Source organism: Synchiropus splendidus, chromosome 4 (genome assembly GCF_027744825.2).
Source record: "Synchiropus splendidus isolate RoL2022-P1 chromosome 4, RoL_Sspl_1.0, whole genome shotgun sequence".
In the NCBI taxonomy this organism is placed as follows: Eukaryota; Metazoa; Chordata; class Actinopteri; order Syngnathiformes; family Callionymidae; genus Synchiropus; species Synchiropus splendidus.
Genome location: NC_071337.1, coordinates 20,762,021 through 20,821,775, shown reverse-complemented (window position 1 = coordinate 20,821,775; position 59,755 = coordinate 20,762,021). Strand labels below are relative to the sequence as shown.

Genomic DNA, 59,755 nt, shown 5'->3' with positions numbered 1-59,755 from the left:
ATTGCTTGGCCTAAAATACATGACCTTAAACTCTGACAACAGGTAAGATTTTGTTTGAATCGAAGTTGCGATCCAGATTACACTTGTATTATTTCTGGTTCAAATTTAGAGATTCTGGGAACAAGTCTTTTTCTGAAATTACATACATCGAACACGAAATACTGAACTGGACGTCAGGCACAAGCAGCAAACAAAGCTTCATGTTTGGACCCGTGTCTGTCTAGTGTGGATTTAACTCATTTAGTATAGTTTTTTTTTCCTTTCTTTTTTTCTTTCTTTATGAATGAGGAGACATTCAACCTTGAAAATTGTACGAGCCCAATTCACAATTCTTCATTTATTTGAAAGGAATGATTGTGTCACAGACATGTACATAATTAATAAAAATAAATAAGGGAAATAAACCAATCTCTCTTTTATGTAGCCTTGATGATTTGGTACAAAGCAATGTTGAAATAAAGGTCTTTTTTATGAAGCAATAACACAAGAAAAACAGCATCGCCCTAATATTTTGCGTCTGTTTCCATCTTCACCGTGGTGACTGTTCGCTAACATGATTGATAAACAGTAAGAATATTTTCATTAAACAAGGTTTGACCACATTTCACAAGAGAGATGAACATTAGTTTATCTGGAGAAATACAGATGAAAAGATTGTGAGTTTTTTTTTTGTTGTGGGTCATGAAAAGTCTTGTGGGACCTTTATCAAACCATCTGTGAATAAATGATGAAAAACAGAACAAGATGCTTTTGTATGAAATATACTAAGCTTCGACACAAAAATGTGGCGTCCAGCATCAATATGTATTACACCTGTTTCCAGAATTTATTCTCTTCTTCCGTGCAGGAATGAAAACCAATATCTGGGTTATCAATATTCCTGTTGATCCACTCAGGTAAATAATCACCAGCTGTCACTGATATCACCACAGAGCCAGGAGAGAAAATATTTGTGCATCAATGAAGGCAGACGCCGTGTTCACAGTGATGGATTGTCAAAGTCGGGGTTTTTTTTTTCCACCACTTCTGCCAGTGGATTTTCATATTTTGCTCAAATGAACTGAAACCAGCCGGCAGGAGGAGAAAGTCAGGAGAGAAAAGGTGAGGGAGAGAGAGAATGAATAGATGTCGTGTCGTGAGGATGATTGTGGGTAAAAGGGCTGCTCGCCGATGAAAAACAAAGGCTTGAATTGACACTTGAGGAGCAGAATCAAACAGAAAAGCAGCTTGTAATCTGGCAGGCGGTGAGAGCCAAGCATGACTCAGCAATTTCTCATCAGGTATAATGATGAAGAAGTAAGCGGAGAAAGGTGGGTGGATGTCAAACAAAGGACAATCTTGGACCAGATTGTTGTTCTTAATGCTTAAAAAAAAAGAAAATGAAAAAATAGAACAACATAAAAACAGACAATAAATGAACAGGAAAACACACCACTTGTGACAGAAATATATCTTAAATAAAGTGGTGGGATTAATAAATGGCTTATGCACAAATGTGTTTTTATTGAAACATCAAATGTCGTTTATTATTTTGTAATTTACATCGCATTATATTGAGGGGGAAAAAAAGCAATTCTGAATCTTGTCTAAAGCTCCGTTTGAAAAGAGTAGATCGGGGAGTCGGTCTGGGGAGCGACGTGTCGTGATCAACTCCCCGAATAAATGTGAGGTGTGAAAGCGGCAAACGTCGGTAGAGACAGGTGAGCCGGACCGTTTTGATCTCTCAAACATGTATTCCATCTCTTCTCCCGCCACAAGGGAGCATCTTTCCAAGGTCAGCGCTCAAAGGCGGGGAGCGCCATGGGAAACGAGTTCGAACTAGAGCCAGTTCCAGCCGCACACTTTTGAGGGATCAGCGCGGCATCAGAGGGCTGGACTGACACTAGTGAAGTCCCCCGGCAGCAGCCGTCACTACCTGTTTCTGCCACCGACAGAACCAAAGACTCCCGCTAATTGCATTGTTAGCATCATCGTAGTCTGAAGCCCAATTAATGCACTTTGAGTTGCACCCGGGAAAACCTTGAATCCGGAGGTAGATGAACAGCGCAGCTTTGTTTGTGATCAAAGATGTGTCAACAAAAAAGTTCCCAATACAGTTTCTCTGGTGACTTTTGAGACAGAGTTCAGAGCTGCTGCTGCTGCCATGAAGAAACCATAATGTACAAAACACACTCAAATGTGCCAAACTCATGTGGAAGTCAACACTTAAGTGTATTTGTTGTGTGTGTGCACTGGAAGAATATACTAACATGTGAGTGGGTTTTGGTGATTTTCAAGGGACAAGAGACACTCCAAGACAAAAGATTAATGGAAAGAAGGGAAAATAAAACATAAAAAAAAAAAAATAATGCAATGCAAAAATAAAATTGGGTATCAGAAACATTGACATGAGATCTTGTCCAAGTTTCATTTTGACCTCACCAGTGCCACAAGTTACAGTCAAAGGGACACGTTTGGCTGCACTGCACCGGATGCTACAGCAACAATCCGATGTTAATTCACGGTCCGTCGTATCACCAAAACCCACTCACATGTTAGTATATTCTTCCAGTGCACACACACAACAAATACACTTAAGTGTTGACTTCCACATGAGTTTGGCACATTTGAGTGTGTTTTGTACATTATGGTTTCTTCATGGCAGCAGCAGCAGCTCTGAACTCTGTCTCAAAAGTCACCAGAGAAACTGTATTGGGAACTTTTTCGTCGACACATCTTTGATCACAAACAAAGCTGCACTGCTCATCTATATATATATATATATATATATATTGAAAGAATCATTCACTTTTTTCTCCCCTTCCTTGATGCAACATCAGACTCAAGACCTGCGGGCAAATCCAACCCGCCAAGTCATTTTATGAGGCCCATGAGAGATTTGGCTTGAAACTCTAGTCAATATAGATCAGTTCATGTTAATGTAATGACCCCTGAAGATGCCAGTGTTACAGATAAGCTAAGGAATAGAAAACAATAGGATGGAAATGTATTTGATAGAAACAAGGAAACTGACATGATTCACTCAGACGTACAGACATTTTAGAGTCCTCGAATTACATATGTTTGGACTCTTGGAGGAAACCAGAGTTCCTACTCAAGCTCAAGGAGAACATGTTAATACCACAGAAGGAGTCAGGTTCACTCTCTCGCGGTCCTGTAGTCATGTCAGGAGGCGAACCTCGTGCGGATATAGGGCACAGAAGTTCCATCTGCCTCTGCCTCAGTGACATCTTGTCCACCCTCAGCCAGTCGACTTCCTCCTGTCACTTGGTAACTTATATAGAGCAAGCAACTTTTTTGTTGATACCTTCAATGACACCAGTTAGGAAGCTACACAGAGATCCCAGGGTTTGAGAGTTGAAGGTCTGAGGTCATGATGAATGATCTCTTGCAAATATTGGTTTGTTGCAGTGTTGAGTAATTTGCTGCCGGAATCTCAGTCGCAGCAAAGATAGATGACTGAGATTATGAAATTTGTGGTTAGAGATGTTCTTCACAACGTCTTTTCCCTCTTAGAACCTGCAACAAGCTGGTTTCTCCTCCGCACAAAACATTTGGTATCACTTCAAGACGAATGAATACAGACGACATGTTGATCATAAAGCGACGCAGCGGTGATAAAATATACATTTGAGGAGAACAGCGAGATTTATTGATGCCCGGGGAGGATTTTAAAAAGACACAAATACGTCTCACTTTTAATGGATTCTGATTATATGGCAAGTTTTTCCTTCGTGGCGTTATGATTTATTCACCAAATCGCCTCTTTTTTCGGTCAAATCATACTTCACTGAAGACGTATCCGTCACTGACTGGCGCGCACGCCGTTGCATCCCGGGGTGTTATTAGCAGCATGTACACGGGGACCCCAACACCGGGGAAAACAGCGTGACAAAGCAGCGCCGGCGCTAATAATGGATAGCGGTACCATTAGTGACAGTGTCCCCCGCCTGGACGGTCCGTCTTCATCATAAACTACGTGTGCGGCGTCGTTTTTCACCGGCGCTGCAGCCTAAAGAAACACTGATGAATTAAACAACAGGAAAGCAATCAATCTGAGCGAGATGATTTGTCAGGTGCGCGTGAGTGTGTGTGCGGGTGTGTGTGACTGGATCAGCGCCGAGCTCGCCGCCTGTTCATCTGAACCAGCCCGAGCGGAAAGCGCGCGCAAACATCCGCCGTGTCGCATAACTCACTGTCCACGTCCAAACATGGCGGGAGTTCCACAAACAAACACTCCATCTCTGTTTGTTAATTCATTAACTGGGGAGCGACAAAATGTTCATTTCATGTGGGGAACAATTTGATTTTTATCTTTCATTTTCACGTCTTCTTTTTTCACAGTGTGTCAAACTCACGGCCCGGGGGCCCATGCCGGCCAGCAGATTTCACTGTGCCGTCCTAGAACTTGAAGTGGCTCAAAATTACATAAAATGTTGATCATGAATATCAACAATTGATCAGTGACAAAAGGATTTAATAAAATATTATATGAGACCAATTTACTGTACATATTTAAGTATAATTTAACTATGCTAAGTAACGATGCTTTATGCAAATAATAATTACATTTTGTTCCCTGACTTGTCTGCGTTTGACACACTGGTTTAACAGTAACATATTTAAACACCTAATTTTAATGTGTTTTTAATCGTTGTAGCTCCCATTGGTGGTCGTGTGCGAGTCCCTTCCATCTATCACACCAAGCTCCGGGGATAGAATCCAGCCCTTGTGACATGTACTGTACCAGGAATGAGTGGGGGCATATGATCGAGGGAAATTTCACTTACGGTTACGCATTCTTCTGTTTTGCTCTACAGAATGTCTTGCTATGGTGCAGTCAGTTATTCAGAAAGATGGTCCCTAATGGTTTGCCTCACATGCATTGTAATAGACTCTTGTCCTACTGATACTAGTAAACCTCAGGCCTTTGAGCTGGCGCACATTTTTTTTATAACAGGTGCTCAAGTTAAAGTTTATGATGTGGCATATAGTTAGAGCCACAGACCAAAAAAGAGGAAAGAGAGGAGTGTGAAAGTACCTCCCTCAGAGACCCCCATAATTCAGGAGAGCCTTGTGCAAAACCTCTTTATTTCCATTGTGACTGGGATGCGTAGGAGAAACATTTTAAATCCATTAAGTAAAGATAAAAAGTGAAAATGTCTAAGCTAATTAGAATAAAAATAGAATTGTCTACAATACTGCTACATTGTATACTGTATGTTTTTTATTCTTGAATTATTGATCATTCAGCCGCTTATCCCCATCCTGGGGTGACTGGCGGCAGAAGTCTATCTAAGACTAAGAAGACGCACCAACTGACAACCAGTCACACACACACACTGCACAGCTACACCAGCAACCTCCTATCACACTGATGCACAAGACACGTCACAGCTAGGATGATAACAACAACAACAAACATGGAGGAATCCATGAACAAAAGCAAACAAAAGCATCTGTTTGCTTTTGGTTTTCACTACACAATGACCAGGGTTTCCACTACTCTGAATGTACTTGAAATTCTCATAATATTGAAACTCTTATACAAATATTTTCAAGACAGCTTTAGTTTAAATAAGGTGATATAAAAACTTGAATATAGACACCATCGTGATTTATTGTGCTATTGTCAAACTGATGCAAAATAAATAATATTTTGTTGTTTAAATGTATGTATGGGTCCATCATTGGATGGATTCAGTCAAATTGATAAATGTGGCTTCTTGTGGCAAATATTCTTATACCATTAAACTGCGATTAATTGAGATTAATTAATCACAAATTCTGGAATTAAATAGATTATTTCTTTTAATCGACTCGCACACCTAATATAAAAACAAACAAAAAACAACATCAAAAAGTTACAAGTTGGTGTAACCATATATATATATATATATATATATATATATATATATATATATATATATATATATATATATAAATCAAGTCTCACAAAATTTGAACATCAACTTCTTCTTAAGAAACAGAGAAAAAAAAAACAGGTTCAATATACATGGAATAAGTGAAAGTGGAAGGTCCTGAGCAGAGGTGTGAGTGTTCATCTGCAGCGTCTCAGCGTGTGTGTTCATGTGATAGACATCTGAGCTGAAGGCCCAGGGAATCAATCAAGCACAATCAAGTGCCTGCCACTGGGCCTCCGTCTTATCAAGTGCCGGTTCCGACCGTCCGTCCAGATTGGCGATGATCTACATGCCTTCATGTAAGTGAGACTAATCCATCAGGAGCCGGACCGCGGGGGCCCGCTCCATCATTCGCCGCTCACACGCAGGAGTAAACAAGGAAGACTGGTGGCTGCAACAGTTCGGATCACGACTCCCACATCACAAACGGCATCAGCAACTGTTTCGCTCTCAATAAATCACGCAGGTCACACGCGGGCTCGGGAAACGGATTACAGGCATCGACTTCGCTCGGAAAGTTCAGGGAAAAGTTCCAGCAGGGCCTACAAACAACATGGTCTGTCAAAGGGGAAAGAGGCCAGCGCTTGTTCTGTCCAGTTGTAGACTTGCAAAATCACTAACTATAAAGCCACATATTTGAGAGGATTATGGTTTTATTCACAACAAATGTCCTCTTAAATTTTATCAGTCCCTGTTTTAAATATAAATACAGTCTTAAAAACTCAGGGAAAAGAGCGTTCAGACTTCATTCATATTGTGTCAAAAGTGGACGTGCACCGACAAAGGTGTGCGCAGCTCATGGCAGCAGAACTTCATTAAGAATGTAGGAAAATTGACACTTTCATTAAGAATTGCTTCAGCCGACGCCGATCCGGCAGCATCCCGACTCGCCGTGGCCTCATTCCCAGCCCTTCTATCCGTCTCCCGAAGCCAAAACCTCTCCCTGGAGTGTCTCATCAAATCCTTCGTTTTCTTCCAAAAGCTCGGCTCCGCAATTAATTCCCCTCATTTACACTCCGCTCCAGTCAAGGTCAGAGCCTGTGATATCTTAATTAAAAAAAGAAAAAGGCAAAGAAGAAAGTTTTTTGTCTTCAAATGAAGCTTCAAATTCCTGAGCTGTTTCAATCAGATCTTTTAAACTCACTTAACCCCCGATTAATCCCCGCCGCTCCTCCGCTGGCGCCGCCTCGCGCTAATGAAATTAAGAGCAAAGGAAGAATCCTTCAGTGATTCCGCACACGTCGCCGGGCAGGTCGACCGGCATCAACCGAATCGTGCGGGAAGTGCGAAGAAGAGGCTGCGAGAAGGTGATGGGAACGCAGAAGTTGCTGCCTCCTTCCCAGGATCCTTGTCCGGCGTTTGAGTCTTGAAAACTCATCACTCAAGACAGACCATCTTTATGATAATATTTCTGGTGTAAGTTCATTTGCTCCCTTGTTTCCTTGACTCTCGACTGTGCTCCTTTTTCACCAGGCTTCCAGTAACTCAGCAGCAGCAGCCACCTGCATCATCATCATCTGGTAACACAAGACTGAAGCTGAGCCCCTGGACACCACCTGACCGAACAGCTTCTCTCAGAAGTTCTTAACAGAAGTCTGGAGTGGCAGAGAAGTATGTTGGAGTGGTGCAGGACATGTATGCCAGGTGTAAGACAGTGGTGAGGTGTGCAGCAGGTGTAACACAGGAGTTCAAGGTGGAGGTGGGACTGCACCAAGGCTCAGCTCTGAGCCCCTTCTTGTTTGCCATGGTGATGGGCAGGCTGACAGATACGAAGAAGCCCTTTGGACAATGATGTTTGCTGATGACATTGTGATCTGCGGTGAGAGCAGGGAGCAAGTGGAAGATAAGCTAGAGAGGTGGAGGTTTGCCTTACAAAGGAGAGGAATGAAGGGTAGCTGCACTAAGACGGAATACATGTGTGTGAATGAGAGGGACCCAAGTGGACAGGTGAAGTTACAGAATGCAGAGATAAAGAAGGTGGTGGATTTTAAGATTTTAAGCTCAACTGTCCAGGGTAATGGAGGGTGTGACAAAGAGGTGAAGAAGCGGGTGCAGGCAGGATGGAATCATTGGAGATAAGTGTCGGGTGTGATGTGTGTCGGCAAGGATGAAAGGGAAGGTGTACAAAACAGTTGTGTGGTTTGAAAACAGTGGCACTGAGGAGAAGACAGGAGGCAGAGCTGGAGGTAGCAGAGATGAAGATGCTGAGGTTCTCTCTGGGAGTGAGCAGGATGGATCAGGAAGCAGTAGACCAGAGGGACAGCACATGTCAGGTATTTAGGAGACAAAGTCAGAGAGGCTAGATGGAGATGGTTTGGACATGTACAGAGGAGAGAGAGCCAGTACATTGGTAGGAAGATGTTGAGGTTGGAACTGCCAGGCAGAAGGTGGAGAGGAAGGCCAAAGAGGAGATTTATGGAGGTGGTGAAGGAGGACATGAGGTTTGTAGGTTTGAGAGAAGAAGAAGCAGAGGACAGGGAGAGAACCCTGAAGGGGGAAGCCGAAAGGAAAAGAGGGACCCACTGGCCCACTATGCGTCCGGGGGATCTGCAAATGAAGATATGATCCAGAGGTCTTATGCCTCCCCTATGCCTTGTTCAGTCCTCAAAGAGACCCCAAAAAGTCTCTCTGTGAGCTAACATTTTATCATCCAACTGGTGTTGAAATAGCTCAGACCATCTCACCTTAAACATGTTGCATGGTTGTAGTATCTAACCCCACCACTTAAGTGAAAGCACCCTTTCAGAGGTTCCCCTCAGACAGTTGGGTCCGACCCATCTGTTCAGCAGCTTGCTGCGTGGAGGTCCAGTTTGTTAGTGCACTCCTGCAGTGCATCACCTTAAAGGAGTCAGCCAATAATAAGACTCAACCACTGAAGAAAACCATCCAGGCATTTCTCATTTATAAACATATTTACTTGAGGTCTGTGATGGCTTACAGGAAACAAGGCCTGCATCATGTGTCAAGCACAACAATTTCACTTCCTGGGCATTTTAAATGCTGCTCTGCGATTCTGGTTTGGTGTGTGTAACAAAGACCTGCAGCAGGAGAGAGACTGGAGCAGGCTTAAACAAATGGTCAGTTACATAGTAAAACCTCTTGGTTCAAGGCGCCTGTGGTGAGCTTGAGGTTTGGTTTGGTCCAATGGGAATCTCCTCCGTAGCATCAGGCCATCGGCAGCTGGTGATAGGCGGCATACTTCCCGGTCACGTGGTGGTAAATCTGTGTGAAACAGGACGCAGCGTGAGGCTGGTTCTGTACTCAGGAGTCCTCAGGTGAACGCACCTGTCTCTCGATGTCAGCCAGCAGGCTGCTGGCTCCCAGGCGAAACAGGTGAGGGCTCAGCCACTCGTTGCCAAGTTCTTCCTTCATCAGGATGAGCCACACCAGGGACTCACTTGCTGTTCTGATGCCACCTGCTGGCTTGAACCCCACCTACGAACAGGATGACACTGCTGAACGGTGTTTTGCCGTCACTGATTTACAATGATGTCCAGTTATGGTGATATGTGAAAAATAGGCCCCTGTCGATCTCCTGGGTTCAAATATTAAGCAACTCTGCCGGCTTGGAAATTCGTAACCAATCACAAGACATCTTGGGAGGCTACAACGGCTTCTACAGAAAAGCAGCCAAAGTGGAAAACCTAGCAGAGAGTGGCCCCAAAAAAGTATCCGACAAGAAACAAGTCAAAATGCCCAAAAACACTAGCAGTGCCTTTCTGCCATGGAGAGAACTCGTCTTGGTCTGAAACAGCTTCAACTAATATCTGAGCCACTCTTACCTGTTTTGTCCAAGTCACTCCATTCATCTTTTCGTCATGTGTCAGTCATAAGCCTAGTTCTCTCAAGTTTCTGCCTCAAAAACACAAAATATTTCTAGTTGCTCTTGGTCAATCTATCCATTTTCCACCACTAGTAGAGAGGCCCAACCTTCCGCCTCTTTCAGTCAAGCTCGGCCCAAAAGGAAAGTAAAGTGGCGCTTTTGGTAAACAGCAAGTGGAATGACCCAACTAAATGGTCGATTATCTTCCTTGTATCCCGCAGCACTTTCTTGTCAAGATCGCAAGGTGGTGTCACTTCACCACAAAATCATCAGTTGTTGATGTTAAAAACACAAATCTTTGGGACCTTTTTCGCCGACACGTTGCTACAAATGAGTCGGTGCACACATTTAAAAGTGGCAGCCTGTTACAAACACAAGGTTCTACACGAGGGGTCACCAAACTGCGCCAGAAAGGGTTTTTGTCCCAACCAACCAAGCACACGCAGCTTCACCAACCAGGTAATGTTTAATCTGCTGCTGGTTTCAGCTGACACCAGATTGGTTAAGCAGTATGTGTTTGATTGGTTGGAATGAAAACCCGCACCCACTGGACCCACCTTTCTGGAATGGTTAGGTGACCCCTGTTCTACACCTGGTCACCAACAGTGTCCAAGCACTAAAGTAGGAAAACCAGATCTACGTTGGCAGTAAACAATGCTGACACAGAAGATAGATGTTTTTAAAATGACCTCAAAAGCCTGCTGCTGCATAGAGTTTTCAAACAGAGGCATTCCCCACATGAATGAGGCAAAAACAACTAAATATTACGCAAGGAAGAAGGTGGAAAAGTTTATGGAGGTAGGCTTACTATCCGAGGGAGTCTTGTTGTCCTTTATTTTGATTTTTATTTTACATCAAAGGAACAGAGAAAGTGGACAAGACAGATGCAGTATGCCAGAATTGCAGGTTAAAAGTGAAGTGTACTGGTACTACCTGGTACTACTGGTCATTTGCTTCCACTCTATTGATGTTAGGCACACAACAAGTTCCACCACCAAGTTCATATCCCAAAGAACATGAATTAGTGTTTGAACTTCCGCTTCATGTCAGTTCCGTTGTATGTATAAACAGGTCAATTATGTCGTAGGCTTATTGGGCACCAGATGAAGGGTTCAGCAAGCATCAGCAGATGCCATCTTACCTTGTAGCCGGTGGACAGGAAGTAGTCACGGATGGCCCTCACCATCACTATGGCGACGGGGTAAGTGGCGTTGACACTCTCCTTTCCAGTGGAGGTCTTAATGAAGTCTGACCCTGTTCACGACACAAGAGTCCGATCGGCATCCGTCCATCCGATCCGACGTCGGCCAGCGGGACGGGACATGACACCGACAGCTGAAGTCGGCGAGACGTCCCGTAACCGCGGCCCAGACAGGAACATATGTTGCTGCTGAGGGCAGCTGCACGCTCATCAATAAAACCCACCATTTTCCCCTTCCCTCTCCTCTCAGAGCCAATTATGTTTTATCAGCATTCACGATAAAAATAGAAGATGAAATGACGCCCTTTTAATGGATTACCCACAAACTGGAGGAAAGGAGAGGGAAAAAACAGCCCGTCTGTCTCCCCGGTGTATAATGACTGTTCATTACTGAACAGAACAAGACGAACATTTTCCAGTTCATTAAAGACATGTTCAATGTATTTTTCCAGTCAAGAAGCTTTTTTCCCCCTCTTTCCTCCTCTCTTCCTCAATCTGGCGTAATCCTTCAGATTCGTTATGGGGAGTCTTAATTACCAGATAATGGATAGCGGTTATTAAATAGGGGCGGCGGTAATGAAGCTGGATTCATTTGCCTGGGCAGGGGAGACTGGCGGAGCAAAATAGCCTCCGTCCGAGATTAATAGGTAAAATTATCATTCAATTTCAGGAATCTCATACGCAATTCATGGGAACAAGGGGAGATTAAGGAATGAGCGCGGTGACAAAAGCAATGCATTTTAATAATGATCTCTATCGGAGCGTCTGACAGTGTGGCTCTGTAATCGGCTTATTGTGCGATGGCTAGTTAAACCCCGGGACGGCGTGTGTGCGGTCAGGTGTGGCGACGCTCTCCGCGGGGACCTGCCTAACTTCACGCCACTTCATATATATTTTCACCCAGGTATTTCAAGGGACATGCTGTTTAACACGCCACTGTAAACATGTCTGCAACTTGCCTTTGAAGCATTGAATGAGCCGGTTTGGAAAGTGCCTTTTTAAACTCTGTAAAACACGTGATGGATCGATGGTAGAGTGCTTCAGGATTATGACACACTATGCCTCCCATCAACACTGTGTCTGTGCCAGTTTTGGTCTGTTCTGAAAATAGACTACATGTGTCAATGCTAATTCCAATTCAGCTCTGATATTGAGTTGATCCAAATTTGTTTCAGATGTTCTGTTCTTGGTCTGAGGAAAATTCCAACCATCAAGAGGTTCTGGGAAGTTTTTTCTTTTAGGGACCTTTATCTAAAACAACTTACAATGGATCTTCATATCGGACCAAGGACCTTGTCTACAGGCTTACACTGGCAATTTCACAGGTTCCTACATAGGTAACTACTGTTCTGGCATTTTCACGGAACAGCAAGGGTAGAAAGAGCATTCAAAGATCTGAATCTCTGGAAAACTGTCCCAGCAGGCAAGCTGGCTGTGTGATTTACGACTGAAACAATGTGTGCGGACACAGCCTGAATTTGTGAGTTAGCAGTGTGTGGTCAGGAGGGTCAAGTGTGGCACAAATCTGCAGCAGAGTACACGGCACAGATGTCAGTTCACACGATGACCACAACATCAGAGATGGGAAGAGCATTCGAATGAAGGCTGGGCAATGTACCGGTGTAATGAGTACCATCGCTACTGAGACTGAGGCTGAGAAACTTCCCCACAGTGGGATCTAATATGATGTAACCGAATCACTTTATACCGATATATTTGGTGGTGAATAATCAGTTTGTTTTTTTTTATTAAAACAAAGCCACTGCTGCTGCTCTGTAGCAAGTTGGTGAATCAAACAGCTTTCACCTCCAAGACTTAACAACACAATCATTTCATCATTATATTTCGGAAACACTGTGAGCAGATCGATAGAAAGGACATTCTTAATAGTACCATCTTGTGGCAGTTTAGCTAACCGCAATTGTGGTTTTTAATAAGAAGCATGTTGAGGATATCAGACAATAAGGTCGTCACAGTGCAGAATTATTTTTGGGAGCAAAACTATTATACTATACTTGAATTCATGACAAAGGAGTAACTACTATGGCTCGTTCACTCCGCTCCATACACACATGCACAGAAGCTTGTCCAGTGAATGTGTACGCAGGGAAGCTACAGCGCATTTTGCTTACTTTGTTTTAACTTCACCATCTATTTACAGTGGTACCTCAGTTTTCCAACGTCCTGGAATTCGAACCAAACGGAGTTCGAACAAAAATTTCAAGATTTTTTTGCTGCGGAATTCGAACGAAAATCCAGAACACGAACGCCACTGAAAAAAGCCGGAAAAAAACATAACATGCGCTTGCCGATCAGCTGACCCACGACACACTTTGTTATTGTGTATAACGCAGCCTCTGTATGCAGACGTGTCCCGTTAGCTACATTTACTGACTGTTTCTTCTTCATATTGAGGTGTGAAACCTTTCCTGTCTCCACACTGGACCGTGGTAGAGTGTCACAGGGGAGCTGCTCGCTCTCCACACCTCCGAGGCTCCACTCCAGGGTTTGATGTCCCGTTGTGGGCTGGAGCTGGGACAGGGATGAGGCGAGTCTGGGACAGAGCGTGACTTGGTTTATGACTTTGTCACAGCCAAACTGCACAGAAGCGCACATTCAGAGCTGGACACGCACCGGGCACCTCTTCACTTCTGGAGAGACGTCACTCACTCGGCAACCCCTCCCACATGCAGCGGCCACACACATAGAGGAACAGCGCACCTGCAGCAGACACTCTACATTCACTCCTACAAAAGCCTATTTTAAGACTTGGAACACATTATTTCTTTTTCCATCAATTGAAATGAGAAAAATCGTTTCAGATTTTGAACAAATCACTTCTCGAAAGGCCGTCTGGAACGGATTGTGGTCGAGAACCGAGGTACCACTGTATTTGCAAAATCCCAAACAATCAAATATACTATTTATAAGATTTACTTGACTCCTTCATATTTTACAGTTACATGCTCAGCAATATAGTGCAGCTATCTACTAACCAACAGTTAAGGTGTAAACTATGGTCTGACTGAACTATGTTTTGGTCGGACCACTGGCATTCCATAAAGTAAAACACAGACATCATCGAGGTGTTTTCCAGTCAGTAATGTCCCATTCGAAAGATGAACCAGGTTTGATGACACTGACCTGCCATCATGGAGACCAGGCTGGCTTTGTAGACGTTGGTGAAGGTTCCCAGTTCTCCGATAGCAAGGATGGTCTTCATGTGGGCATCGCCACAGGCCTCCTGAAACTGACGAATCTCATCATACATGGCTGTTGGAGGCAGAGCAGAATTATTATTTAAATATGAATATAAATATTGGAATAACATTTTTCCTGAGGAAAAATGTAGGTAGAAATTTCTCCCATAAAATATAGAATAAGCATCTTCAGCATCAACAGCGATCAACGGTGTTATGAAGCATATTTCACTGGCTATAACTGAGTACAATCCATGATGCTGAACTTCTGGGGCAAAGTTGCACAGAGAGTAAGTGCTGTGTTTGAGTGGCCACTCCTCCTCACCTTCCCACTGTCCCGTCAGCGCCAGAGTTCTGTTGATGACAATGTCGATCTCGGTGGCGCCGTCAGCGACAGCCATGCGGACTTCCTGCAGACGGGTCTCCAGTGGGGTCTGGCCTGCCGGGAAACCAGTAGCAACTGGCAGAGGAGGGGTGAGGTCAGACCATGTCTGCAGCCCAGAAACTTCAGAAGAAGACGACGTACCTGAGGCAACAGGGAGGCTGGAGTTGGCTGCTTTCAATGACTTCACAGCGTCCGCCACTCGAGACGGGTACACACACACAGCAGCAGTAGTCACTCCTGCAAAAAAAAAAAAAAAAAAAAAAAACAGGCAGTGAGAAAGTGGTCTGTGTCGCCCTCTGCTGGATAACTGCGCATGCTTTAGTTATGGTCACTTGAGCCTATGAAAATAGGAAATGGCATTGCATTAAAAGATAAACTTAAGATGAGAGCTGGTCAGAATAAATTCAATTTTGCACCAAATGAGTAACTTTTAAGTTTGTCGCATTCACACATCAAACAATAAATCCACAATAATATTCACAAGAACATTCTCTTGACAATATGCCTCTTTTTAATTGAAGAATATACATAGCATCACATAAAAGTAGACACATCCAGGTTGACGAAAAACACACAATTTGCACTGTAATTAATTACTGAGCAAATCATTTTATTTATTCTACACCAACATACATTCCAACCGCCACACAACTAGAAACATCAGAAAATGTGTGAGAAGTCCAGGATCTCACTTGAACCTCTGACTAAGGTTTTGGTTTTGTCCAAAACCACATACACTGCCGGTCTACTTTCATAAACATAGAAATAAAAACTGGAAAGCAACTGAGAGTCTCGTGTATTCAGTGCAGGTCAAACGCAGAGCAAGCAAAAGACCGAGTATTTCATGGAGTGTCAGTGTGACTTTCTGATGAATCAAATGACCACTGACTCTTGCGTTGCATACTAACAAACCGGATGAGCGACACAGTTCAATTCTAAGCCAGATGCAGTTATCCATCTGGAGGGCAGTGTTTGCTTCTATTATACTACTATATACTCTATATACTAATATTTTCTAATATTGTTATGTCATCTCAGTGATGCATGTAAAGGGAAATATCACTTTTTCGTTTAATTCACAGATTTTACCATCTAGAAACTGAGTCATTTAATAACTAAAACAAAATTTAACTTACTAGAAACTTGAACTTTTAATTACAATAATAATGAGAAGAGAAGAAAAATGTCTATTCTCCATATTCTGAATGTTACATCATAAAAAGGACTGTGGATTGGCGAGAACCTAACCAATATATTTAAGTAATTGTCAGCAAAAGACGTGATATAAAGGGGAAAAAAACACATACTACATAAAACCCAATATTATATGTATAGAGCTACAAACTTAAAACAGTTAGAAACCTCTGTTATATTCTCTAGTTCATGAGAGGTATTGATAAAATACCTCTAAAAGCACGGCTCAGACAATGTCATTATTAAACATGAACCAGCAATATTTTTTGCGAACACAACATGCAGGGAATGTAAAAAAAAAAGACTACAGACCTTTTACCTCAGAAACAAACCTTTTCTAGATTCCTGAATTGTAGAAAACATGCATGCTGTTTATTTTTATTTGGCGTCTGTGTCAATAAAATCCATATGCATTTAGAATCCAAAAATAAAGGAAATAGTGTACTGTAAATAGTGTTTTCAATGAATAACCTGAGTTATTCGGTGTTACTTGGGTTATGTTCTGACTCAGCTTTATCAATTGCGAGCGCTGATCACAAGAAGCTGAAGAGGCAAGCTGAACGAAGATATAGTTTTCACCCATAGTCACAATGCATGGCCATGCTTTACTGACAGTGTTTGTGCAGCGTTACAGCAGGGCTGTGGGTCCAACCACAATGACAGTTAGCCCTCATCCTTTCTCTTCTATCCCATAGCTTTTGTGTTTTCAGACATCATAAACTTCTGAGTGTGACACAGCTGCACATCTCATATCACATCAGAAACACTACCTTTGTCATGCATGTCCATCTCCTGGAGCAGGTCGTACCGGACAGGCTGGGTGGCCTTCAGGCAAAGCCGATGTACGTTGGATGGCGTGTCGTCTCCAGCAAGAGTGGTCAGGTCGATGCATGTGATGGCCTTGAGCAGCCAGGCAGCCTAGGAGAAACCAGGAAGCATGAAAGCACCCAGATCTGCTGGGAAAAGTACGGAGACGGGTGCGGCACCTGCCACTGCTTCTTGGGGATCTTCTGAGCTTGGATCTGCTGAGCTCGTTTCAGGACAGCCTGAGTGTTGACCTTCACTTTGGACACCCACTCCAAGTCTGGCACAGGACAAGACGTAGCTTTCAGTAAAACGGTGATCAAAGGTCTCTTCATGAATGTTGTGGAAGAAATGGAGGACATGTATTTCACTCCAATGACTGGTTCAAAGCTTATATTGTCAGTATTTGGTCTGTGGAGGGACAGCAAGTCAGCTGACCAAGTTAAAACGAGTCATGAGATTTCCATCAGTGAAACCTGCTGCTTTCAGACACACCACACCACGATCTAAGCAACTAACGTAGCGTTTTAATGCACACGTCTGCGACAGGAGGCAAACTGAAGTTGGACACGTGATACGAGCCCAGGTTCATGGTCAGCAGGTCAGTTACCTGCATGTGACTTATTAAACTGACGGTTCGCTCAGTCAACACAGGCCCGTTTGACATGTTCATTTTCACCTCAAACAGATGTATTTGCACTATACCGCAGTGCCAGATCACACCGAAAACAATCCGATTTTGACATGACCACACGTGTTTGGTTCAAATGACACATTAGCCTTTCATGCTAAAGCTAACAGCGAACAGTTTGCGGCCAAGACTCACCGAGTTTGGTCCCCGGGTTTCGTGCAGACATGCTGAATTGAACATACGCTTGTCAAACTATAGACGATAAAAAAAAAAAACACTAGAAGATCTGGCACCACTTCCGAACCCTGCGTCAAATCGTCAAGAAGAAAATGCCTTTCAAAATAAAACTCGTTTCCTGGTTGTAAGTAAAATAAATTTGCCCCGAATTATTTCTGAAAGAGCTTCCTCATGGTCGTTTATTTAGGACACGAAATTGCAATACAATTTGTATTTGGAAATATGAGACGACAATGCTGAATGTGCTTTTTCCTTTTTCCTTCCATCTTTATTTATTTAATAAACAACCAGTGGCATCACAACCAACTCTGCTCGCATTTAAATGACATCATTGCCTCCGACTCTGCGGAAACGCGGAAAGAGAAACGGAGTGTGACCCCGTCCGCTCTTTATCATGCGCGAGTGATAGTTCCATACCAGACTGCTGCTATGGGATGTCTGGTGTCTCTTTCAAGTCCCAGCCAAACCCACTCGGTTGCCATGGAGCTGCCGCATAATATTTTGGTGGTTCATGGTATAAGCAGGAACATACATTTAGAAGGAGACGTGGGTGGAGAAAGTGTTTCAGAGTCCAGACTCACTGCAGAAGGCATTTCTTCCATTAGAGGTCAGTGCAGGACCGTTAGATATTGAACTTTTGGTCGTCAACGTCAGGTGGTGCGTCGTAATAATAACAATAATAATAACAGTAATAATCACAATAATAAAACTCTGCAATAACTATAATCCATCACTGACACTTAGAAAGTAGAAGGCAATTACATGCAATACACTTGGCCTGAATAACTTTGTATTTGCAGTAATATAGTGGTAGTTGCTATTGCACACGCAATAGTAGTAGTACAGAGCAAGCAGTTGTTGCAATATATTATCATATGTTGTTGCAGAAGTACACATTGTGTTGGTGTAATTTATAGTAGCTACAGTAGTAGTGGAAAGAGTTTTTAAATTTTTTTATTTTATTTTTTTTTTTTTTTGTAAAGGCAGTAAAGGAAATACTCCTAATGTTGGTGTTTGTTTTCAGTAGAAGCAACAGGAATAGCATTGGTATTCATGTTATATTTAGCTGCAGTACCAGTGGTGGTGGTCGTAGTACTTCAAGTTGCAGTAAGTGGCAGTAGTAGTAGTAGGCGGAGTGGTAAGCAGCAATGTATTTGTCATAGAAGTAGATTTTTTTTTTGTATGTATCTGTGGTAATGGTGGTTGTAATTGTAGACTTGATGTGTTTGTGTTGTTTTACAGTAAGTACAGTTTGAGCGAGTGTCTTTCCTCCAGGTTTTAACTCTGGTAGTCCATAAACGTTGGAGAATGGTTGCCATGGTGATTATGGCCATTACGCCAAACAATGTTAAATACTCTTGAATCATCAGAGGATGTTTTTATTCCTGTTGACTCATCAATCTGCCACGATGCTGAAGCCCAGACTCACTCTTTGAGCTTCGCAGATTTATGAATTGCTCTCTTCAACAAGAGGAGGAAAGAGGGGGCTGCGTTCTCTCCGCAGAGTGAGAGAAACCACTGGAGCTGAGATGAATCACCACCAGAAGAGGAGAAGGTGGATGAAGGGGATTGTTCCTCGATGACTGGGCTCTGGGTGAGATGACGGAGCTGTGAGTCACTTTGGGCAGGAACCCGCTGGATGTGAGTCAGCGCTGTGCTGTCACTGGAGCTGTGCTCGCCATGTGTGCAGAGTAGCAGTGACTGAACTGTTTACTAATATTGAGGTATTTTTTTGGAAGAGGACTCATGAACATTAAATATTTTACGTCCTAAATCAGAAATAAAAAAAATAGAGACAATTGTTTTTCCTTATGTAATGGGGTTTTTTTTTCAATATTTTGATACATTAAAAAAAATCCTGAAAATAACGTATTATATATTTATATTAAATGTCCTTAAAATATTTATATTGGCTTTCATTAATTTTATTGACAGTGCATAGTGCTGATGGAGTACATTGTTTATGAAATGAGGAACAGAACATTTTGTTCCATTGTGTAAAGGATGTTTTTTTTTTCTTTTTTCCTCTTCTTTTTTAAAAAAAAAACATGATGAAATTAATCAAATCGCTTACAAGCACTTCAACAAATTGAAGGGGCAAAATGACAGACAAGCAGCCACCATCATCTGCTGTGGAAACCAGAGCCGAGAAGATCATCTCAGGTTCGAGGTGTGGTGGAGAAAAGCAGGCTGACAAATCTTTAATTTCACCTGACTCACCTGTAAACAACCAGACCCGGCAGAGTCACACCAGATCCAGTTACAGACAGGAACAGCTTGAGTGAATCCTTCAGACGGACTTTTAACATCCACCGAGGGAACGTTTGTCATCGTTCAGATTGTGTGTGTTAGAGCTCAGATTGCTGCAGGGTTCACTGAGGGGTCAGCACTTTGTTTTTTAATCCACAGAGGGTGTCGAGAACCATGGTCTCAGACATGGTTGCCATGTTCTGTCACTCTAATCTGAGAACCACCTTAACTAAGATCAAAATGTTTTGGGTGGTCATTATGATCATATTTCCTTCGCGTCTTACACTCAAGGATGATGCCACTCCACGGTGCACCCAAGTCCGTGATTGTTGTATACGAAGTTTAAAAAAAACGTAACTTTATAACTTTGAAAGTTCGAAGTTTGTTCAAGTTCAATTCTATTGGATTGGGCAGGAAGACATTCTGATATCTTATTATTTCGGGACGAGTCACACCTAAAGCATGTAAATGTACGGAGAACTTGCATCAGACAATGAACAGGTTTGTAGAAAAATGTTTAAAAAAATCCAAATGGACAAAAATAATGATGACATTCCGACTTCCTTCTGCCACCATTCCTCCAGGAAGCAGGAGTGTTGCTGTGTGACTGATGACAGGAAGTGAAGGGGAAAGCAGCAACATCCTCCCTCAGTCCGGCTCATCAGCGACCAGGAAACATTTACAATACCAATATATGTTGTCTGGAGACCCGCCAGAACAATAGTGACCCAGCAGCTGCTGTCCCCACTGTCCAGCAGGAAGGAACATGGAGTACAAGCTGCTCCATGTGTAAGTTAATAGGCCATTATTGCCCTCTTATGTGGCACAATAGAATTCATTGTGACGTCTGCAGATCAACTCCGACTCCACTGATCCGTGTCTGTTTTTTTACAGTGCATTATCAGGTTGCATTGGGCATTTGTTTTATATTATTGTTATTTATTGATTTATTTTTTAAAGTATATTTCATGTTTCTGTTTCTACAATGTTTTCTTTCTTTGTGTTGAGTATGCTGTTGCTTCATCTACGTCTTTAATGTCCGTACAATGCCGTAACAACCCACATTTCCCCATTTTGGGACGAATAAATGCACTCGAATCTAATATGAGCTGTTCGTTGCTCGGCTCGAATGATTCTGAAACCATGGTTCGCAGTCGACGATTTTTTTATTTTCTCATATTTCATCTTTAACACCTGTAACACATTCCATTTCAAGGAAAGCCTTGTGTGTATGGACCACACCCCAAGGATTGATTCTCCACACATGCTCCAGTGAACTCATCTTCTGCAACATCAGTCGATGTAAGGACACACACACACGCACGCGTTCTTGTGTCGAAATTCAGGGATTTGCCGCAGGAAGTGGAAAAACGGCTGGTGTCTGCGTCTTCTCCAGAGATGTCCGGAAGTAGCACTTCCTGACACCAAAAGTGGGATATTTAGGTTATTTACCTCGTAAGTCTGTGGAAGTGGCTGTCTGGAGTTTGTAGGATGACGTGGTGGTGTGTGTGACATCGGACTCTTTGTTTACAACAGTCGTGCTCTGTGTTCTCCCGGACTGTGAGAAACAGAAACTTGCTGCTGCTGCTGCTGCGGCAGGAGGTTTTCCTCAAGAGGCCAGACATCCACAACAGGACTCGATTTGCAGTCACTTAAATCATCAACCGAGACTTCCATGGCCCGAGTCTGACTCGGGGGTTTCCAGTTTCGGAACACTTTCTGAGTTGGTTCTTCCAGGTTGAAAGAGAAAATAAGCTGCCGCCATGCAGGCCTCTCAGAGCATCGCGTTCAGAATGGATGTGCCTTATGAGTACATGAAGGGTTTTATATCATTTTTTATGCGTCAGGCATAAGAAGGCACCACAAAGGACCCTTTTTCCCTGATGCCACAGTAGGACCTTCACATTTCTTCTATAAAAGCCATCAGACAAAACGTCATCACATATAAACTTTGATGGATCAGTCACAGTTTGGAAAATTGTCTTCCAAGTCCAGGGTGTAGCCAATGAGCCCTGAGCCTCATCTTAATAAGTGGAAGGAAGGCGTGAAGGGGTAGTGAGCACAAGACAAGCCTGAGTGAGAAGTTGATGTAATGATTGATAAATATCAAGCGTAGACTCCCACACTGGGAACAAAAGCCCCAACCAACCCTGGGGTGTCTGTCCTTCTGCCATCTAGACGAACCGCAGCAGCCAAAGAAAACTAGTCATTTGGAGAAGTCGAGGTGTGCATATATATATATATGTATATATATATATATATATATCAGTATATATATATATATGATCAGGCCTTTTGCTGCCGATCATCGATACCGATCACATGGATTGACAATGAATTTGTCATCAAAATGATGAGACCTTCTGTGTCCATGATGAGAAAAAATGAACTATTATATCATTTTAATTCAGACATGTTTTTTACATAGCTCTTCAAATTGCTGAATGCAGCAATTATTCTATCAAAAGGACAACTGAAAAACGTTTCATTTGATGTGAGACGTGGCAGGTGAATCTCTACAGACTCTGCTATGTCCGTGAAATATTGACATACTGTAGCGGGACTCCGAGACAGGGAGCACTGCATTTATGAAAGTTTCCACTCCGGACGTTTTCAAAAGTTTCAGATTCAGGTGGCTGACGAACACTGTACCCGACTCCAAAACAGTGTTGGACTCGGCCGTTTCCCTTTCCGCGGAAATGACGCCTGAGAAAGGCTGGTCATCTAGCTCTGTGAAATTAATCATTATTTCTGATCATTACGAATGTCACGCTCGGACCGGCGGGTGTTGCTAAGCATGAGCTGCGCTAACAGCCTGCTGCTGAGGAACCAGTGGTCTCACTGTCATGAGCCCAGAAAACTCTCTGTGCTCCGTTCTTTCTACCACATGCATGGCATTTATTTCCACAAAATGATGTTTGTCATCGGATCGTCCGTTCTTCTCCGCAGTCTGCAGAACAAAGCGTCGTGATTGGCTGACATGTACAGAGCTTTGTTTTTCTTTAATATTGCGCAAGAAATCACAATTGTCTCCACAGTAGGCGCTTAAACGTGTCTTATTATTCATATGCCAGGGAAAATACGCATCTATGTTTTCACCCCAACCAACTCAGTCCTACCACGTCCGCGTTAGCTGAAAGACGTGTCATGATTGGCTGACAAACTAGATCACCTCTGACCAGTGCTTTGCTACATTGTGCAAGCACTCTGCGAGAACCAACACGTCGGTGTTGCAGTTGCTGCACATGGGTCATTTACAGTGGTACCTCGGTTCTCGACCACAATCCGTTCCAGACGACCGTTCGAGAAGCGATTTGTTCGAAATCCGAATCGATTTTACCCATTACAATGAATGGCAAAAGAAATAATGCGTTCCAAGCCTTAAAATAGGCTTTTGTAGGAGTGAATGTAGAGTGTCTGCTGCAGGTGCGCTGTTCCTCTATGTGTGTGGCCGCTGCATGTGGGAGGGGTTGCTGAGTGAGTGACGTCTCTCCAGAAGGGAAGAGGTGCCCGGTGCGTGTCCAGCTCTGAATGTGCGCTTCTGTGCAGTTTGGCTGTGACAAAGTCATAAACCAAGTCACGCTCTGTCCCAGACTCGCCTCATCCCTGTCCCAGCTCCAGCCCACAACAAATTTTGCCACAGAAAAAGGCCCTAAGCACCACTGCTAAATTACCCAGCAATTCTGGTGCTACGTTACTATGTGTTGTTGACTTGAATACAGAGACGACAGGTCTCACAGTGAGAAATACAGACCCTTACATAGCCCCTGCTACTTCCCTTTCTTGTAGATCCCAGTGAATGGAACATGCAGTGCAGCTTCCTGGAATATTTTCCTGTCCTGCTACAGTCATCTCCTGGATTGCATAATTGTAACTAATGTATACCCTTATTGGTGCACCCCCCTCCTCCACCAGGGGTCAATCACGAGAAATTAGCGCACAGCTTTGTGAGGAGCGCCGGCAGCAGTGCGCCTGCCGACAAATGCATTAGCTTTGATGTCAGCAATTTGGTCCCCTTTTTTCACACAAATCCCATTACGGTTTAAGATCTTCAAGTCCGAGGTGGTCACGGAGAAAAGAACGGCAGGAGACAAATGCTTTGCGGGGAGGTCAGAGGAGGGGGAGCTGACTTGAATCTGATCGAATGTGTTCACATCAGTCATGCAAGCGTGGAACCTCAGACGTCTTTGTCATTCCCACACATTGCTAGATCGCACTCTCTGAGGAGAAAGAAACCTAATAGTAATAAACCACTCACACACATTGGTATGGATGCCATACTTTTTTTTATTGTGCTGAATAAAACGCAGTGAATATCTATAAAGACTTTTGAGCAAGCAGGCAAAAATCGTAGTGTAATCCAAGACAATACTAAATGTAAAGAGAGAGTAAAAGACGTTAGATAGTGAAGACGACATTTGAAATGATGTAGAAGAAGCAATGCAGCCACAGCTATGACAGCAATGCATAAGAAAAGACCTTTTCAGTGCTTCCACGTCCAGTCGCAGCTAATACTGAGAAGCAAAGAAAAAAAAAAGTTTTATAAAATGTATCTCGCACAAAAATAAACTGTAAATATATAATTATATATATATAAATTTAATATAAAAATTAAGATGTTCTCCCTATGCTCTCTGACACCTGAATATTTAAACAGTATTTAAGTTTGAAAACGAGGTAAAAGCAGGCCTTTCGAGAGGTAGTAGTGTGTATGTGATTGTTCTTGAACATGACAACATGAAGAGAAACTTCATTAAGACTCCCAGAGATGAAAGCTCGGAAACACTTCGAGTCTTCAATGAAGAACTCGACTGCTTTCGAGCCGTCGGTTCAAAGCTGCTGTTCAACCTGCTTCGTCAACTTGTTGTGAAAAGTAGCAAAATCTGCACAGTGGTCGGATACTACTCAACTCTTTAGTGAGAATTCAAATTTAAGGCACTTTTGTGTTACTTTATCCTTCTTACAGAAAAGGCAAAGAGTCCACGTTTCACTTTAGCTTATGTGCACATTGTGATAGCTTAGCTTTAGCAAATATAAAAATACACCTCGTGCAACACAAAATATAATAACAATCATTTAAAAAATGGTATTACTTGTCTACATTCAATTTCATCGAGAGATATAGAAATATGGATTTGCTATATGCCAAAATAAAATGTTGAAGTGGATATGAAAATATGGATTTGATATATGCCAAAATAAAATGTTGTGGTGGTTTATCTTTCTCAGAAAATATTAAAACCATATTTTTATTTGCATAAAGTCACAATACCATTTTCACCACACAACAAAATGTATGAGCATATCCTGCTCACCCTTTATAGGTGAGCAGTGTAAACTAAAAGACGAAGTAATGGTCACCACCTTTCAAAAAATAAAAATAAAAACAATAAAATGATTTTTTTTTTCCTCAAAAATTGTGTCAGATGAGGACATTACAGTCAACATTGGGACATAAATTGATCGGCCTGTCTACACTACACGTCACTCACATTTCAGCAAGGTCAGCATTTTTGATTTTGTTATCGATTTAAAGGCACTAAAATGCTCCCTAACACTGTGCAGATGACTGCCAGCTAACAAAGCCAGGTTGATCCAACAAGCCCCTCTGAGGTTCTACCTCTGGCCCAGTTCGGTTCAGGTAACTTAAAAAGTTGCTATGGTGACAGGTGGCGGTGGCGGCGGTGGTGGTGGTGGTACGATCTATCGCTAAGTAAAAAGCAGAACTGGTTTTAAGCACAAAACAAGGAAAGTGAATCACATTTGTGTGAAGAACACAAAGACAGCTAGTCAAGTACAGCCTAACAATAACTACTAATTCAAAACAAGAAAACATGAATACAATATACAAATATCCAAACAAAAACCTGAAGAGTCACTTTGAAGATGAGACTGTGGTGAGACACGAAGCCTGAATGACACATGAACACTTTAAGTTCGGAGCATCTGCAGTCCTGACATGGACTCACGATAAACAACCTTTGTACAAGACTGGAGGTAGGTGTTTGAACATTGGTGAGTCCACGGTTAGCACGACGTTATGAGGTACTGTACACATGTAGGTAGCGCATAACTCCAGATGGACATCCACTAGAACTACTCAAAACAAACGCTTTTGTCCTTACAGATCGTGTGTATGATTCAAGAAAGTTGAGATAGATTCAAGTTGTTGTTGACAAAAGTCCCAGGTTGCATTTTAAAGATGTGTCTGAGAATGAGAAATAACAGTACTTGAAATGTTAGCTGCTTTTTGTTTTTGAGATCACACCCCAACCAGAACCCCCAAAGAAGCACCCATGAGATCAACAATAGAATCAGTGAACAAGAATACATTTCTTCTTCAAACAGTTGTGATAGTATATGTACATATACCACCAGTGCCTTTAACTAAAAAATGTAAACAGTATTTTTATTTTATTTTATACAAATGGCTCCTGTACTATTCTGCATCAACTATTCTCATGCTTTGAAGACTATTCATTCAATAAGGCTTTTCATTTTTCCGGCATTATTTTCTTGAGACAACATTTCCCATAGTTGAATTTCTTTATCGTCAGATTGTTTATTATTTATTTAGTCTCTTTATATTTCATTTATTTTAGCATTTTAACAGGCATATAATGAAGTTGGAAAAATAAGTGACAATTAAAAATAAGGAAATACCTATTTAATTGTAAGAAATTAAACATTAAATCTAAATTACTTCTACTTATTTTGCCATTAATACGGTATAACTATTTTCTTCTGTTAATTCCCCTGATGGGGTCACTGGTGGGGCTAACCCAGCCACAAAAGCTAAGTGGAGGGGGACACACACTCTCTCACCACTACAGATTAACAAACTGCAAACAAACACAACATATTTTGACACATCCTTATCACTGATTTCCGCCATGTAAGACAAAGCAGTGAGTTGAATATCGACTTTTTTCCATTCTTTCATGTGTGCATTTCAAACACAGGTGGATTTCCCCCACATTTAACTGCAGTAAATATTTGAGCACCTGAATGTCAACAGATTTGCTCTACTCATTGTGCTTCTTTGGAGATTCTGACTGAGTCAAACACAATGTTGCTTCCAACAACCTCACGTTAAAATACAGTATAAGGTTACAACACATCATCAAATAGCTGAACGCAAACTGCCTTCATGTGCTTCGCTTGGTGTGTGGGGCAGTGGCAGCGTGCATTTCATGAGCTGGAGGAATCAGAGGTAGTTTGAAATGGTGAGAAGATATTGCAAGTCATTAGACCAGAGAGTGACGGCGGAGAGCCGCGCTCCCCTACTGGAGTTACAGTGCGAGATGAGTCGTACAAATGCCACGCTGCCACTGATATCCGTCTGTCAAGTTTGTGTTTGTGTCGCTGAGGTAAAGAGTTTGTTCTTCTGTTTGTTTCGTTCTTGAGGTTTTAGTTTTTGCGAGGCAGATTGAGTTGGTGGTTTCTCTTTGCAGTGTGACATCGCGAATGTTGTTTTAAAGCTGAGTCGTACAAACACATGATACTTTTGTACACAAGCTTGTTAATGCGGGGCGTGAATGGTTTACAGTAGTCAGTTTGGTTGTGTGTGTTGTCTGGTGGAGAGGTGTTTCTCCACCAAGAACAGGGAAAAAGAAGCTGGCGACTTTGCAAACTCACTTGGATTGAAAGCTTTTGTCGAAATTCAAGGCGTTTTTGCATAAAATTGGATTCAGAATCCCCTCATTTGGGGAGATCTTTAAATGGATTATCGAAAAAGATCATCAGGGAGCACTTATTAACTCAACACCTATCTGTCATAGAATTTGACTCAATATAGCCCCCAAATTTTGGATAATCCATCACTGTAGTGAGGAATAGCCTGAGCCATAGTACTGTAGTCGATGCTAGTGTTCCCAAATCCGACTATACTGTAGGTATATATTAGTATTTGTCTTGCTGCTTTCAGATACAACCTCAGAGTTTATTAAATACTCCATATTTAAACGCAGGTGTCGTCAAAATACGCCCTTACTTAGCACCATCAGGTGACAAAATTTGGATTTTGAAATGAAGTATATCATTACAATTTGAAACGGTTAATAACAAATATGAGGTAATAAATTAGACTGTGGTCCACATGTTTATATCTGCACAATGCGATTTAGAATTCGAGGATGTCAACTAAGCAATTTAAACCTGCATTCTTCAGATGAGCTGAATTTTAATGTTCTGTAATGTGCTATGAAGATTTGAAGTATTCCTGAACAGCAATGTTCCTCATTGAACTGAGTGAGATCACAGGTCGAGGTCGATGTGTGTGGTGAGAAAGACGGTCCTGAGGAATCTCCCTGTGCTTGGTGGTCTTGCACCAGTGTGGATCTGGACTGAGCTTGTTTAGGTGTTTTTTAGAGCCAACACTAAGACTTTTCCATGATTGTTAAGTGAAGGTGACATTATCGTCTCAGCATTCGATTCGTGTGGCTGCACCCCATGACAAACTGAAAAAAAAAAAAATCTTGGGATGAAATGAAATCCAAGTGGAAGTGTTTTTTCTTTTTTTTTTTAAAGTGGTCAAGACAGTCTTTTCCCTTTGAAAGACCTGACAGCTGAATGAGGTAGAGGTTTCACGGTGTAGAAGCTTAATCCTCCTCTGGGGACTCGCCGGCCTCTTCTTCCTCTTCTTCTTCCTGAGGTCAGGAAAAAAAACAGTCGGTTAAACTAGTAAGACACAGAAATTCCCTTTTCACAGCAGAGTAGCCCGAAGAGCTGATGGATGTTTGTGTGTTTAACCAGCTTGGTTCAATGAAGCGGCTCCCTGACCAGGTACCAAGTCTTGAATGATTAACCAGAGCTGGGAATGGCGGCGCGTCTGTGTTGCTGCTGTATGTTGCTGTACGTTTGCTGCTCTCCTATATATATATATATATATAGCAGCAGACTCTCTGGAACTTAATCTACAGTAGCATCTTGGCTCTTGTAAGAGGGAACACGAGTAAGCACAAATTCATTTAAATGAATTCATGCAAACCTACGGTATATGTTTAACTCATGGACTGATAAACTGATTGTGCCAAACAGCAAAGCCACCGTGCCACACTTGAAATAGAATTGATTTCTATTTTTTGAGCTGATCATTCATACAGGAAGTCAGTCGACAAAAGTACTTCCAGATAATGCACCATCCGAAGACATTGAATCGTGTTTAAACTTAAACAATACGCATAACCGCATGTGCTGGACAGACAGGCGACATGTTTGACGATGACAGATTGTTGGCGACAGGTAAAATTGAGAAGAGGAAGTCAACTAATAGGGGGCAAAGATGTGATAGATGAGGACATGAGGAGGTGTGGTGAGGGCGGACGATCAAGCTATGTGAAGGTGGAGGAGGCACAGCACCCGTGATGGGGAATGACAGGAGAGCAACAGTTCCAACATTTAAAAAAAACCAAAAAAAACAAACGGTGAATTGAAAAGAATTATATCTGAATCATTTATTATATCTTGTTTAGTTGCAGTTAAGCAGAGTGAATTGTGTTCAATCATTTATTAATTCAAACTATTCTGTTCATAAAATCTTAAAGTTACATTTAGAAATGATAAAAAAAAGTGAGAATTTGCGACTAAACAATATTAACAGTTTGAATCTGTTGACAGCCTTCATAATTTATTTTAGCATGGTAGCTAGCGTATCCCACCATCACGCTCTGGACCATCCAGGGACAGACTGAAGGGATAAAACATTACAAGTGGGGGATATTTGCCTTAGCAAATCACCTCACCAATCTAGACATGAACTCAATTGTCAGTTAATATTATTGTTTCAAGTTCATTCAATTTCATTCACAATTTTATGCATACATTATGGAGAGAAAAAAAAAAAATATATATATATATCAAAATATCAATTTAAAAATAAGTGTATTCTGTTAAGTCAGTGTCGACACATTTCTCTTAATATTTTTTTATCTTTATAATTTACAAGCGCAGGTGCTTGTTTTCCGAATCATGGAATGATCGGGGAGGAAAACCAGAGGAGGTGGAGAAAAAGAAGGGAAAAAAAACACTGCTTTCTTCTCAGATGAAATGGATTTCATTTTCCACATGGCTTCATTTTATCCTAACTGACACAATTTATAACCTTCTTCCTTTCCCAGGCCGCGGCGGTGCACCCATTCAGTGGCCGTAGCCCACTGCACTCTGAAGCTCCTGCTCCATTCATTAGTGCTCGCAGACTTGAGCCTTGAAGGGTCTGCTTAAATGCTACCATGTGTGACAAGGGCAAATGAGAGCAGGGGAGGGGAAGAAAGGTGCGGGTGGTGCAACAACAAAAGAGGCTTTAATCATTCTGCCCCCCCCACCTCCCAACCACCAGTCCACATGCACACCCACTCACCACCAATAGAAATGGACAGAGGTGTCCACGACAAAATACTGCAGTTCAGTAAAACCAAGACCAAAATGCATTTAGTATTTTCAGACACAACTGCATTCACTTTGCATCATACACTCATAGTGGGGCTGGACGGGCTACCAGAGGTCCCATATGACCACTTCAGTGACCATCATGACATCCCTCTATCCATCAACTTTAGTTCCCTTTGCTTTCAATCGGTAACTACCCAGTTTTCTGAGCTCATCCAAGGTCTTGTTGAGGGGGCAGCAGGTGAAGTAAAGAGGTCCAGGCTTCCCTCTCAAGAAAGAAACTCCTCCATCAGGGGGATTCAGAGATGTTACCCAGACAACCAACAGACATAATTCCTCCAGTGTGCCTTCCTCTCGGCTGAGCCCAGAACACATCCCCAAAGACACCTCCAGACAAGCCGTCTCAGGTGCCTTCACTTGATCACTCCTAAATGTCACAAATGAATCATGAAACTTCTACTTTATAGGTTTTCAGTCTTGTTAGGTTGAACTTCCGCTTGGGTCCTGTACCCGCCGCGCCCCATGTGCTGGAATGAAGGGCTGACTTTTGGTACCGACAGTGTCGAGGCTGAGATAAAGCAGCCTATCAAAGTGGGAGACCTAAATGGCATTTTTATAGTTTGGCGGGCCTCGGCGGGCCTCACAGCACCTCCCCACTACTTCAGTCCTGTTCCCACACAGCTACAAATCAAAGTCGAGTTATGCATTCACACCAAAAAGTGGCCTGTACCAGCAAACACAGGGAGGCAGGCGGATTCCTGGAGGGTGAGGGCATGCTGACGGGGAAGGAGGTGGGGGTCCTGTGTCGTTTTTCACTCGCTTATTGCCATTCTGCTTTCATTCTCTCTCCTAATGCACTGACTAGCGCCATAAACTGCAACTGAAACAGATGTCGAGACACCGCCCAGCATTTGGGGCCTTGTTAGAGACCTTATCTAAGTATACTCATCTCTGTTTTGGGGACAAAAGTTGGCATTTACCCGACTCATTTTCAACAAAGGGGCAGATGTTTCACTTCTCGCATTTTACTGAGTCACTGAAAACTGATCCCCCAGACTGATGTGCGATACCTAAAGAACGGTGATGTGACGGCTAAGTTTGGACTTTAAAAATGCATATGAACATCTGAGTCCAACTACTGGAGAGAAATGTGAATTTCTAAGTCGAACTATACGACCTGGATAATGATCCGGTTAATAGCTGGACTAAGCTAGCATGTAGCCCAGTAGCTCGTCTTTGACCAGACTGGGTGATGTGCGACTGCGCGACCTTCAGCTACACAGAGGAAGTAAACAAACTCTTAGACTTATCGTGGTCTAATGATGTCTAACATCCTTCTTTACAATCAAGGAGTCATGTGTGTAACCTGACTCAGCATGTGTGTTCCTCGGTCTTAGACGACATCTGTGGTGAACACATAAGAAACCAGCTCGGTTTTGTAACTTGCAACGACGATGACAGGCAGATGTACAGATTTGTCTTCAACTTCCTTCATCGAGGTCATTTTGATTGTTAGTCCTCAGAAGCAGGTAAGAAGATGTGATTTGTTGGTTTTTAAGAGACGACATCACCACCACATTAGCAACCGTTAGCATGTTGCTAAGTTAGTAGAGGCTTGTGACAGTTATCAGAAGCGCGACTCTGAACTTCAGGTACTCCACATCTATCATCTGTGAATACATGGACAATACAATATCAGGAATATTTAATTTTATTCAGAAACGAAAAGAAAAGTTTATTCCCAAAACCTGCTAGAGGAAGCGTGTTTGACGCTGTTGAACCGTCGCTCAGACGCACGGATTCTGGAGCTCTGCAGTTAAACTAGTCAGCGCGATCACTGTCTACAATATAACACTCTTGCTACAGTGCCAGTCAACTTCGACTGCTCTTCCTCTACAGCCATAGGAACCGGAAAGAGCTCCTGGTGCCACCCCTTGTCACGGAGGTGCATTACTCAATACAGTAATTCGACTGATCTCCACTGCATGTAAACCAGGAGAACATGATGCCATTGGGCGTGACGGCTTTATCGAGCTGTTGCATTAGTCAGGCTACTCTCTGCATGTAACCGCAGTCACTGACACAAGCTGTTTTGCTTATATGTTGGGTTTTAACACACCCAGAACTCTAGCATTGCTATCATAGGCTAATTTCCGTCACGTTAAACTAGCACGTCATTCACAAACACCACATTGTGTCAGTCTCAATGGTGGGCAGCCATCACGAGTGTCGGGTGCAAGATTGATCGTAAGGCTTCCAGGTAGGTCGAACCTTTTGTTCAGTCTCCTGAAAAGTGATTGGAACTGAAATGCATTCTTTGTTGAAAACTCAACTCAAATCTGCACTGGATCATTTGCTGCACAGCTCATTTCTATTGGGTTTCTCCAATAAATGGACCTCTGCAGTGCATTGATGGTGAGTCACTGTGAAACTGAACAATAACAATGTCTTACCTGAGCAGGCTTTTTCTGGACAACTTGCTGTGGCTGCAATAGAAAAGGAGAAATTAGTCTTTGTAAAATGTATTTGATGCACAAGGCAGGTTGAGACCCTAACAAGACATGCAGAAAGACAAAGAAGAAAGGAGCAAATCTAGCACCATTACAAAAGATGTTCAGTCGATATGGAGTGCTGTCTCTCATTTCCCTCTTAGAGCCAAGTCCATGTATTTAGGAAGGATGTAGGGTGAGAACAGGCGGCATTTTAGCGACAAGGGGGCTGTGGCTGATGACAATGTAGCGCATACAGCTGCCTCTTCTACGTGGTCGTGTTACATTAAGATGGCAAGAAAGCATCATGTGGATCACGCTCAATCTAAATACACCTAACGGAAACATTGAGATCTGCTTATCGGCTCAAAGAGGCACAAGTTGATATCGGGTATCAAACCCTATTAAAATCCCTTGAAATGGAAAGAGCAAAATACTCATCCTTGGCTCTGAAATTACACCATTGTGGGGCATTGGAAGGTGCGAACGATATTAATAAACCTCGGGATTGTGCTGGATTGGAAGCAACTGCACAGGAAGTGACCCTGGACTAGTGCGGGACAGCTGAGCACTCCAACAGCCTGAAGAATGCAAAGAGGAAAAAGTTGAAGTCTTGGGTGCATCTAAGCCCGACCAGCTGCCGGTCCTAAGAAGGATGCACCAGGTCCCTAACCCCCAGCACACACACAAGATCAGTGCAAACAGCTGGTGGACTTATGTGCCAACTCTGAATAGAATGCCAACGGGCTCAAGTGCAGTAATGAAGTCCATGTCAACACCGGGTGGGTCCTACACCAGGAATGCAAGGAAAAAAAGTTGGCAAGACATGACTGGTAGATGGCCAACTCTTTCCCGAGATGGCTGTCCATTCCAAAAACTCACTCAAGAAATCTGCTGTCTATGTATGACTAGCGTCGTACCCTGCTGTCTTGCTGCCCCATCTTAAATGACCTCAACCACGGTTGCGGAAATCAACTTCCACTTGTTCAGGCTGTCAGACTCCAATGGGTAGTCTCAGTCACAGCATGTGCGTTGGCTGGGATGGCGAGGGGGGAATGATGGCCAAAAATAAATGTCTTTACTTTTCATTTATGGTGACTTAAAGAATCACAAGGGGAGCCAGTGTGTTACCCTAATGGTCGAGTTTTGTTGCTCTAAAAATGGCAGTAGGAATAGCTGTGTTCCATCAGGTCGAGTAGTTTCACTATTTGTGATTTTATAAACAGCTCACTCGTGTGCTCTCTTTAATCTACTGTGTGTACAATTCTTAGAGCTTGTCTCTGTTGAAGGAAGATAAGACATGACTCCATACCGTCACACAGTAGCTCAAGCACAGTAAAATAAGAGTCTTCATTTAGGTATCATTTGCTTTTACTCATCTTAGCAAGAGGTTTTTTTTTTGCGAATATCAATCTGATATTCTGGGGTTTTGTCGAGACGTTGTGTAGATTTTGATGTTGACAAGACTACAGATATATTTCCTCTATGTTCAGTGACAATTAGTTTCAAACCATTCTCTCAATTACAACATTATTCAAGGTTAATGGAGACTCTAAGCTCAGTGTGTGCGCGTATTTGAGTGGTGGTCTGAGTTTGTCCGCTACAAAAAATTTCTATCTCGACAGGCTTAAAGTGTCAATAGTCAGAAGGGCACCAGCCACAGTGTCTTCATAAAATCATGTCAGAAAAGTCCTCCTGCACCCGATGTTAGGTGTATTCCTTTTGAAATGTCGCCAGCACATCTAAAAACTCCATTTTTCAGGGTGTATTTGCAAACCAAACATGACTTTATTCTTCTTGGTTCTTTAGGATTGCCTTCTTTATGGATTATCGTGTTGTTACTTACACATCTCATGCACGTCTTTTAGCTTCAGTGACTCTTTACCCCCCAAAATAGTCTCTGTATAATCTGTGGCTGTATCAATTTTGAGTTGAACCTAATCATAATCCAGAACTTGCCATTGATGAAGTCACGTTTTTAGATACAAGACAGCGAATAGTGCAGCAGCACTTTAGCGGAGGGGTTTTCCCACTTCCACGTTCGGAATCATCAGCGCTTAAGAGGGAGCCCTTCTATAAAGCTCTACTTGTGGTGCATCTGGTACCGAGTATTTGAAAACAACCATCAGTGAAACTCAATCCCTGTTAGCACTGAACAACATCTCTCTCTCTCTCTCTCTCTGACCAACGACCGCGGGTTTCTCTCCACGACACAAAAGGGAAATCTCGGCATTTTGATGTTGCCTGGTTCTGACACTATGAATCACTGGTGGGCCCCAGCAGCTGCTCAGTCTTACAAGTGATTTGGAGGGCAGCCTGAGAAACAGCGCAAACAGCATCGAAAGGTATGCAAGGTAGAGTATTGCTTAAAGAAGAACGGCGGTTTACCCCCCTCAAGGATGAAACCCAATCTATCTAGTACTCCAAGAATGCAGGGCTCCAGGGTCTCAGCACCGCAACCACCCAGCAGACTTCCTTTGATCAAAGAGGGAAAAAAATGCCTTCGCTGTGCCGGGAACCCTGCACACCATTCACAAAAGCACAGGGCGCACTATGTCCACTACCATGTTAGAATTACAGCTATGACATTCAGTGCAACAAACAACACAGACCAACAAACTGTGCATGTTTGAGCTTAAGTAAACAAACCTCCGCAGTGTGTGATGCATCAGATTTACTATACAATGTGCCACTTCACACTCAGAGATCTTGATCGGTCATGAATTACATAACTGGGAGCTTCAACTGCAATGCAAACTCAGTGTCACACAAACAGCTCTGGTGGGAAAATGAAGGTATAACAGCTCTTGATCACCTTTATCATACCTTCTGTAAGTAACTGTGTAGTATTCATGAATCACAGAAATGAAAGTGTAATTACTATTCAATGTTACTGCAACTTCAGTTTTAATCACTCATATTGCTGTTAATTTGATGTTGAATTAGCTGTTTCAATTCTTGTTGTAATATTTCCTTATTCATTTAAATATTTTTTATAATCTATTATTGACGTCAAGTCTGTCTGTCATGTTATAAGGTGCATAAAATGCATATTAGAAAAGTTATTATCGCTAACATATAAAACTAATTATTAACTAAAACTGTATTTAACATAGACCTTCACTTAACGCACATATCTTTAAAAAAAAAATCTCAAATGTTCGGTTATCAGGTCAAAAAAAGGTTAACCTGCTTCCCTGCCTGTGTGACTGCATGTCAGCCTCGTTGTCTAATGTGTGTACATAGGTGTTTCCGCTCAGGCGTTCTTGCAGTCCGAGTGTTAATTATCTCATAAGATAGTCGCTGCTGTTTGTTCTGGTTAACAGTTACTGGACCCCCCTCCCAACCTTTGGACCACCTTTGAAGCGGCAGGTTTAATTTGAACAACTAACTTCAGCAATCCCTCCACAAACACACGTCTGCATGGATGAGGAGTCGGTAATGGGATATGCTTCGGATGAAACACCGCGTGGCGCAGGAGGCTGTTTAAAGCAGGAATGCTTCCCATTTAAAGAGTTAAAATTTAACAAGTTGGTCTAATAGAGAGCTCCAAGGAGGTGAAGGTTTGACTGGCCTGGCCGCCGAACACTTGGGAATGCAGTGTTGCTCGGGTAACTGTCAGCGTAGCTATAAACCAGTCCATAAGAGGGCGAGATAAGGAAGATGTGGCATTTGTCAAGAACTGAAATGCTCAAATTAAACAGCCATTGAAAGTTAAAATGTCTTGTTGTCATGGACCATTATTTAGCGACTAGAGAAAAGCAATTCTTAAGATACCAGTCATCAAGTTTCTTTTAGTTTTATGCCTATCTTGAATGACTGTCGCCCCGGGAACAAATATATTCCGTAAAACAGATCTTTTAAACATTCACTTCTTCAGTCTCGTGCATGAATGGGCAGTTCTCCGGTGTGGCGCTACGGTCAGGTTGGAAAAGAACACTATGTTCTTTCCTGGATTTAGGGTGTGTCTTGAAGGCTGTCTGTTTTTATTTGATAAATTAAGCTAAGAGGTTCCCAGGCCAGTTATCTGAGAGGTCAGTGAGGCTAAAGTTGCCTTGTTTGGGGAGAGAAAAGTCATCGCTTTAATGGGGTGGTGCAATCCAAGCACTGTCCTCAGACTCCAACCCCAAGACGGCCAAATCATCATCATTCACTGGAACCTGTCGGGCCACCCAACTGCTCCGGCCTCCCAGCAGCCATCATGTCGAATAAAGATCATATGTTTTGGTACCTGGGGTGCAGCATTCCTTGAGGGAAGTTGCTCTTCTCTCATCCTGCCCACTGCTCAACACTCAACCTTTGCTCACCCCGTCAGAGTTATGAATTGCACCTATCAGGACGCGACTAAACCCAGCGATTAGGGGGAATTCGCCGAAGGGCCCTTTGTAGAGGAGAAAACTGTCTGTCGTTGCTAGGAATGTGGAAAATTCCAAGCAGACAAGCTGCCTTTTGTTGGGTGGGATTTTTTTTGGGGGGGGGGGGATTCTAGCGGGGCGGGGGTGTTCTGAAAGGAAAGAAAGGCACAGACAAATTGGACTGGCTCCATTTAGGAGCCTCCACTGTTTGAAGTGAAATCTGTTCCCAGAGAGTTCCCCACCAAGAGTGGACCAAACTTCAGGGAAAAATGTAACCTTCAGTTTTTTTTTTTTGACATAGCAGTTTAGAGAAAAGTAATTCAAAACACAAAAGTTAAATTTAACAATTGGTACATCTAACCGTCGCTAGCTGAAAAAAAATCATCATTTTTGAATGAACTAGTTAGTTCAGGAAAAAATACTATAAGGGCAAACTGTTGATGAGCTTTTACCCTAAATTCTAGAACGCTGGTTAACTACTATACTTTTATACCCAATGAATTCAAATAAAGCAGTTCATTTTCGTATTAAACGCCTTTATTTACAACTTATTTTCTGTGAGTTTAAACAGGAAGCCTGGTACACAGCTCTTCCTTGCTTCAGCGGTAACTGGCAGATGTTGTGGATTAACCTGCCGTGCCTCACTTCCTGCCTCATAATAGTTGCAGCAGAAATACCCTAATGACATAAATGCCCATATCTATTTAAGGAACTTGAAAAAGGCGCATTGTGAAAGGGAAAGAACAAAATCCAGCGCTGGGACAACAGCTGTGAAGCTTCCTGTGTAAAACAAACAGTGACTAAGGGGGGGTCCCCTCTAAGTGCGCTGCTTCTGAATCGCCAATATAAATGCTTATTTTTAGATCATGTCAAGGGACTTTCCTATTTCCTCCCAAATACCTGTTCAGGGAGTCATGCACGGGATGACTTTTCTTCTTTTTTTTTTGGCAGGAGTTAAAGTCAGATTGTGTGTTATGACTGAGCATGGCGTCTGCTATAGTGATGACCTTAAATTCCTCTCTGGGGATTTCCAAAGCCTGATAATTCCCGTGGATTTATTCATCCTGCCGATATGGCTCCATTCAGACAACAGTAAAATAGCAGTCATTCATTAAGAGGAAAGCAGGGCGCGTAATTTTTATACTTTTACATCTGCGGCTGAGAACTTTCAAGGAAATCATAAATATAGTGCTGGGTCCCGGCATGTCTTATCATTCAAGGCTGTTGTAGCGGGCTGGACTTCCTCAGATGTAAATTATAATCATGATTTTGAGGCAAAACACCTGTGGCAAACCAGTCCGTGGAGTCATTTACAGTTAAACCAATCTTTCTCCTTGTGATGTCCCCGTATATCAACCTAAACCCTTTTTTTTGCACTTCCGCCTCCAAAGAAAAAACCCTAGATCGGCACCTCTGACATTTAATTTAATGTTGTATACAAATATTGATCTATACTTGTTGTAGCCCCCTGCACTTCTTCTGTCCTGTTCTGCTATTATGGTTTTGAAAAGATGCAATGAAATGTGTATTAATTGATGATATCCCTACATCAAGGCATGTCTCACAACTATTAAGCATCCCCTTTTTCTTTACCCTCTCACCCTGTGTGTGCTCCCGTCTACACGTCCCTTTATCTCGGTCCATTGCTCCGCATGACTGAACTCAAAGACTCTCACTTACCATCACTCCGACTACATATCCCATGATGCTCTGCAAGTCTGACTGTGCGATTTATAAGAGACATTTACATCAAAGAAGCTCAGACATTTTTATGTTTTAACGTTTTGGTCCCATAGCTCTGTCGTACCCTTGTTTTGGTTGTCAGGTTTTGGTGCTAGACGTAGAAAAGCAGTGGTCTGCACTCACTATGAGAAATGCGTTCTCTTTTCATTCATGAAGTCATCGGTCAGATGTGAGTGCAATAGTCTGTCTTTCCTCTGAGCATCAATGGGACTTGGCCTCCGGTGACCTGGTCAGTGGAGAACTGGTTGTACTTCCTTGGACCACTCAAGAGGGGTATTGAGTCCAGACAACACTGCTGAGGACTGAAGCTTTATGATGGAAAATATAAGGCTGAGATTCAACTGTAGTTTTTACAGGCATTGGCAGGGTAAAATTGAACTCTGTTGCGCATCCACGTGCAGCAGCTCATGGTGTTGCAGTTGAGGACTCAGAGTGAAATGATTAAACTCTTCCACAGGCTGCAGCAGGAAGAGGGGTGGGGGGCATAGGTGACCGGTGGAAATCCGCTGGAGAACTCCTCATGTGGAAGTCTCTTGTCTGCACAAACACCTCTGCTGGATGGAATCCGGCTACGCAGTCAAGCAGCGGTGGAAAAGTGGGGGTTGAGAATGTCGAAAATGAGGCAAAGTTACTGCCCACCCCTGACTTTTTTCAGTGTCTGGCTCTGATCTCAGGGGTCTCGCTTTCACTCCCTCTTACAAACAGCAGAAATAGCCTCGGGAAGCGACGCAGCGGAGCAGCACCACACTAAAAATAACCATGGCATATGCGCTCGGCAGTAGATCTACACTGACATGAATATTAAAACTATTGTCGGACAGAGAGTTAGAGCGCTACTTTGCATGTAACAAGTAGATCAACTCATCATTCGTTGAAGTAAGAATGAGAAGCCAACTGCTGAACTCTGACAGGCCATCACATTGTCCCTCGCTATAACACGGTTCACCTTTTCGCGGCTTTTTTAGTGCAGCTTTTTTATTCTTTTTTTTTAAACAGTGCATTGTGTTCTGCATCCTGATTGGCTAAGGGACTAGCCAACGTGAACAGTCTGCGCGCCTCCTCTCTGTACAGCTAGCCAAATTTACGTTTGCAAATTTACTCCACGATAAAACCCACAATGTCAACGAAACGTTCTTCACCAGCAAAGGCACCTGAGGACACGCCCAAAAGGAAGAGAAAGATGCTAAATATCGCAGAAAATTTTAAACTTCTGGACATGAAGGAAGGTAGAAGCTATGCGGCTGTCGGGCGCCATTCATTACGTAATAAATGAATCTTTGGTTTGTTCCATAAAGAAGGAAGGAAATAACATAATAGGACGGCAGCAATAAGTTTTAACAAGGATGCAAAAATGGTTGTAACTGTTCGCAGGTAGTTCAGTATTGTATAATAACTGTAAAAAAATAAAGCTGACTACTTCACGGATTTCGCCTGTCACGGGTTCTTTTTGGAACGTAACCCCCATGATAGATGAGGGTTCACTGTATTATATATTGACAGTCTCTAAAGAAAGTCTGCTATCGCTTAGCCCTACCATCCGGACACCCATGCTGACAGCTGTGCACCTCCAAGATCCACAGAGAAAAACTACAGGGTAAAAATCAATCAAGGTTTTTTGACATTATAATGTTGAATAAATGGATTGTTTAGATGGAATGAAATCAAATAGAGATTAATAATAATTCTCCGTAGCAATGACAATATGAATTTGGTATTGTAACTCAATCATTTTGATTTCTCCAGAGCCTCCAGCGCCTGCAAACATTTGGTAGTGATACTCCATGTGTCTGTCCAAATGCAGGGTTTGCTGCAGCGCGATGTGATTCAGGAGACCATCTTGACAAAAACTGCTCCCCGCCTTGACTACATCCTCCCAAAAAACAAACAAAAAAAGTCAAATCGGCACTGATGAATAGTGGCACCCCATTCGCGGGTCAACACTGCGCTAAAGCAGCTAAGTCATGTTGTCTATGTCACTGTTATTGGAGGTGAGCAGATGGGACAGTCTCACAAACAAGCAAACACAGGTAGAGTTCATGTTTGGGCATAGAATTAGACTGAGATGATTCAGACACCTGTAGAGTGGGTATGTTGGACAACTGTGTAGGAGACGGAGATACCCGGAAAAGGAGAAGTGGAACAAAACCAATGAGGTCCACGTATGTGGTGAGTGGTGATATGAAGAGCACAGGTGTGAATGGGGACGATGATCATGAGAGGTGGTAGAGGTGATGAGAAATAAACTTTCTGAGCTCAGCGTCTCAGAGTAAAGAGTACTACTGTATGTATCCGATGAATTTTTAACAATTCATAGCTGGACAAGTTCGTCTAACTAGGATGTTGAACAAGGCATTTGTTGGTTAGAGCAACCTATGCTTTCCAATATGGATTAAATGCTCTTAAAATATACTTGTAAATTATACATGAAAAACGCCAAAAGCCGTGTCCTACTGTCTTCATTCTAAAAATACAAACGTTCTCCTCAAGGCTTTGTAGCGCCAAAGAATGCGGTGTGTTTTAAATTAACGCTAATGTTTGGAATGAACAGGAACCGAATCAGCCAAACCACAAAGTCCTGCAACTTTATCTCCCGCACATTACGCTCATGCAGTTTGCATTTGCCCAGTGTATTTTTCAGAACACGTCATGCATTCTCCGGCATCTCCTAATGAAATGAGCGTCTGTCTAGCAGACATTAAAATTTCTGTTTCCGTCGCGTTGAGTTGATTGAAGTTACTCTGTGTATAAAAAAAAAATAAGGGAAACAGATATGTGCTGTTGTTTACAAAGGATCCCGTGTATGAATTGAAAGCCTTCTACTTTAATGGGCACATACCTGTGAGCACAGACTGTTTAGGTAAAAACATTTACAAGTTCGCCAAATTCAATTTACCGAAGATATGCTTAAAGATTTTTTTCATCTACCACGTGGGCAGCATCGGCTCCTTTGTCTTATCACCTTATCGGAGACATTGTGCAAAGTAAAATGTGAGCGTTCAAATGAACCTCTGAGCTCCGTCAGATCAGAACTATAAGACACACATTACCCGTACAGCCATGACTGAAGTGGAAGGACCCAGCTAATACCCAAAAAGAGCTGAACTTTTTGTTTTAGGTATATGAGGGCTTTGCGTTGTGGCTCAACTCATTCACTGTAGAATCAGCACGCACAAGCAAACTCTCTTCTGCTGCCACTACAACACCTCACTGAGGTTTACTGATCAAGTTTCTACGGGTATCAATAGTTTGTCAGCAGCTGATCTGAGCCACATACGTGAGTGTTTTTATTTTTTTTTAAGTAGCAGGCAAAAAAAAAAACGAGTACAAGCTTTCAATGAAGCGATGACTTGGCGCTAATACACAGGATTTGATCGTAATCTTCTTATGAACCACTAGATATCGCTCTACTGCAACCTACTTACTCCATTACTTCCACAGACTGGTCTTGCGAGTTCCAGCATCTCGAGTCCAAATTTGTACATATTTCCTTTGAAAGATCATAAATGACTTTTTCAACTTTCACATCTTTGGAACCGACCTCTGCACAGTGAGACCGGACCGAGTGTTTGTGACTTTGGTTTTGAGTTTCTCGCTATGGCATGCGCACAAGCGGGGTCCAGCTCACCGCAGGTCTGATTCAACCACTGACTCGATCTGCCAGATGATTCGCTGCCAAGAATCCGTAGACGCCAAGTTCAATATTTTCTGTATGAACCATTCCAGGGCTATAAAAAGCTTTTTAACATCTGACACTGATCACAACAGCACAATTACCCCTTGCCTCACACATGCAGGTCTAGAAAGGCAGAACTTCTCACATAGTTTTGAGGGTTCTCCTGGGCTACACACTTTTCAAAGCTGCTGGACAAACTCCTAATAGTGCCACTCATCACCTCAAGGAGACTTTCTTTCTTCCCTCTTGATTCGAAAGCTTGGCACCTGCCTTCAGCGTGTGAGACCTTCAGCCAAGACGGTATGAGATGGCAGGACTGCATGGCCTCAACTCACTCGCCACAGCACTTGTGATTCCTTTCACTTAGTCATTTCCGCTGGTTTAAGAGAGGTGAGTAATAGTCTCACATTGGTCTCTCTTTAAACCAAAGAGGGTCTGAATGGGCAGAAACAGCAGAGATAGATGGGCATGAGTGTGGCCTGGGTGTCACAGCGGAGCAGCCCACACAAAGAGGCGACTGTGTCGAAGGCCTCCCATCCCTCGTTGTCAGGAACTGACTAGCCAGGAGAGAAGGAAGCCAAATAGGTGGACGACGAGGAATATTCTTAATTCTGTCATCATTTTTACAGCAATTGAAAACCAACCAATAATACAAATGCACTCGAGAAAGAAGCGACTCTTCTAAAGCTTAAGTCTCAGCCCTTTGACTCCTTTAAGTCATCTCAACCATAACCACTTCAAACTGAATTTATTCAAGAACAAATTAGTTATAGAGCCTGGACAGATCTTAGGAACACACGTTGCTATTCAAATTATTGTTATTAATACTGTATTATATCAGCTACACAACTTGCAATGAGACTCAACGCTAACCAGTGTTTACGTTTGGAGTAATTACAAGATAATGTAAGGTTGTACATTAGAGTGGGGAAGGAAAACCACCAACAATAAACTGCTTATTCACATGTACCAGCAAAATATTGGCCTACAGTGAATCATAATGAAGCACCCATTAGCATGTTGTTAAACTAGACCATATTTTGCCGTGGAACATAAAGTTCACTCTAAACAACATCATAATTAAATAATAATAAGTGTTACCAAATGTAAGGCTGCAGAAATACACAATTTCTTCCTGGATAATAAAACTAACCGAACCCAAAGTACATGTTCTGTCTAGCTAGCATTTTAGGCTGCTTTGGAAATATGAGCAACTACAGTTTATCATATAAATACTACTATTTTAGTATGCAACAGTCATATAAAATGTATTATCAATAATAATACAGTTATCTAGTTAATAAGTTATCTATACAGTCCTCAAAGTATTTGTGGCACTTAGCCAGAGTTTTGCCAGTTTTTTTCAGAACTGTGAAACAAGAATTTGCTTTTTTTTTTTTACTTCTCTTTACTCTTATTTTGAATGTTTTTGTAACAAGCAGCAATAATGGACTATTTATTATGATAATCCAGAGAAGCAGACAAAAGATAACACAATTTAAAATTCAAACCAGTGGAGACTTTTTGTCATCAACAGGTAAGAGAAATGTTCCACAACAACACAATCATCAGTTTGGATGTGCACAGACACTCTGAGCGCTGCTCCACACCAGCCCTTTTCTGATGAATAACAAAAGGAAAAAAAACCATCTTCAATACCTTGCAAATGTGTTTTGGTATCTCAGTGTGCGCTGCCTTTCAGAGTATTGATATGTTCTTTTTGGATTGCCATGAATGTTATTTGGTTGTGAAAAACCACACTAGGTGCCCTTCTCATTTCCAGCCAGATATTTCGTATTAGCTCATAGCAAAATGTAAAATCCAAAAGACTTAATGCCAGAAGTGAACTTGCAACCTATAGCTTCAGGGGTAAGGGCACTGATCAGTATCCCACTATAAAATTACACCTAAATCTTCTCTGAAGTTTTGATGAAGCTGCAATGAATAATATTCTTGTCGCAATAGACACATTAAAGTTGAATATTTGCGCGATTCAACTGCAGTTTGTGTCTTATAATGGTAGTATAACATTTTACAACATTTGTAAGTCAAAACAAACCAAAACAACCCAACAATATTTTTTTAGCAATGGCTGCCCTTTTTTTCTGGCAAGAGCACCAGCCCCCCAAAATCCGTGCACATGCCTGGTTTGTTTATTGAAATTCTGATTTAAAATCAGTTTGGTGAAACTGGTCAGTGATCTATACATCTGTTTTCACTCATATCCTGCAGTTAAATGAGGCCCATCAATACATCAGAGAGTGAAATGACTTCTTTGTAATATCTGAATCAAAGAACAGCTATGAGACATGGACAAAAAGCTTCTTCAAAAGATAATCATCAATGGCTATACAGATTCTCAAACATAACATAACTCTCTTAATGTAACACTTCTGAATGTGATTTCAAAATTACCCAAAGCTGAGTGAGTTTCACTCACAGTTCAGTCCATGGTAAGAATCTGTGCTTTCTGCTCAGGGCTTTATCAAGGTTGAGTATTCGATACACAGCTACAGATTATTATCAATATCGATTTACATGCCCTGATTTGTACACGCCATCTTCAGCGTTGCAAACAAGGCCAGTGTCAGTTCCGCTCCTCTGCAGTTGTTTGTCAGGTTGCCCACTCACCATCTCTTCCTATTTAAATGTGTTCTGCTCCGTTTGTTTCTCGTGCTTTTATTTTGTTGTTTCCTATCTGGTTCTGTGTTTCCTTTTCCTTTGTTTCCTCCAGATTTCCGAGCGACACAGCTGGCAGTCATCAGATAGTCAAGCTTTCCTGGATTTCAACACCTCGGCGGCAACTGGTGTCGCCAGAGGGTTGCTTCGCGTCCTGGCGGTAAACTCCTTTGTCACTCAGTTCTCTCGTGCTCCTGTATATCTAAATTCTGTGCGTGCTTGATGTTTTAACTCTCGTTCCTTCATTTTCTGTTAATCGCTTCTTGCTGTTCGTGTGAGTGTTCTTCTTTAAACTCACCTTTTCTGTTATTTGGGCCTAGTGAGTAAACCCTGAGTGTGTTTTCCATTGTCCCCCTTAGTCAGGTTTAATCTCATTTGCCTGTTTTCTGTTTCAGGTTTTTTCCTTGTCCTTGTTCATGTTCCTCACTCCGCGTTTCGGTGTTGACACCCTTGGTTCATCGTCCCTGTTCGTCTCTTTCTTTACATAATTTTGTGAATAACTTGTTAAAACTACCCTCGCTCTCCCAAGTCTTCTGTCAGCCCTCAACAATCCAGCAATTGAGTCTGATCTCCTTGAAGAGCCATGACAATGAAGTATAAATCATGCATGCTCACGGGCTAGCAACAGGAAGTTGCCTATTTAAATCCACAGTACTTGGTGCCATAACCTTCCTTTCAATGATTGAAAATGGATAGAGTGAGAACAGAATAGAGCAGACGGTTGTTTTGAACAGGGGTGAGCAGACGTAGTTCAAGAAAATATTTAAAAAATATATCACTTCTTTCTGTATTGAAGTTCCAATAAGAAACTGGTGTAGTGTCCAAAGGTGACTCTTCACTAGAATGTCAACACCAGTGGAAGTACTAGATTGGCAGAGCCATGTCACCATCAGTGGGTGATGTAGGACCACAGTGTATTATTGGTACGTTGCCATCTACCAATGGTGCAAAAGGAATGCTGATGGACAATGTGCATTTTTATTTTTTCCATTTCTTTGGATTCCTACTGAACTACAAGGACAATAAAGCATCCTTGAATCACAAAGTTACCATATCCACCTAAACGGCCAAGTACAATTTTCTCTTTTCTGATTTTATTTTTGTTTAAATGTGTGTACATAGTGTGGCTGCTGATGTGTTGTAGTGTGGGGTCAACGTCATCTGGTACTTACTCCCAAAGCATAAGGGTGGACTTTCAGAAAAGTGAAAGGAAGAGAGTAAGGTGACTCAGCACCCCCCTGTGCCACTCGCTCTGTATTGGGACTCATTTTATGTACACGGAGAGAGAGTCAGTAGTACCATGGCCATGTATCTATTCTTGGGTTTGACAACTAACTGTTGATAAATGAGTGGTTCAACTGCTTAAAAAACAACAACAAGCCATTCCGAGACCTGTTTCCATATCAGCAATTCTAATTCCCACTTATGTCAGTACAACTTCCCTGTTGTTCCCCAACAACAGGGAAGTGCTTCTAACAGCAAATGTCCAGGATACCAATGTGTTACTGTAACACCGCTGCAAACAGAGGATAAAGACTTTCGCTTGCCAGCAGGAACCAGCGCATAAAATCTAATGGACCAAAGCCATTTGGCAGCAGAAAAGGGGAAGTGAGCCGATGAATGCAATCTATTGGCAAGCAGCGAATCCCCCGCCCCTTAACTTTTACTAGCAGAGGAAGCTGGTCATCTTGGCAGAGGGGTTCGTATCTGTATCAACACCTGCGCACACAAGACAGTAGCTGCAGCCAAACAGTGCTGGAGCAGGAAGATCTGCTGATGAGGAACTGACCTTGGATCAGGCAATCTGATGAAACCCAAGCAGTTCCTGCCAGCTGTGCGTCGGTGGTACCATGCAGGAATCTTAATCGGTTACTCGTTGAACAGAAAACTACTATTTGTTTTTGGGGTGTTTTGGTAAATATTTTCATTCACCTTGGTGAGATCACACCACCAGAAGCAACAAGATGGTTCTGTCATAAGTTGTCAAGTTGTGCTGCTTATGGGTCCAATGAGAGCCATATAGGACATGGAATAGAGACCAGAGAGAGTAACTGCTACGTAAACACAGGAAAATCAAAACTGGATAAAAGAAACCTCTTGCTCCAGTCTGCTGTCTAATAAACTGCAAAACTCACCAAAAAAACGTATAAATAATAGTCATTAATCAATTTAGTATCAGTTTGTCTATGTAGTTTAGTGACACATTTTAAGAAGTATTAAAAATTATTACCATTCCAAACCAAAAGCTTTGTTTTGTTTTGTTTTGTTTTGTTTTGTTTTGTTTTGACAAAATCAACTTAGTATAAAACATGAGGATGAAATGTATAAAACGTGTTTTTTTATGTGTTGTCTTTTGCTAACTTGCAGGTCATGGTGGCACCTTCAGATTAAAAAAAAAAGTCCAGAGTCAACAAATCACTTACATTATTGCTTTTTACAACGAATGTAGTCACCGATTATGGCAAAAGTTTGTCAAAACCTAGTTTTAATTTCACTTTAATTTCAATACGCATATCCCCCCAGCAGGCATTTTCCTCAAAACCACAAAAATGTCAAGTTTTGACTTTAAAACAACTGCATGGTGTATTCCATGTTTAAAATGTGTTTGTGCAACTGAGAGGATCAACTTTCAACCAGACAAAATGGGAATTGTGTCATGTGCTTTGTGAGTTGCAAAACTACTAAGTGCACTTCCTCTATATGTTCAATGCACAAGCTAAAAATAAAATAGTGTGTTGATCTCAGTTCACCAGACAAACATGCTACAACTGAAGCAACTCAACGGGGCCTTTGCTTATCCATTTAACCCTGAATCAATCTGGGGGTACACTTTTGTCCATCTGTACCACCATCGTCTCAGCGATGAAGTCAGGAAGTAGGATTATTCAATCAAGAGTCATGAGTATTCCAGCCATGTGGTTCCACATTAGGCTAAACTACATTTGGGTCTGCTGGAGAATAAGACGTATGTTTGTCTTTAAAACGTTGAACTCTTGTGTTCTCTTCTCGTGTAAGTGATGCATCTTACGTTTGTGGGGTTTTTTTTGTCTCTCGTAACCTTTCACATTGCAGACAGAAGTTAAAGCAGTAGCAAAGCACCATCGTGATGTGGGACTTATTGCATAACAGAGAGGAGGAACGTACACACAAGTCAGGAAGTCAGGAAAGTCAGATCAGGAGGCAAGGTCCTGTTTAACATGAACTACAGTCAGTGTGCCGCTGAGCAACAGACCAAAATCTGACATTTTGGTTCAATATACTGTGACTTATTAAATGTATTTTTAGCACAAGGTGCTCTCAATATTGATATTGTCGGGTACTGAGAGACTCTGATGAAGTTGTTTTATTAGAGTGAGACAGCCCTCTTTTTAGATATGTCCAGTAATGTACTTGTCTTGCTTCCGGCTGCACCATGCTGATGGCAGACTCCGTATTTGGCGCCACGTTGGTGAGTGTAACTGACACCATTGGTCTGCGACAGGTGACTCATGGTGCCTCTAGTGTGATGGTGTGGGCAGACATTAGCTATGGAAAGCGCACACATCTGGATTTCATCGATGGCAACCAGAATTGGCAAGGTTACCAAGATAAAGCCCTGAGACTAAATGTCGTGCCCTTTTGTTGAACTCCATCATCTGACCTTCCAACAAGATAATGCCACCCATCCACTGCAACGATATGCAGGGAGGTTGCTCCCCACTAGAATGTCAACACCAGTGAGACTACTAGTACTACAACAAAGGACTCAAAAAAACAATACTTTTATGTCGTTGACTAGTTATAGATGGGGTTGATCAATCTATTTTACCCACATCTGTGGAGATGGGACGTTACATTGATACTGATGAATTTTTCAAATGTCAGAACCAAAATGTCCTCCATCTCTGAAATGTGCCAGGTAATTTTAATTCTCACTTTGAAGTGAAGAATTGTGTTTAATACTGTTAAAAAAAAAAGAGACATAATGTGAAATGTGTTGAGTAGGAATGGGCGATATGGACAAAAAAAATAATCACGATAAATACATTTTCGTTCAATTCCATGTATTGGACACAGTCTCTCTTGAAACTGTTTTATGATGGAACTTATTAATGGAGTTTGTCTTCCACATCATTAATTGTTTAAGTTTAAATATAATAGTTGTGTAGAGATGAGAAATGCAATGTTTCACGTCTCTGTTAGGGTTATTTATGGTAAAATTGAGCCGTGTGTCTGCTGTGTCTCATGTCTCTCAACAGTTGACTTTAACTATGGACCAGTCTGGACACATTTCCTAGATGTTATTGAAGAAATGTTAGAAATAATGAGAATAAATGATGTTCTATTCTCCAAATCATTATACAAACTGTCAGTCCATTGTCTTGTGTGATGAAAAAACTTTTCACAATTCTCTCTCCTAAAATGGTTGTTTTTCATTGCCTTGTTGAAGATTTCGCAAATACGTTTAAATTTTTTATACTTTTTAAGACCGTTTTAGAATTTGTTGATGGTCCCTAACTGATGCCGAGTCATAGCATTAGCGCTGCCTGTGAGTGTGTCCGCGATCAGTGAACCCTAATCGGGATGAGGAAGAGAACGCCGGCGCCAATACCGGAGCGTCCAATATCCAATGTCCAACTATTTTCACCATGGTGTTTGGCCGTAGTGCCAGCGCAGTGGGAGACCTGCATGTGTTGATGTGAACCAAGACAGACGACCGCGTCAGAGAACCTGTTTGTACCACTCCTTCTAATAAAATAAACACAGATCCAGAGACTCAGAGTCTGTCATTATCAAAGGTTCCCTGTATTAAAAATAAGTTTAAAACTGCGATCGTGAACCAAAGTTCACCACACTCTGCCCAACTGTCGCACGCCGGTGTCAAAAAACTGTCAAACGTCGCAGAGCTGTGTCGCGCTCTCGTCGTGTTCACGCGTGCAAGTCCGATGCAGCCAGTGTGTCACGTGTTTATCAAATTTAGCGTGAGAAGCAGAATTGTCATAGAGATTGTGTTAGGCGATATATCACGTACGATTAGTTACGCCTAACCCTAGTGAGTACTTCATTAAGAGAAACAAACAACAGTGCTCCACGGGGATACAAGATAGTTTTTTTAATCCAGAAATGATCAGGTTTGGACCCCTTTTAGGTTACAATGAATAGTAAGTAATTTATGATGCTTTAATTTAGCGGTACCACAGCTGCCAGGGCTTAACGAATGACTCCAGCCGTCCTGCTGTCCAGGGGTGTCACCTCTGAACAGCCAACCAAGGACCGCTCAGGGTCCAGGGACGCAGTCTTGTTTACCTAGTACTTTCTTTGGGAGGAATTGGGGAAGAGACATGAACAATGTGCAGGTTCCCAAACGGGGAATTTCCATATGCTGTAATTTATGCATTTAAGACACTTAACTTTTTTTTAACTTTGGCATGAGTCCAGTGAGACACCTCTTGTTTTGGCTTGATGTGTCCAAACAATCTCAAAACCTAAGATCTCCACTCGCTCGACTCCAAATCTGATGATTCAGTACTGTTTCGCTCCCATTGAAGAACATATAAAAGTGCTGTTAATGCAGTCACCTGGTGAATTGGTATTGCATAAATATTTAGAAGTATAAGACCTTTGTTTTCATGTGATTTGTGAGGGATCTGTGGGCCAGCACTTCCATTACATGAAGAACTAGGTACATTGTGTCCGGCATTGCATGAAAAGTTTGACAAGCCAAAATGCCCGATAAGCATTTCTACCATGCGTCCCACACGGAACACCAAAAGGGCATATTTCTTGCAGATACACAAGAGATAAAGTATCACTATAGAGCATAAATTCCTGCAGTGGAAGATTCAACTTCCTCAGCCTATCTATAGAAAACACACTGAACAAAAAAAAAAAAACCCAGGCCATCCTGACTAGATTCCCATTACAGAGATGACCAATCCCAGATGGAGTCAGCCTGCAGATAGCTTTCATTTCCTCCAGCTCATATTGTTAAAGCAACAACACGAAGTGGTAAGAGCGTACAATTATCAACCACAATGCAGTTTAGATGATGTATAAGACATAGCAAACATATTCATTCATATTCTTTAAACGTTTGGCCTTTTTCCGACTGACATTAAGGGGAATCCAAGTGTACGTATGCCCTCTGTTGCAGCAGAATTCCTGTGTGGTTGGGTGCGCTGCAGCACAACAATAAGATTACAATCTAGAGAGACAAATTGTCCTGCTGACTGTTTCGCAAGTTAAACATTTTCTTGTCAGGGGACGAGGGGGAAAGCAGCTTTAAGGCAGCGCCTTTGACTGTCATGTAAGAGTTAGTGTCGGCCCCGTGGCGGTCACAAAGGAACACTCTCCCCTACCAGAGTGCGGTATGCTCTGTGTTGTTCTGCCAGACAGTTGATGTAAAACGATGCAAGGCCACTGTGTAGGTGTGTGTACCTGGGACATGCAGGCACTAGCATGCTGCACTACAAAGGACGCTCTGCTGTAAACTCTTTTTATCACTTCAGTCCAAGAGTTCAGTGGCAGGCTGCAACAGGATAGACAAATTGATTTATCGATGTTTAACACTCACCCCGTCTCACTACTGTACAGAATAAGCTGTTTTCACATGACCAATTTTCCTCAAAATTCATGTTTAATTTTTTATTTTAAAACGATCAATTCCTGCCCTGAAGGGAGCCAACAGACTTTCACTCACATTGCCTGGAGCAAAAGTACTTCCCTGCCTTATTTGAATTGCTCTGAAACACCGTCTTGGGCGTTGACAGTATTTCTACTTCAAGTGACAGTTTTTTTCATACTTGAAGAATCAATCCAAGGACTAAACTACACATTCTCTTTCCTAGCGTTGTCCCAAATAAGACTGAATGATATGGACAAAAATTCAGATATCAGTATACATGCCAGAATATCGATACCAGGAAACCACCTACACTGGGATTTCAGGCCCAACACTAAGGTTTTTCTGCCCCTTTTTGTTGACATGTAGTCAATTATGACTCGCACCTCAATTTGAATAATAAATAAAGTGAGTTTCAACTACGTTTGACGTGTAATTGAAGACTTATTTGCTTGAGCAAATATGTAATTATTTGGACGACAAATCTCTACATCGCATGTATAATGTCTCAGCAGAATCCGACCGCTCCGGCAATAATACAGATGCTAAAGGCACTAAGCTATCTATAGCTGACATCATTAAATAGTTACTGTGACCCTGTAGAGCCAGTGAGGCCAGTGAGGTTTTTGTGTGGCATGTAGTTCACTTCTACACTAACTTTTGATGCTGGGAGAAAAACGGTGGTTCACAGCATTAGGATGTGTCTTTCAAATTCACAGATATCATATGTGAGATCTATGGCATATTTCTAGCCAGATCAGAATATAACTCATCTCTTCATTGACTCCCGTTTATATTTTCTTACTTAGGTCCCATGAGGAGGAAGTAAATGGGCGCAACACGCTCTGCAGTTCTCCTCGTAGATGTAACAAGGTCTGTAGTGGGCTGGTCTTAGCTTACAGGTACAATAGATACCCTGTTATATCGATATATCAAAATATCAATATCTTGAATGGCCATTCCTCAACACAGACACAACTACAATATTAATAATTCAGCCCTAGTTTGGAGAGCTAAAATGCATGCGGGAGGGATTTTCAAAATCTATTTGGATCTTTGATCACCTCCACTTGCACTGAGGTGAATGTGGGCAGGACAAAGAATCGGATCGTAATAGATCTGAATAAAGAGTAACCCTGTAAGTGGGAAATTGGATCTTCCTTCAACCAATGGATTGTGACACAGCCACAAGTTTCTGTGTTGCATGCGACAGCATATAACACCAAAGCACGACAGCAAGTGCAGCAACAGCAGCACATCATGCAGATGGTACAAAACATACACTTATGTGGTAGTCTTTATTTTGAAGTTGATCGTAAACTCCAGACACTTAAGGTTACTGCAGTGTCCAACAGTTGCCATGCACATACAGAACATGGCATTCGATCCTTGAAATGACCAAACAAAGACCTGGATCCGTACATTTCGACAAGAGCTGCTGCATTATCAACACAAGACCATCCAGAAGTTTGGTGAAAGTCCAGTCTGGCCTCCCAAGTGGTAAGTGTCTGTTGACAAATGCTGAAGGCTAAAAGGCTGAAGATTGAAAGCATGAGCATGTGAACTGGCTAGTGTGTTTACTCACTCTAGGTTTTCTTCAAACAGAATTGAAATCTGCCGCACGGAGCTGATAAGCGCACTAAGCCCACAGAGCGTGGTCAGTTTTTGTAACACATCACTGGTACAAGGAGACAAACCTGTTTGACTGAGCTGATTTACTTCTCCTTTATTCATTGACACATAGAATCACTGCTCCTCTTCCAGACATTCATTCGCTTCCTGGTGGCACTGCTATCAAGCTAGTTACTTTTGAAGCTGATAAAGACCTGGAGATGTCAGAGGAATTGTTGAAATGTTCTTGAGGTCAGAGCGAGGAGTGAACTCTGACTTGGACTGATAACCCAAGCCTTTAATGGAAAACCCAGACAAGGACGCACCTATAACCGTTTGCACAGGTGCAACAACAATGATTCAGTTACATTTGGAATACACATTGGAATAGGCAACAAGAGAGCACATACTCATGAAACTTGCAGAAATGAGTCACCGTGCACGTGCAAATGCGTGACATCCACTCAGATCAGATTCTGCTACTTCGGCCGCTTCAGGTGTTATTCATAGAAGCCTTGCATAAAATAGTCAAAGCCAAAAGACGCACTCACCCATTTCCTCGGTCGCCCTCTGGGTCTTTTCTCCCCCGTGGCTTCCGCTTTCTGTGGAGACAAACGTGAAGTTATCTGACCAAAGAACTACACATTGTCTTTGATGAAAATATAAAATCCCACACAAGCAAGCAAATTCTTTTCATGTCTAGCAAAGACCTCAGGTCCAGGGGAAAAGGAAAAAAAAAAGAAGGTTGTTGTGTTTTGGGTGAAGTGGAGCAAAGTGGAAACAAGAGATGTTTCCAGCAGAGATTGATACCCCTTATTAGTCACCTACAATAAATAAAACCGGTGCCAGAAAATCATTCATTATTTAGTAGTATTCTGGGCACTGTGGCAAGAACTGGCTGAAAACCAAGTCAGACCTTTGTCAAACGGCCAGTGACAGTAACGTGGCCCAGTTTATACCAACAATTCTGGCAGAGAAAGAATCACATTGGACCATCGAAGGCCTGCTTTTATTAACTGGTCATTACAGTCCAACACATGTATGTCATCAACCTGACCAAAACCCACTCCTGCTGTGTGGCTCTTGTATCTGCCATATGACCTGTTTTTGTCTCACGCCAATGAAACCAAGAAACTTACAATGGAATAAGGCCCTGAAGACCACTTTATGACAGTATCCGGCTGTTTGTTTGTGGAGCAGTTTCACCTGTCATTGTGCAGTTCATCTTCATATACACTTTAAATCAGAACCATTGTTGAGCACAGATCAGGACCCCATCACACAGAGATCTTCTCTGTCTTCTTCGTCTGTTGCAGCAGCATTACAACGCCACATGCAGGCTTGGCACATGTACTACATGGTCTTTGGTCGTTTCCAGTGGATTTCTGATCTAAGATCTTTCCGATCTAATTGGTGGGATCCACCTAACTGGGTTAAATGTGTACAAGGTAGGTAGCTGAAAAGGCAATAGCATTACTGGTTTAAGTCAGCTATGAGTAGAAAAGGAGTATAAAGTGTTCAACTTGATGTGACATACCACCATAGCAGGTGCCCCCACCACATGACTAGATCACAGTTAAAACGGCAGATTCACAAGACTAAGACTGCTCTCATGATGGCATCGTAAATGGCTGTGGGGGCTAATGCGTGCGCTGTAATCACTGGGTTTGGGATCTTGCATTTTTTATGTGGAGATTTCATGGTCCGAAAGACAATACCCCCGTGAATTAATCATCAGCTGCTTTTAAAACGCTCGCTGACGCAGCGTGTCTGAAGACGCTCTGACCACTCCAATTCTGCTTGTTCTCCTTTGTTCAACCCTCAGAAATCCTCCTCAACTTAAGCCGTTTCCTCAAATCAGTTTGTGACGCAGTTCCACTTCACAGTGCTTCAAGTGAAAGTCATGCATTTCTCTGACTCAATCAATTTGCGTGGAAGGCAGGAACTGTGTCCAACAAGATTGAGCCGAACAGTGTAGTGCGAACTCTGTACCTTCCTCACAAAACTTTAGGTTTACTTCACGTGATAATTCATCGCGAATTATGTCACCTATCCTTCAGATCAGAGGTGGGCGATTGCATTTGAGGAGGCATCATGCCAACAGAAATGTGACGGGGACAAAAATCTAGCAGTAACTCACAAAAATCGCAAACAAAAAGAAAAAAATAAGAGAGATTTTAGGCTAAAACAGAGAACATTATATTTACTGTTGAACTAGTAAGAGCTAAAAAAAAAAGGACAAAAAACAATGCTGCATACGATCTAATCTGACGTCATGAGGGCCATGAAAATACAGGCAAGGGGCCCCAAATGGCCCCTGAACAAACAGAATTTGGAGAAAAAAGTGTTGCTTTTTTTCTTTTCTATGTTTTTAACAGGTCAGCCATTTTTGACAATATTAATTGGACTTTTCAAAAGTTTCCAAATGAAGAATGGTCAATTTTCTTGCAAGCTTTTCACATCCAGCTGCTTCACCAAATCCTAAAAGGAAAGTGATTATCGAACCAGTGTTGAAAGTACAGTTTTGCTAGAGTGAACCTGAGAATGCAAAAGTCTCAAGTGAGCACTCAATGCAAAGTGAAAGTGAAGATGGCGAGATATGAGTCTCAGCTTGCATTGCAGTTTCAAAAAGCCAAGAGTACTTTCACATCACAGGGCTTCTTCCTAACAGACATACAGACTTGTCGGCCTTTTTGCAGATGCAAGCGTCTTTAGCAACCACAGACACGTGTCCCTCTTTCTTCTGTACATGTACTTCCGAGATGTAAATATTGAGATTTTCTTTCTTTAAGTTATACCACTGGAATAAGCAGATCTCCTGATTTTATGTGCTTTTTTTTTTAATTTTCTCCACTATACATATCTATAAATCAATACATAACCACTACTTTCTGACAACCTGTTGTGTTGGAACAGTGTGTTCCTCAGATCAGCAGGTGCAAAAAAGAGTCTTTTCAGTGAGAGTCAAGGATTTACCTAACAAAGTGCCAAGAAAGTTTACAGCAGTACGGGACAGGAAGGTATCGCTGAAGCTGTCATCAGCGGGCTAACAGAGCTTTGTCGACTTAATGAACACCAACATAGGGCCGTGCCCTGGCTATGCTTTGGTGCACTCTCTCAAAACTCAAGCACAAGGTGAGATGTTGCTGTGAGGCTAAAGCTTTTCTCTGGATCACTTGTTTTCTTGCCTTTCAAATCTCAGTCCAAACAGCTCCAGCACATTTCAGCAGGAGCGGTGACATTATTATACCTGTGTTTGTTTTCACACGTTCATGTCTGTGGAGACATGAAACAATTGGTTTGGTTTGAAGTTTGTCTGAGAGCAGGCGGCACAGAAACTACACTGATTGACGCAGGATTAAGCGCCTTTGCCCTGCAAAGACTTAAAACTCTCAGTTGTAAGCTACCAATTGCAGAGGTGCACCTGCCCTCTTGTGCCCCTAGTGTTTTTGGTGTGCAACTACTACTTTTATTTGTTAAGGTGCACTAGCGAACTCTGTACCTTCCTCAGTTATGGTCACTTAACTTGATAATTCATTGTAAATAATGTCATCTGTCCTTCAGATCAGAGGTGGGCAATTCAATTTGTGAAAGGGCCACATTATACACTGTGACTGTCGTAGGGAGGCATCATGTCAACAGAAAGACGAAACATGAGGGGGACAAAAATCCACCAGTAACAAGGGAAAAAAAGATGAAATGTAAGTAAGGATACTGTAAACATGCCATGAAACCTATTGGAAAATTCAATTTATATGCATTTTATTGGGATATAAATCTTAGTAAAACGATGGACCAAACATCTAAGAGAGGGTATTTGTTCAAAATATTATTTCAATTTTCTGTCAATATGCTGTACATTGAGGGAGAAGAACTACTCACAAAAATGGCATACGAAAAGAAAAATATAAGAGAGATTTTTGGCTGAAACAAAGAACATTATATTTACTGTTGAACTAGCAATGGCTAAAAAGAAAAAGAACAAGAAACAATGCTGCATATCATATTTGAAACATTTCATCTGATGTCACTGAAGGCCACGAAAATACAGTCATATGCCGGGCCACACTTTGCCCCAAAAGTTTGCTTTAGATGAACAAACAAAAAAAAACAAGTGTCGCTTTTTTTCTTTTCTATGTTTTTAGCAAGTCACCCATTTTGAAAATGTTTCAAAATCAAGAATGGACACTTTTCTTAGAAGCTTTTCGCATATTTTGGTCCGAGTTCCAACATTAATCACTGGTTTCATCAAGTGCTAAAAGGAGAGTGTTTATCGAACCAGTGTCGAAAGTATAATTTTGCCAGAGTGAATCTTATTTTTACACGTGTCTTTCTTGAGAATGCAAAAAGCGCATTAGTGCACGTAAAAGCTGCACTGATCAGCAAAGTATGAGCTCAACCTAAATCTTTTTATTTCTATTTCTAACCCCAAAACATGCAGGGTGTTTGTCTTTGCTTCGATTATTGATCGAACATCTGATATATAGACATACATCAGAAGAACACACAGCTTTGTCTAACACTCATCTGTCAGTACAAATATCCCACTCATCTTGAGTAAATCTTCAACCATTTTAGCACAAAAAAAAACATAGTTGGTTGCAAAGCTAGCACATTCAGATTTATAGTAAAGGAGTGGTGGTCGTTGCAGTGTGTGATAAATTTGTCCTGATAAATAACCATTCAAGTGTCATGAGATGCCCATCACTGAGGTGTGTGTGAGTGATTTTGCAGTTGAGACTCCTCACCTTCTGTGCTGCCTTGGAGGGGCCCTTGTTCTTGCTTCCTTTGGGGCGGCCCCTCGGTCGCTTGGGGACAGGCTCTCCAGTGGGCTCCTGAAGCGGAGGAAAGAGGGGTGGGGGACATGACATGGGTGTCGAGGACAGGAAACAAAGCTTTACACCCCCACCCCCCTCTCATCACACACCATACCACACACACAGACTCTGCCAGCCTGCTCTGACCAGACTGGGTCCTTCTCAGCTATGTGCCCATTTGCTGGTGCCCTCACATCTGATCGCTGCTTTGTAGGTCAAGAGCAAAGCGCAGGGCAATGCATGTGAGTGTACGTATGTGCATGGACAACAAAGATTCATTGACTGACTCCTAAGTCAGTGCACTTCCAAACTTGCCTCGCAGCCTCCGAAGCGCCGCAGAACTGTGGGCCAGTGTCTTTCTCTACTGTTCATTGGTGGGAAAGTGACTCATTAATGAATCGTGAACACATTCACAAAAACACACTCAACGATATTTGAATGAGTCAATTGAACTCGTAGCGTTTGATCTGCTGCAACCAAATGCAAAGTTCCAGTATGCATTCCATTGTAATAGGAAACAATGTGAGTGGTGGAGAAAAGTAAAGGCGATTGCAACAAAAGTTGCTTTTAAAATGGTTTTTGTGACATTCATTTTAAAATTTAAATACCACTCAGACTGTAATCGTTCAAAAAAAATGAATTAATTTAATGAGAATAGCTTGAACTGGGGGCTTGTCCGTGGTTATGCATGGCCACTTCAGGGGATTCGAACTTACCTTCTGGGGTTTCCTCGGTCTCCCCGGCCTCCTCTTCTGCGGCTCGCCGGCCCCTGCTGCAGCGGGCTCCTGGGAGCCGGAGCTCTCCGCGGCCTCGTCCCCGCGTCCGCTCATGGTCACCGGCGCTGCTGCGGCTCAAGTCTCCCCGGCGTAAACGGCGAAACGAAACTCAGAAAAACTGTTTTCAAGTGACGTTATCCTCTGGAAAGTGTCCCGTTTGAAGGACAGCTGGCGTCTGCGGAGCCGATAAAACAAGAAGTCAGAGCACCGAGGCAGGGAGGGGGGTGGGGGGGAGCGCGGAGTTGGAGACGCCGGGCGACTGCGACTCAAACTCGGCTACAAGAGCACCGCGGCACCGGGCGGCAGCAGCGGCAGCGGCGAGGCGTGACAGCGCGGCACGGACCGTCGGAGAAGTGTGGGCATAATAACCGCATCCACAGCCCACTCGGAGGAAAAAAAAATCTCAATGAGGATGAGGTTTAAAAAAAGGAAGAAAAGAACGAAATCACCTCTCCCGTGGGTGGATGGTGGGGCGGGGGAGGGGGCCTGGAGGGCGGCCAGAGAAAACAGAGAGGAGCCGGAATGCTGGATCAGGGTCAGACATGGCAGCCCGCTTTTATGAATTAAATTCACGTTTTCACGCGTTTCAATGGAATCCACCGCCGCTGGACGGCCATTCACCTTCCAGCGCAAGTCTAAGTCACGCATCGAACTGAAACTGAACTTTTAGTCACCAGAGACAAGAGAAAATATGCAGAGAAATAGATGCGTGGTTCAAAGACCATTCTATAATGTCCATTATGTGTTCATAAAAACTCAGCCAAAGTGAAAGGGAAGGTCGCAAAAATACTCATGTTTCTTGTGGAAAAGTCTTTTAAGTTTATAGATGTTGAAAGTGAATTAATCCACACTGATACTCAGGTTTTCTTGTGGCTCAATGCACCGTTGATGTTTTCCTATTCTCAACTCTACACAACAAGAGTGATGGTCCAGGCTTTAATGCTTCCGCAGTACAAAAGAATAGTTCAAGATCACG

General features: G+C 42.3%; 2 protein-coding genes across 2 annotated transcripts; both read right to left on the bottom strand.

Annotated features, from left to right (window-relative positions):
• Nucleotides 1–8,841: 8,841 nt before the first annotated feature.
• Nucleotides 8,842–17,504, bottom strand: dera (deoxyribose-phosphate aldolase (putative)). Its single transcript, XM_053862479.1, has 9 exons — nucleotides 17,358–17,504; nucleotides 16,714–16,811; nucleotides 16,498–16,645; nucleotides 14,675–14,770; nucleotides 14,474–14,608; nucleotides 14,093–14,221; nucleotides 10,889–11,001; nucleotides 9,210–9,359; nucleotides 8,842–9,146 (listed from the first exon to the last, which is right to left on the bottom strand). Exons 1-9 carry the CDS (start codon nucleotides 17,386–17,388, stop codon nucleotides 9,090–9,092), a joined length of 957 nt encoding a protein of 318 aa, XP_053718454.1. The 5' UTR covers nucleotides 17,389–17,504; the 3' UTR covers nucleotides 8,842–9,089.
• A 10,745-nt stretch (nucleotides 17,505–28,249) lies between these two features.
• hmga2 (high mobility group AT-hook 2) lies at nucleotides 28,250–59,073 on the bottom strand. The gene is made up of 5 exons (XM_053862301.1): nucleotides 58,720–59,073; nucleotides 57,935–58,021; nucleotides 53,738–53,788; nucleotides 32,489–32,521; nucleotides 28,250–28,297 (listed from the first exon to the last, which is right to left on the bottom strand). Exons 1-5 carry the CDS (start codon nucleotides 58,831–58,833, stop codon nucleotides 28,250–28,252), a joined length of 333 nt encoding a protein of 110 aa, XP_053718276.1. The 5' UTR covers nucleotides 58,834–59,073.
• Nucleotides 59,074–59,755: the final 682 nt, after the last annotated feature.

What these genes read in the sequence shown, in the direction of transcription:
- dera (XM_053862479.1), bottom strand. Translation starts at nt 17,388, where the DNA reads ATGTCTGCACGAAACCCGGGGACCAAACTCG. An exon ending in GCTGACGGGACAGTGGGAAG is followed by an intron (nt 14,222 to 14,473) that starts GTGAGGAGGAGT and finishes TGCCTCCAACAG; the next exon opens with CCATGTATGATGAGATTCGT. An exon ending in TGGCTGACATCGAGAGACAG is followed by an intron (nt 9,147 to 9,209) that starts GTGCGTTCACCT and finishes TGTTTCACACAG; the next exon opens with ATTTACCACCACGTGACCGG.
- hmga2 (XM_053862301.1), bottom strand. Translation starts at nt 58,833, where the DNA reads ATGAGCGGACGCGGGGACGAGGCCGCGGAGAGCTCCGGCTCCCAGGAG. An exon ending in GAGGGCGACCGAGGAAATGG is followed by an intron (nt 32,522 to 53,737) that starts GTGAGTGCGTCT and finishes TTTCTATTGCAG; the next exon opens with CCACAGCAAGTTGTCCAGAA. An exon ending in TCCAGAAAAAGCCTGCTCAG is followed by an intron (nt 28,298 to 32,488) that starts GTAAGACATTGT and finishes TCCTGACCTCAG; the next exon opens with GAAGAAGAAGAGGAAGAAGA.